This window comes from Poecilia latipinna, unplaced genomic scaffold (assembly GCF_001443285.1).
Source record: "Poecilia latipinna isolate Pla-1442-1.1 unplaced genomic scaffold, P_latipinna-1.0 Scaffold260, whole genome shotgun sequence".
Lineage (NCBI taxonomy): Eukaryota > Metazoa > Chordata > Actinopteri > Cyprinodontiformes > Poeciliidae > Poecilia > Poecilia latipinna.
This window is the reverse complement of record NW_015112876.1, coordinates 342,962-399,618: the sequence shown is the minus strand read 5'-3', so window position 1 is coordinate 399,618 and position 56,657 is coordinate 342,962. Positions and strand designations below refer to the sequence as shown.

Here is a 56,657-nt window from a genome sequence, read left to right as displayed (position 1 = left end):
AAATATTCGTTTACAACAGCCCTATAAACAATAACAAACGGTTATTATATAACTAAATTAACTCATTCTTAGAAGTATAACTAATTCAGTGACTGTGGCTTTGTGACTCAGATTATCCTTGAAAATAAAAACATTTTTCAAACCAAAGATATGACAGCTAATAAATTCTTAAAAGACAATAAAAATATTTAAGTGATTGAAACTTTGAAGCTGTTGCTTTACCATAACTGATACTGTTATCAGTTATATACATATTTGTTGCAACAAATATGTATATAACTGATAACAGTATCAGTTATGAAGAAAGGCTACAAATAATCTGATATTTAACTTGCTGGATTTCATTTGCTAGAGTATAAATAAAACTATCAACTTTAAAGCATTTCCGGCTTTGAAAAGAGGCAAAAGAGTGTTATTAATGTGATGCACGATGAGGCACACTTCTATTGTTCCTGCAGTCAAAGTACGAGTGTGGGAAACCAGAGGAAACTCACTCTCAAAGTCGCTCAGGGACAATAGATTCAGACCTTTGACCTGAGGAGAGGCGGCGTAAAAGAAACATTCTGACACACTTTTAATCACTGCTTAAACTTGTATTTTTTCCACAAATAATTCTTCAATCTCACAGCAAAATTCAAAACTTTGCAAATACGTCTTTCAAACACACAAATTTTAAAGTTGCATGTTTAGATTCATGTTAGTTATTATTATTACCTATTAAGGCATTCAAGTAATTTGAAACCAAAGATGAAACTAAACAGAAAACTGACAAATCATTGCCCCATAAGAGTATCAGTCAGAGTAGTGTAAGCTGCCACATATTCTAAAAGATGGATTCTGTCTATTTTGCTGTTTATTAGTGAAAGTAATGTTTTTATTGCATGGCAGCACATAAAATGTTGATGTTTTTTATTATTGAAATTCTATCAAAATGTTACATTTAAAAAGTTATTTCAATTTAGATGCATCTAGATGATTAGAGTGTGAGAATGTTTTTGAGACAAAGACTTTACATGATTAGCATGATCAACACCATCAGGAGGAGAATACCACCCAGAGGGATTTGGCACGTGTGTAGTAGCAGCTGCCTAATTGTCCAGCCCCTGTACATCCATCTCAAATGTTCATACAGCACACTCAAAGGCTGTTTGATGGGTCCGAAAATCCCACTATAATAGTAAATAAAACAGATGTTTCCTCTTTTTGGCTCCAGTATCTCTGTATATCAAATAATTGACAAAAGTCAAACTAAAGTGTTGTGGTTTTGTGATTACAGTTGGAGTGATTTATAAAATCCATTTACAACACCTACCTGTCAGAATTAAAGTTTTAAAAGTCTTAAGCTCAATACCAAATCAAATAAAATAAGGCACCAAAATAATCAATGGAAGCACAGCAGCTATTATCTGGCTGATTTCTCAGTATTTACGTCTCTGATCAGGGAAAAGAACGGATCCCCATAAAGAAAGACTGCTTTCCCACATTCATTCAGAGTTTAGGGGACCCCACCCAACCTTCTCCACCTGTTCCCCTGAGACTTAAAAGCTGAATCCCAGTATGAGCAGTGAGCATGTGGCAAGGCAGACGTCTATTCTCTCCTCTCCTGCGCTCTGATTGGTTCAGACTGTGGGAAACCTCTTCCAAACCAAGACCCACACATTCATATGGAGATGTGCGACTATAAATAAGAGGGATGAAGCCAGCAGAGATCAGATTCTCTCTACAGAGACTTCTACAGCACAGAGATCCAACCACAGCGTCTACACTTACTGCAGCGATAACCAAATATCAGGAGTATCTGACTCTGAACCACAAGGTAAGCATGAGATTCATGGAAAACCAACTCTTATTTGCCTAGATTTATGACTTTACATGTACATGGCAAAATAAGTTTAATAATGACTTTGTTTTTGCTTCTGCAGCTCAGAAAACAGCAAATCACCAGCAGCATCAGGAGACTCAAGTTTGAGTCGATTTGAGCTGCCACACAGCAGACATCCTCGAGAGGCAGAGAGGCAGCAGCATCCTGCTGTGGACCAGACAGATGTTGATCAGAGCTTCTTCAGATGTGTCCAACAGGTGGGCCACTTCCTGGCAAAAGATGACCTGAAGAAACAATCCTGGAGAAAACTGCTGAACTATTTCAACAATCAGCAAACTTCCTCTGAGAGGAATATGGTGGAGGCTGACTTCTCTCCACCAAGTCCAGGCAGCATCAGTCAGAACAGAAGACCGGTATACAGCGCCATCTGGAGGCAGTGAAAGAGACCTGAAGTCTGAAGCTGCATGGAGAAATTTACTTTACCATATTGGTAGATCATTACTGACTGAACTATACATAGTTCTCTGGACTGCTACTTCTGAATGAACAGAATAATTGAATTTGTCGGTGCATTTTTCTGCACAGAATTGTTTTTCCCGTGGAAATGGCACAAATATATTTTCTTTAACAAAGAAATGTGTTACAAGAACAAAATCTGATTGCATCTGCAATTGTATTCCCTTTGTAATTTTATGATCACATTTATGGTTGCTCCTTCCTGATCATATTGATCAAAAGTAAAATGTTATTACTCCTTCCTTTTGTAAAGCTAAACGGAGTTCTCATTGAACTTCATTTAATCAAGATATCACAAAGATCTGTTTGGAGATCTACTGATCATGTATATTTATTTGTTTTACAATATTTGTAAAATTGTTGAAGAAACTCATTCTTCTTGTTATTTCATCTGTCATTACAGAGCAGATCTACAGGCTGTAGTTACAGTCAAATAGAGAAGGCCATATTGGTTAAAGTTAACTGAACTAAACTTGTTTGATTTGTTTGATTTGATTTATTAAATATGAGAATATTCTTTTAAATTAAATATTGTTTTTATTTCCTGGGGAAATGAGAATTTGAAGGAAAACAATCCTACCACTGAACAATAATAGACCATGTTGGTTTAGATTATTTTTCTGTTTGCACAGGAAGTACTGTTTCAAATACCATTAAAATTGATTTAGCTGATCTAAATGTTATTTTATACCTTTTATCTAAAGGGAGATCCCTTCAGCCTGTGGCTGTAAAGACCCTGATATTTTATTTTTTGTTAAAATGTCCTGGATTTACATTTCATGAAAATGCTATGCATAACCTTTGACCTGTGAACCTAACAATCTGTTCTAAGATCAGTTTGTTTACTTTAGCACTTCTGCAAAGTTACATCTTAAAACATTTTCTATGAAAAAATTAAGAATGATTTTTGTCATGATGATTTTGTCTTTTGTAAAGACTGTTGTTCCTCCACTTGTTTTGAGTAAAATGTCTTGGAGATTTTTCAAGTATTGTTATAATGTATCATTACATTGTCATGATTTTGACTGAATTTGTTTTTGTTAAAAAAAAGTGAAATACAAGAAGAAGAAAAAAATGCTATTTTGTTTGGTTTGTAACGGCTCATAGTGTGAAAGACTTAATGCACAGTTTTCTTGTAGTGATGTCACACACATTGCTTAAAGTTCTATAAACATATATCATATAAACACTAATTTTAAAGAGTTAACACAAAATCAGCGTGTTTTATGACCAGAACCCTAGATAATGTTAAGCTTGTGAGCTAAAGCATTAGTGATATATGTTTGGAGAAAGAGTAAATAATAAACCCTCTCAGAGCCCCTAGGAACTATATATATTTATTTTCTAAATAAAACTAGAAAATTGGTAATACTTATATCTGTGTAAAATTATTAAACATTTTGTTCCTTGGTCCTTGCTCACAATAAGCTCAGAAAGTTAAAATAATTTATTTTAAATTTCCCAAATTCCCAAGAGGAACATGCATGAACAGTTCTACAACACAGTTTTATTTTTTATATTTTAAAAATAGAAAGAGATTACTCTCCAAAATGATTAAGATTATTCTAAAGATTGCTTCCTCTGGTCTTCTAAAGCATAAAAAGTCAAGTCCAGGACAGCAAAGATCTGGATTTCTGAAAACCTTTGCAATAATTTTTACCTCTCTAAATTGTGAGGAAGCTGATTCAAAGACGATAGAAACAAAAATGCAAAAAAAAAAATAAAACCACAGTAAAAGTCATTATTCACACATCACATGCCAAACTTAAATTATAGGAAAGTCTGGAAAACCTTGCAGGAGGAAAATTAAAAGTTCAAGTTAATTTGCATGTTGACAAATAAAAGCTCACAGTAGTTGATTTAGCATCCTCCATGAAGCATCTGTCCTGATCTCTTGTTAGTAAAGATGTTAAACTTTGACCAAAAGAGTAACGATACCTCAAGGAAATTTTAAAACTTCTGAAAAGTTAAACAGAAGAGCTGACCATATTATGTTTAGTGATAATTCCAAAATTAAACTCTGAGGCAGCCAATCCTGTTGTTTCCCTCCAGATGGTCAGTGATGTCAGGCGCTCTCACATGACTAGGTTCATGACTAACAGCCTCCACAAAAGCTGCTTTCAAAGTCTTTGTGGTGCACTGAACACATCAATGAAAGACGTGTGGGAAACTGCGAGAAGCTTTCCGCTCACACTTACATCCCAAAATAGAGAACACCTGCTACATGTGGACTGTACTGCCATATTTGTTGTCCAGTGAGCTTCCAGAGATGTAAATCATCTGGCTTAATTTTTGTTCTTTTATATTTCTGTACATGGACCTAAGTATGTAGGTAAACTCAACAAACGGTATTTTCGAGGATTACAGAAATTTCAGTTTTCAAGATTACTTATTACTCTATTACATAACAAGCAAACAACTACTACTTCACCGGTTAATCACAACCCTCTCACCGTCAACATATTTTGTTTGGGTCTTAACTGTAAAGTTTGTTCAAACTTTCCAAAAGTGAAGGGATTTTTAAAGACAATGTAAAGAACTCTTACATAACGATATTTGCATACTGAAACCTAATGGAGTCTGAAATATTTTCTCAAATTTCTAGAGATTTGTTTTTCGTAAGAAATTAATTTTTTTCTCCATTAGAATAATTATTGATTAAACATCAGTCTAGGCACCACTTAATTCAAGGCTAAAAAGATTCATAGTTTACTTCTTTAATTTAATCATTAACTTTGTTTTTAAAAGAAAACAAAGTGTGTGTGAAATGTTTTGATGAACGACTTAAAGTTGATAGTATTTAGCGTCCGTAACCTCTGAAACAGCTGACCAGTGTCCAGGGGGATTTGGCACACTTCTCTGTCTTTAAAATCAGCATTTAAATGATGTTTTAACAATAAACTTTGCACTTATATGTCATAAGTTTTATTGTTTGATGAAAAGTTAGTCAAACCGCTTATAGCTGATACTGCTTGGATATATTTAGGAGATTGAAATCAGTTATTTAAGGCAGTCAATCAGACTTGTTGTTTCCCTCCAGATGGTTGGTGACGTCGGACTGTCCCTGTTGGAGCAGACAGCTGGTCTCCATCACAAAAGCTGCTGTCAAAATCTTTTTCTGGTGTTCGCACCACATTTGCCATTAAGTGTGGGGAATATGAAAGAAACGTCTTGTTGATGCCAACTATAAGTCACAAAACCCAACTGCCCATCTGCAAAAAACAACTTAGAATTTTTAAGACAAAATAAATGAAAATTTGATTGTGATAATACATGCTATATTCACATATTTAAAATTAAGACTGTCTTTGTATGTATGTCAAATTTCAAACAAATGTAATAGTAGTTTATAAAGAAAAAAATCATGTTTAAGAAATACTTAGAAACACTCATTATGTAATAAAACAATGTGTTATTAATAGATATCAATGAGAATGTAGTAACTTGAACTTTTGCTGCAACATGACTCACAGTTGTATTTGTGGAGAACTGTCACTATAAAGCATTTTTTTCTGTTCAAAAGAAGCATGACTGTGTGTCTAATGTGATGCATAATGAGGCACACTCCTATTATTCCTGGAGTGAAAGAACAGAGTGTGGGAAAACAGAGAAAACTCATGCTCAAAATCACACTGGGACAACAGACTAAGAGATAGTGACATGGTCAAAAATAGAGTTATCAACTTTCTAACTTATGTGATAGAAATCTTCAAAATCTTTTCCACCAAAAAAAAGAAAAAAAAAGAAAACCTTTGAAGCCTTTTAAATTGATTTGATACATTTTAGTCATAAGCACTACATTCAAAAGTTTAGAATTATAGTCATAAACTCATTACTTCAGCAGTAAACCTTAAAGAAAAGACTTCCTGTTTTGATAACATCTGTACATGTAGGAACTTTCATGAAAATCAGTTTGATTTGTTTCATGAACCACAGCTCCAGCTGACTGTTCCCCAAAAAGAATTTGGTACATGCAGAGAAGATCTTGACCAATTATTACATGACTGTGTTTTTTTGAATATTTACATCCACGGTCATGTACCAACCCCAAAATATTTCTGTCAGCAACAAAGGTTTGTATTCCTGTAAATATATTTAAATATTTTTTCAAACTAGCTAAAGGTAAGACAACAACATTCCTTTAGTTCACAATAGTCAAATTATCTGTGTTAAGGAATGCTTTTGTACCAACACTGGACATATGCTCCATCTGTTTCCCTGAGATCAAACTGTTGAGCTCTAATCATGGACATGTGGAGGAACCTCTCTTCTATTCTGTCTTGTTCAAGCATCTCATTGGTTCAGACTGTGGGAAACGCAATCCAGATCAAAACCCACACATTCAGATGGAGATGTGGGACTATAAATAGGAGTGATGAAGCCAACTGAGATTAGATTCTCTCTACAGAGATTTCTTCAGCAGCACAGAGATCCAACCATTTTACCTACAATCACTGCCACGATGACCAACTCTCAGGAGCATCTGACTCTGAACCACAAGGTAAATATCAGACTCAGGAAGAGTCTGTTATTAGCTGGGTTTGCTAATGCTATAATAAATAACAGGTTTACTAATGATTATCCTTTCCTGCAGACTTCAACCTGGAAAACACACATTCTGGTTTTCTTCATGAGACGACTGCAGAAGCGGCAGATGTGTCCAAGAGGTGGTGAACTTCCTGTTCAAAGACCAACTGAAGACACAGTCCCGTTGAGAACTGCTGAACCAGTTTAACAAGCTCCAGTTTTCCTCTGTGAAGAATTTGTGAAACTCATAGATCAGACAAGCATCTTTAAAGACAGCAGCGCCTTCTATGGGCCATAGTAGGGGCATGTAGACTGAGGTTATATCCATAAGACCATATTGGTGTATATTACTACAAATGCTACAAAAATAACACATTGTTTGTGTTACTGTTCCTATATATTTCCTACGGAAATAGCAGACAAATCTTTTAAATGGAAAAAGAAAATGAAGCAAGTGTTTGGACAAAAAAACACTGAATACTTTAAGATGTAGTCTTTCAGAATTTACTGAAAGTTTTCACTATTTCTCACTATGTGTGTTTATATTATTTGTATTTCCTTAAGGAAATTGTGTGTTACTTTGTAATGAGTTTTTTTTTTTTTTACATTTTCCTTTTTTCTAAAAATAGATCTTGTCAGAATTATAGTAGTTTCAAAGGAAAATGATATATAATTAATCTGCCATCATATGGTTGAGATGATATTGAAAAGACCTGTTGTAAGGTCATTTTTAACCCTGCTTTTTTAGAAGTAGAAATTTTTCTCTTATTTGCTTCATGTAAAGCAAAACTACTATTGTTTTCATCATATATGAGTCTTTTGTAAAGACGACTGTTCCTCTACTCTAATTTTTGAGTAAACTGTCTTGAAAATGTTTCCAAGTCATTTTTGTGATGTATCATCAGATTTATGACTCTACTCTACAGAGTACAAAATGTGTTAAATAAATGTATTTGAAATAAATTAAGACCTATCTTGTATGTTCTTTCTGTTGTATATGCCCTATAGAAGAGCACTGTGAAAAAGCATCTACCCCCTTATAGATAAGGTGAGGGTTTTTCTCCAATTTGCTTTAAGTTTGACTAAGATAATCTAAATAAATACAAAATACAGACCTGAAATTATTTATTTATGGAAAAAAACGTTCTGTTGGAGTCAGCAACTGCCAAGAAGTGTTCATGAAAAATGGCAATGTTTCTTTTTCTTATTTTTTTACATCACCGTGGAGGAAATTTGACCCACTTTTTCTTCTTTCATTTTTTGCAAGATTGTTTTAAATCAGCCACACTGGAAACTTTTCAACCATGTCTGCTTGAGGTCACATTACAGCATCTTAAACAGGTATAAACAGGTCCAAAATTTGAATAGGCCATGTCAAACTCTTATTTTCAAATGTTTCACTTCCATCTATTTTGGGGAAAATACTCTGATTTCCCCAAATACTTGTAGATATTTAAAATGTTTTCTAAGAAAATATGAGACAAACATCTGTGCTCCTTTTGGTCAGCAGTGGTTTGACCATGAAAGACTCCAAAATATGCTATATTTGCTCTTTCTTCATGTTGAATCATGAGCAGTGGGCTTACAAAAGCCCTGTAGTCCCTTGATATCAATCAAACCAATCATAAGCCATAAATGTAGCATGTATACTGACCAAAATTGACATGTAGCCAAAGTTACTAAATGATTCTGCCCAAAACAGGCCACAGAGTATAACTAATGTAATGCATAATGAGGCACACGTCTATTGTTCCAGCAATGAAAAGAGTGTGGGAAACCAGAGGAACCTCACTCACAGAACCGCTGAGGGACAACAGTGCTCAACCTTTGGCCTAACAGGGCACTGGCAGACTTCAAAAACCAAATGAATGTTTCCTTCAGCAGATCAATATAATATACATCATATCATATGGTCTATATAATATTATTTCTATGCTATTGTAGTCCTTTCATTAGTCTATTTTTTTATGTCAGCTTAAATTGAAAATGAACAAAAATAGAATTTAATTTCAATGGATTTTTTTGGGAAATTGTTAAATAAAATGTTCTGTTACTATGTTATATAAGTCAGGCTTCTGCTCAGACAGTATGACATGAAAAACCACCTACTACTTATTCAGAAATAAAAGCTTCAGTAAAATGTTTTTAGTTATTCTGTGTTTTTCTAACAAAAATCCGTTCTAACATTAACAAAGAAAGTAACAAAAAACCTAAATAAAGTAAAGTGGTAACTGCAATCATTTTATCTATTCTTGGTCACATTCCTTTATGGAGTGTGGGAAAGCTGGGGAGAGTAGCATTTATTATGATCAGCACCACCCGTCCTGTCAACTGTTCTCAAAAGGGATTTGGCACGTGTCATAAAGCAGCTGCTATCCCACTTGTTACATGTATAGATAAAACTGACTGAGATGCATGAGTGTAATTTCAAATTGACAACATAAAAAATAATGAAAATGTTTCAGAAAAGGATCTTAGACATTAAATGTCAACTAAGACAAATGAGTCATTTGTAAAGTAAACTAGTCATTCATTCAATTTTAGTAAGCAGTCTTCAACATGTTACCAAGTTATAGCCAACGTGTGATGCTGATTGGTCAGTTGTATGGTGACCAATGTGCTCACATGAAAGCTACACTTTTGTATAATTGTTTCCAAAATAAAGTAGCTTAAATGGTTAAAAAACACAAATAAAAACCTCTCTAGTAATGTAATTTGTAAATCCATTCCCTATTGCTACTCTTAGTAAACTCTGTCCTTTATGTTATGAATTTATGTTGTTTCTTATTAATTAATAAGTATTTATTTGAAAAAGAAAGGAAGTAAGTAGGACAGACTCGCTGGGTCATCAAGTTGGAGCAATCTTCAGCTCCAGGTGTTGAATATCAAAACTTTTAGGACGGCCAGTGTGTTAGGTAAGGTGACACACTTCTTTTGTTCCTTTAGTTAAAGCAGTGAAAGGGCAGATTGTGAGAAACCAGAAGAAGCTCACTCAAAGAGTCCCTAAAGGACAATAGATTCAGAGATCATATTTAAGAAATGGTGGAATGCTTGTTGATAAATTATATAACAGGACTAGTGTTTCTATAAAGTAGTCACAATGATTATGTAAAGACACCTAAAGTGGTTTTAGGTTAAATAAATACAAACCCAATCCAACAAAAACCAAATCCAAAGTAATTTGACTGTAAACTTCAAATCTACCAAACTACCAAATCCTACATATATTAATTACACATATTTATTTCTCTTTATTATTATCTGCTTACAGACAATAAGAATACATTTAAAAATCGCACACCAATGTGTGTCTATAACCCCAAAAACTAAATTTGGCAGACTTCTGTTGTGTCTTGCCACCTCCATAGTAAAGCTGGACTTAAATAAATCAATAAAATTTGTCTCAGATAGGCAACCAATCAGGCGGTTTCCCTCCAGATGGTTGGTGACGTCAGGTTCTGTCTCTGTTAGAGTGCACGTCCAGCATCTGTCACCCAAAACTCCTTTCAAAGTCCTTTTGTGATGCACTGACCACAGCAATAAAGACTGGGGTGTGGGAAACTGGGAGAAACTTTCTGCTCACACCACAAACCATAAGAATGTGGGCAAGTCTATTGATGGGTGCACCTGCTGCAAATTTTGACTCAGCTAAAGCAAACCTCATCTTAAAGCCGATTATAAATAATGTGGAACTTTGTAAAAAAAAAAAAAAATGCAATGTACAACCTCTCATAGAAACCATGAAAAGTAAAACTTCATTTTAAACACAGCTGCAATTATGACATAAAACAAATGTTCTATGTCAAGAAATAAAACAAACTACTAAATATGTTTTACCTGTTAGAAAGGATAATTGGTGCAATGTAACTGATCTCAGAATCAAGCAGTAGATCTGATCTCCATGAGAAATCACCTCTTTCCCAGATTCATACAGAGCTCAGTGCCTCTTTCCCTCCATCTCCCACCACTCCTCCACCTGTTCCCCTGAGATCAAACTATTGTCCACCACTAACATGAGCCCTGAGCATGTGGCAGGGCAGACTTCTATTTTTTCTTGGCCTGTGTTGTTATTGGTTCAGACTGTGGGAAACTTCTTCCAAACCAGGACCCACTCATTCAGATGGAGATGTGGGACTATAAATAGGAGGGACGAAGCCAGCAGAGATCAGATTCTCTCTACAGAGACCTCTACAGCACAGAGATCCAACCATGGCTCCTACAATAAGCCCAGCAAGGACCAACTCTCAGGAGCATCTGACTCTGAACCACAAGGTAAATATGAAGTTCAAAGAAATATAGTTATCATCTGTGGGAGTTTGTACATCTTGATACCAATGCCACTCTGCAGAATGAGTTTAATAACTGCTTTGTTCTTGTTTCTGCAGCTCCGGAAGCCTCTGGTAGAGAAACTACGCAGAGAGCGAATCAACAGCAGCATCGAGCAACTCAAGTCTCTCTTGGCTCCAGAGTTTCTCAAACAGCAGCCAGAGTCCAAGCTGGAGAAAGCAGACATCCTGGAGATGACAGTCTGCTTCCTGAGACAACTACAGAAGCAGCAGCAGCATCCTGCTCTAGACACAGGAGGCGTTGAGTTAGGCTATGCCAGATGTGTCCAAGAGGTGACAAACTTCCTCTCCAAAGATGAGCTGGAGACGCAATCCCAGAAGAGACTGCTGAACAACTTCAGAAAGCTGCAGACTTCCTCTGAGAAGAACCTGAAAGAGGCTAAATTCTCTTGTGTGAACTACACAGTCCAGAGAGGTATCAATAAAGACAAGAGTCCAACCACCAGCACTCCCTGGAGGCCATGGTAGACATCTACAGCCTGAGGTTATTGTCTGAAAAAGTAAACCAGACTGGTAGACAGAACATGTACCGACACGTTTCTTTGGACTGCTTCTATTGAATGAAAATAAGCATTTGATTTAATTGTGCCTTTATGATGCATATTATCACATTTCCTGTGGAAACAACATTTTGTTTTCTTTTAACAAAAGAAATGTATTGCAAATCATATTGTCTTTGCAATTGGGATTTCTCTGTAATTCTGTGATTTACTACAAATTGTTTAATGCTGATCATAATGATCAAAAATGAAATTGTCCTTTTTTAGGACAAATTCCTTTGAACTTGTCCTGAGTTAGCAGAATTATCTTCTGTGAAACTTTTATGTCTACGTATATTACCTAATAAGTTACAACATCCTCCCAGTGAAAGCTCAATGTTGGTTTTTGAGTATTTTTTTCAACTGATGCTTGAAAATTTACTGAAGGATCTGTGACAATAGAAAGTTCATTTCTAATGTTACTTTGTAAATGCTTTGGTGTGTTTGTCTCACCTTTAAGTTAGTCTTAGAGTCATTATGTGATCTGTTGTAAGGTCAGTCTATTTTTTAACTTTGTTAAACATTTATTCAATAATATGAGTTGTATTTGAATATACCGTATTGTCAATTGTCTTTTAAAAAGACATTTCTCTGATCTTTAGACATTTTCTTGTTGAAATCGACAAGTTGTGATGTATCATCACTTCCTGTGGGAACTTCTGTACTTTCTGTCTCATTGTGCCTTTAATAAACAACCGAGCTGAAACTAAAATCACATCATTGCATTTTTTTTTTTTTACTACCTTTGGGTTTTTAAGTAACAAATGAGTAAAATTTATAAATTTAGAGCAGGCAATAATCAGAAATTGATAATCAATGACTTAAGTTTCACAACTCTACTTATGTAGGTTGAGCAGCAACTCAGACAATGAGGAAAAAGGTGTTTTATGCAGTCTATGTCAATACCTGGTTTCAACTGTATATCCAGTTACCTCTGTATAAAAAGTCTCAAAAATACTCAGCAAAACTAAACTAAAAATTGTGTCACAGCATAGTTTTATGTGTTGGTTTAAATGCCAGTGTTCGAAACAAAAAGAAATGTTTTGACCTGTCCCCCCATTAAAAAGAGTCATGACAGTGTATCTATCTAATGTGATGCTTAATGATGCACACTTTTATTGTCCCCACAGATCAATAGTGTGGGAAACCAGAGAAAACTCATTGTAGGGCAATAAATCTGGACCTTTGACCTCAGGAGAAACAGGTTAACTCAGAGACTGAGCACTAACTGTAAAAGGCCTACATCAGAATGCATTCTTTCATGTTTTAGTAATCCAGATGATATCTACTTCTTTATTTAATTCATTTTGCACTTTTGCACACTAAAAATAGCTCCTTCTTCAAAGAGAAAATTATTTTTAACATATATGTAGTTAAATCTTGCCTTATTTGGTGATTTTATTGCTTCAATGTTATCTAAATATGTTGTATTATTGAATTAATACCTGCTTAATACAAACTTCAGTACTGAAGCTTTTTCAACTTTCAAAGGTTTTTTAAAGCTAAAACATAAATCTTTGAAAGCTAAATCTTATATAACAGTATCCATCATTGATGATGATACAGTTTGCTTCTTTATTTTTAGTGACTCATTACACAGCAAAGAATTTTTTGAAAATGTAATAACAGTTATCTTGTCAAATCTTCATTTAAATTGAGATAGGAATGAGAATGATTTTCTTTTAGACTTAATGTCTGAAGAAATTTTAAATTTGAACAACTTTAAATGTTTTAAACAAATATGGAAAGAGGGTTCATTTAGATTTAGGTGGATGAGCGGATTTCATTTAATCAGCAGTGAATGAGAAAGCCCTGAAGAAAAGTTGAACGTAATTAACATAATCAACCTCACCAGCAGTCGACCAATCTCCAAAGGGATTTGCCACGTGTCGAAAAGCAGCCCCTTCCCTCTTAAATGTGTTTAAACATTTCATCCAGTTATGGAAGAAAATACCAATTACAATCCAAAAAGTATGACAAAATGTAAAATATTTAAAATAACCATTAATTTCAAAAATATTTTATTAACTAAATTAAATTAGGATTGCAGTTCATATATGTAAATTTTTTATATAGAAGTTTCTCTTAGTAAGCACAAATTTCACTATGGTTGTTTAACAGAGGAAACTGCCTATTTAGTGGCACGCAGTGCACATACTGAGGAGATTCTGCTCTGATTTGTAACAATTCTAATGCCATTTTGTTCTTGGTATTGAAAAAAAATCTAAAATGTGAAAGATTTTTATGTCTTTGTGCAGAACCTTCACTTTTAGATGTTTGAAAGTGAAATATTGAATAACAATGGCCCTCCTTAAAGAGGTCATGATTGCCTTATGCTTTGCATAATGAGGCACACTTCTATTGTTCCTCTCATCATAGGACGGAGTGTGGGAAAACAGAAAAGGCTCACTCACAGAGTCGCTGTGGGACAATAGATTCCGACCTTTGACCTGAAGGAAGACAAATTAAAAAGGAGCCCAGCTCCAGATACACAAGTTGTTTTCAGCCTCACTTAGATAAATCTGTTACTTTTTTACAAAGTTAATTTCTGTAGGTCTGTTTCTCCTAAATATATATATATATTTTTTGCCAATTCAGTTTCTTTAATGTATTTATTCGCAGGAATCTTACCACTTCCACATATATGTTAAGTTCTGGCTTAAAGGCACAAATTGATTTTAACAACAGAAATATATATATCCAAACAAAAGACAAAAAAAGGACAACTCACCATTAAACATTTTCTGAATAGAGGATATTTAATACCGAAGCAATATAAAGACTAGAGGCCAAAGGAGAGACCTAAAGTAAAAAACAATAGTGTACTCATAAAAATAACCTCTCAATCCCCTGTTTGGTGAAGTTCTTCACAGCACTTCACCACCATTCAGACTAAATGGGATCATTGATGATACAAGAAAAAATGCAATACAAAACTGATTTACTGATTTACAAGCTTACAGAACAAATTTGTAGTTTGTGATTACTGACCTGAAAGTGGATAATGTAGAGGGAAATATTTTGGAAACAGTGGCTTTGACACTTTTAAATATTTCTATGTTATATCTTCCTCCATCAGAGTACATGACATGGCTGAAACAATATAGCAAACAAAAGGAAAGAAAACTAAAATGAATAAAAAGGTGTCAAAGAAAATATTTCCAAACTTCATTACAAACTTTTTGGTGCTTACACTGTTTTTTTGGTGCCACTACAGTTTAGTGGAAAGGTGTAGCTAATTCAGTTAATTGCAATTTGTCATGTGTACCTCTAGATGACACTATATCCTTCACTGTTGATATTTAAAGAAAGTTGTATATCTTAAATTCTCTAGCATCTTTAGAATGAACGGTTTTTGAACTCTGATTTACTTAAAGCCTATGATGGATTTTATGTAAGCAACATTTTTTTATACACGTGTTTATATTTAAATTGATTTAAAGTGCATTTTATACTGTTATTGACAAAATAAATTATTTTCATAAATTATTTTCATACATTTACACACACACACACACACACACACACACACACACATATATATATATATATATATATATATATATATATATATATATATATATATATATGGACAGAATATGCTTATTCTCCAGTTATTCCATTTATTTATGTTATCCTCATCTTTACAATTTAAAAAAAGTGGGACAAGTTTCTATGGCTACTTACATTCAGGTAAAGTTTCATAAACATGTAAAAAAACAAAACAAATCAACACATCTACATATTACAACAGATCACAATAATAAAATGTTATGGAAAATGTTGCAAAGCATTACAACTAACTCTGGATACTAATAATGTAGGTGAATAGATGCACTTGTAGCAAATTACTTGTTCTCCCGAGGGATTTGACACACTTCAAGACATTATGTCCCCAAAGACTGTTCCATTGCTTAGAAGTGGAACCAGACTACATTTTATGAGGGTGTCTACAATTTTGATCACGGGGTAACAATTTGAGATAATTACAGAGATAAAATTGAACAAAACATTTTTGTACAGTCTAGTACAGAGTTCTTACTTGAATTTGGCTTATACAAATTGTCAAAGCCATCAATGGGTGCTTCTCCCTCCAGATGGTTGGTGATGTAATGCTCTGTGTCTAAGAGCTACCACCTGTCACAGACGTGCCTTTTGTGGTTCTCTAATCACAGCAGACTCTCAGTGTGGGAAACTCAGTTCGACATGCTACTCACACTGGCTACAAGGCACGCGTCGGTTAATAATTACACTGCTGCTCAAAAAGGGCACGTGCCAAAACTCAGCTGCATCTGGACCTCAGCGTGTTAATTGACATGAATTGTATCTTTATGATTTCTACCATGGTAAATTATTAATGATGCTTCACAGGATTCCTCCTTTTCGTTTAATTCTGCTATAAAACTAAAAACGTGAATTATCTTAGAATAAGGACAAAGAAACTTTTGCTACTTTGTATATTATTTTTAGTCTTAACCAATCAATGTTTATTTCTCATGAGTCTGAAAGCTGTTTTGTTTTAATTTGGAAATGTTAAATCTCAAAGTGTGCTGTTATTCTAACTCCATTGATCTCCACCTTAGGGAGCATATCAGCTTCCAGGGTCACTACTTTCCCACATTGACACAAAGTGATGTGAGTCTGCTCCACCTGCTCCTTCTCAAATCTAACATGCTGTCTGTCGTTAATGCCTGCAAGGCATTAACGACAGCATGTTAGTGCCCCACATGCCCATTGTCTGTCTCTTAGATCTGATTGGCTCAGACTGTGGGAAAGCTCAACCAGAGAGAGACCCACACATTGATATGGAGATCTGGGACTATAAATAGGAGCGCTGCAGCCAGCAGAGATCAGATTCTCTCTTCAGAGACCTCCACAGCATCAACACCAAATAATGGCACCTACAATCACTGCAGAGATGACCAACTCTCAGGAGCAGCTGACTCTGAACCACAAGGTAAGTTAGATTCTCTGAAAACCTGTTAATATTTAAGCTTTTTCTACTAACAGCAACATTTCATTCCATGATAGGTTTATTAATGACTTCTCTATTCGTTGTACAGCTCCGAAAGCCTCTGGTGGAAAAGTTACGAAGAGAGCGAATCAACAGCAGCATCGAGCAGCTCAAGTCTCTCCTGGGTCCAGAGTTCCTCAAACAGCAGCCGGAGTCCAAGCTGGAGAAAGCAGACATCCTGGAAATGACAGTTTGCTTCCTGACCAAGCTGCTGCAGCAGAACCAGCAACAGAGACGACAGCTGAACTGTCTTAAAAGCACTATGGCTTGTCTTGATGACAGCCTGAACAAGGCTGAAATCTCTCTGAGCTCCACAGTTCAGAGCACCACAGACGAGGATCCAGACTGTAAAGTTCTGTGGAGGCCTTGGTAGAAACCTACTGACTGTAGATGCTACTAGACCACGTTGATCAAATATGACTGTTAGAAAAAGAAAGGACTTTTTCATTGTGTTTAAACAGAGTTTTTATTATGTATGTACATTTTTGTTGCATTTTTTTATTATATTTCCAGCAGAAATTGCTTCAGCATCTATTGTGTTGAGAAGGAAAATAATCTTATGCATGTTGCATGAAATTTCATAGATTGAATTGCAATCTGTTTTAACTGTACCTTAGGGTAAATAATAATACTGATAAAATTTATGATGTTCTGTACAGTAACAGTACCATATTGGTCAAGATTACTGAACTAAATTGTGAAATTTTAAGAACGTGATCTTCTGTTTGTGAAGAAGAATTGCTTCTATATATGAAGCTCCATGATTCATTTTCTTTCGGTGCAAGATGTAAAATTCTTAGGAAGTAACATGAAGAGTTTTGGTGCATATTGCATGAACTAATTCTTGTTGCCAATGTTACTTGACTATAATGCTAAGGTAACACCTGCTATGGTTTGATTTCTGTTTATTGCTGCGATGAAAAGTTCTTTTGAAGGACGAGTTTCCTATTTGACTTTTAATCTCTTTGACTACACCAAACAGATCTTTTCTGAGATCCTAATGTCAATACTTTACTTCTTAAAAGTGTAATAGTAATGCAATTTTATGAATTGTACTTTCTTTTCTGTGGTTGATACAGTGGACACTTTGATCATATTCGATCAGATATCAAAAATGTTCTTTTTCTGAACATTTTGTTACCACTTTGTGGGATTACAGCGACATGATCTATTTTAAGATCAGTTTTTTTTAACTGTTTCATGTTGAACGGTTTTGTGCTGATAAGATTTGCTTCATCAAATTGTGGTTTTAAAGACTGATGTGATCGGTTTAGGTCAGAAATAAGATGTCTATCTTCTCTTTATAAAGTGTAGAGCTTTTCTTTTTTTTTACACAACTTTTGCTAAATTTCAAAGAACAGTGAGTTCTTCAAGTTGTTTATCTTTTATAAAGATGTTGTTCCTTTACTCTCTCCGAGTACAGTGTCTTGTAGAAATCTACAAGTTGATGTTTGATGTTTCATCAGATTTGTATGGAGTTTCACAACTTCAAGTGTTTGAGGTAATAAACACAGCCAAATCCTCTATAATGGTATACATTATGGTTCCTTTTCTATATTTAATCATTTTCATTTCTATATGTTTAGCTAAATTAGAAAAAAAACAGCCATTTGGCACATTGTGAGTAATTAGAAAAATGTTCTCCTAAACACAGATTCCAATTTTGATGAAGGAAGTTAAATACAGGATGAGAAGCATTTGTATTCTTTCCCCAGTAAAACTAATGCATGGACTGAATCTGAGAAATCAGAATAATCTCACTCAAGAAAACTACTGGGGGAGAGTTAAATCATATTTTAGCCTGAAGGGAGGACCTTTAGGAACTTCTTCATGAAACCATGTAAATCTCAGGTCAAAACAGCTTAGTTTTTTCTGTCACCATAACTGCTTATGCCATCTCTAATTATCCCATAACAAGCAACATTTGAAAAATAAATTGCCTAGCCCAGAATGTAATTTGAATACTGCAAATGATAAGATTACATTCAAATGATTAATTTGATTCCCAAGGTGCAACTACTGAAGGTTCCCCAACTTTCAATTTTAGACAACTTGTTTCACATGTTGATGCCCAAATTTAAACAATTTAAATAAGAACAGAGTTTGTGAGGGAAATTAAATATCCTCGTCTATTTTCAGCCCCCAGAAATAGTCTCAGACTCCAATGCTGCTAATGCCACAGTTTATATTTTCCATCTAGAGAGGGAAGTCTATCTTTCTGTTTAGCAAAAAGACATAAGAGAAAACTCTGGAGCTGAATGAGAATCAATCACACAGCAGCAGAAGTGACTACCCAGCCAACTCTGGCAAACTTCAGCAAGCAGCCGTCTATCTGGAAATCACTAATTGATAATATTCCTTCATCAGTGATTCATATTTGTTGCAATCAATGAATATGACAGAGCAAACCAAAGCTATATTTTTTCATAGAATTTTAAATTAGACACATTTCTATAGCCAGCCACTGGGGCAATTTCCCTCCAGATGGTTGGTGATGTAACACCATTTCTATAGCAACACATAGCCAGCATCTGTTTCAGAAATCCCTTTGTGCTCCACTGACCACAGCACGGGGAGGAAGTGTGGGAACCTCCCATCGATCTTCTCCTCATGCTGCCTCTAAGGCACGTGCCGTCTGTATCTGGATATCTGCATCTTTGCAGTTTTTCTATGTGTTTTTGATGAAAAATACATTGACAGTACAAATAATATCACAGAGCTATTGTTTTAATGTTTGTTTTTTGTATATGCTCTGCAATATCAAAGAGATTTATGAATGACTAATATAATGATCTTTTTCTTCCATGGAAACTGATTGTTCTCTCTCCAGTGAGGTCTTGATGACAAAAATATTGGGCATAAAAATTAAATGTCCTTTATGTGCAGCTTTATCCCTTTCCCACAGTTAAGGAGCTCCATGTGTTTTTCTGTTTCTCCCTTCAGGTCTCCATCTGCTCCTTCGAGACCCAACAATTATCCTCAATAAATGAATGGAAGCGTGCTGCTGTTGTCACCAGAGCCATCTGATTGGTTCAGACTGTGAGAAAATTCATCCCGACCAAAACCCACACATTTATATGGAGATGTGGGACTATAAATAGGAGGGATGAAGGCAGTAGTGATCAGATTCTCTCTATAGAGACCCAACTGTGGCGCCTACAACCACTGCCACAATGACCAACTCTAAGGAGCACTGAGTTGGCTCTGAACCACAAGGTAGGACAGATTCTTTTAAAGTTCTTTACTATTTGGGCTTTTTTTATGTAAATAACAAAAGCACATTCCAGGATAGGTTTACTAATGATTTTTCTCTTGTTTCTACAGCTCAGAAAGCCTCTTGTGGAAAAGTTACGAAGAGAGGGAATCAAAAGCAGCATCGAGCAGCTCAACTCTCTCCTGGGTCCAGAGTTCCTCAAACAGCAGCCAGAGTCCAAACTGGAGAAAGCAGACATCCTGGAGATGACAGTTTGTTTCCTGACCAAGCTGCTGCAGCAGAACCAACAGCAGAAAAAACAGCTGAACCGACTTAAAAACCTCAAGGCTTGTTTTGATGCCAATGAGGCTGAAGTTTCTCTGAGCTCCTCAGTTCAGACTAAAGATGAAGATCCAGATCCTAAAGTTCTATGGAGGCCTTGGTAGATGCCTACTGAATCTCTACTAGGCTGACTAAAGCTGAAAGAAGATCATATTGGTCAAATATTACTAGCTTCTTTTAATAATGTATATATGTTTTGTTTCTTTTTTGAAAATTACATTTCTTTTTTTCATTTTAAGAAAGACAAGATTTTATAATGCATGTTGCATAAAATTTTACTAATTGAGTAGCAATTTCTTGTTTCTGTGCTAACACTAGCGGTAATAATATTGATATGATTCATTGTGTTCTTACCAATGAAAAAGACCTTATTGGTGAAAGATTGTTGAATTACAACAGACACGTTGTTGTAATGTCTTTTTTACAGACGTGATTGACTGTTTCTACAGAAGAATTGCTCCTATCTAGGGAGTCTCTTTATTGACTTGTTTTCAATGTAAGCTATACATTTCTTTTGAAATAACTAACAGCACTGATGCATGTTGCATGAAGTAATACTGTTTGCCAATTAATTATGATTAATTGAATTCAGTAATTGTAAAGAATCGTGATCTGTTTCAAGGTCAAATGATTGGTGTACTTTACTTTTTTAGAAAGTCTAAAGTTGTTTCGTTACACGTTTTCTAAAATGTCAAAGAATACGGGTAGTAAGTTCTGTAAGTTGATAATCTTTTATAAAGATATTTCACTCTGAGTACGCTGTGCCTTGTAAAACCTACAAGTTATTTGTTTGATGATTCAACAGATTTATCTGAGACCTCACCACTTCTGCTGGTTAAGTTAATAAATGATAAATGAAAAATTAAAAATAAAGTGTGTTGTTATATTTCTGACAACTTTATTTGTAAATAAACAGGTTCTCTGGAAACCTGATCCTGAAATGATGCTTCAAATTATACTACTCGTCAACTCAGCTTCACTTTCACAGTCAATGTCAGTATCAGTATCACATTGACTGTGATACTGGGCACCTTGAAATGCCTTGCTGCTGAAATGTGCTATGCAAATAAAATTTTATTGATTGATTGATTGATCACTCATGGGTGTTCCGTATAATCTAAAAATAGCCAGAATTTGACACAAAAAACAAACAAAAAAGAAAACCCTGTGGAGTTTGCACAAAGTATGCCCTAAATGAACTGATATTTTTCACAGACACTGGATGAAATATATATGACCACTTAAGATGTAAACTTTAAAAAAAAATTAACCCAACTTAATTTACTTTATATGTTAGTGAAGTAATAACCTTCCAGATTTTTCACAAAAGTTGATATTGAGTTTCATTAGGAGAGACTGGACTGGTTTCAGGGTTGTGTCCTAGATGTGAAAACTTTGATAAATGAATGTGACACAGGTGAGTAAATGACTGCTGTGAAAGAGCAGCAAACTGAGGCACTATTAATTTAAAAGTCGAGAATAAAATTAAACATAAACTCATAGTTCAACAATATATTTTTGAAAATCAGACTTAATGAAATTATTTAACCTGGAAAACTGACTAATATTTATGTGCAGCACTCAGTTATCAGAAATACTTCTTCAGGTTAACAGTTCATGACTAACATAAACAGAACCAAATTATTTTGATTCTGGAAAAATATTTATTTGCCGTGTTTAAAGTTTTATTTACTCCTATTGAGCCAACTAGTGGGGTCCTTTCCCTCCAGATGGTAGCCCTCTGTTCCTATAGCAACACCCAGCCAGCATCTGTCTCGGAAACCTCTTTGTGCTCCATTGACCACAGCACAGCAAAAAGAAAGTCTAGCTGCTCCTTGCGCTGCCTGCAAGGCACGTGCCGCTTCGCATGTCTTGTTATCAGAGATCTCTACAGCACAAAGATCAAAGCATGGTTCAAACCTGCAACAGTAACCAACATTTAGGATCATTTGATACTGAAACACAGGGTAAACATGAAATTCATAGAATGTTAATTGTCCTTTGTGGGAGTTTGTAAATGTTGATACCAATGCTGCATTGTTTAACAAGTTTAACAATTACTTTGTGCTTGTTGCTGCAGCTCAGAAAGCAGCAACACCAAAAACATTTGAAGAATGTCAACGAGATGTAGTCTGATAAAGCTTACTGTGAGCTTCACAGTCCTGAACAACACCAACAAAGCATCAATTTCGCATGGCCCTCTGGAGGCCATGGTAGAAAACTGCAGGCAAGTGTTTTCTGTCATACTTTTTCAAAATATTTCCTTAGAGAAATGAAAAAAGTAATGTCTCTCAGTTTAAGAAAGAAATCACCCTGACCTGCAACAGCAGGAAAAAAAAAAGTTATTACTGACAGTAACATTATTGTAACAGTAGTTACCCTTTCATTGTGATTTGTTTCAGTTTTAGAAACTATAAATTAATGTTCTTTTCACACGTTTATCTGAGCACATTTGAATGATCTATTTTAAGATCAGACTCAAGGTTATTTTACTTCTCATACTGCAACGGTTGATAAGAAAAGATGTTGGTCTTTCTTTACTTGCTATATTATTTGATTGAAGTTCAATATTGCATGTGGTTCCTTCCAAAAATGAATTTAATTCATGCATTTGGATAGTTGTGATATCCATTCATTTTGTGTGGCAATGACTTCCAAACAACAAATCATAGATGTTCCTTATTTTGACATGACAGTCATTTTATCTGATTAATAGTTTTATATATAAATAACTTACAAATCTGGGGCATGTACAGAAATGCATGTTCTGTATAAACTAAAACACAGCAACATCACTGACATTGTTGGCGACAGGAGGTTAATAATGACATGTCTCAGATGGGCACACATAGTGGAAGTAGTGAAAGGACATAGTGTGGGAAACCAGAATAAAGCTACTCACATAGCCCCTCAGGGACAATAGAAATAGACCCTGACCTTTGCCCTGAAGGGATGGAAGTTAAATGGGAACGTGTCCCTTAAGCAAGCGATGTTGTTCCACTCTTACTGTCACAATTAATGCTACCAGCTTTTAACATTTTCGCCATGTAAAATATGTTAATATAGATCTGATAAACTAATTTAGACAGTAAAATATGTTTTCTTAATATGCTGCAATACAGGTAGTGATGAAGATCTGGACATATTGATTGTCCAGCGAATGTGAAATTGTAAAAATGTTTTTAAAAGCAGAACAGAAATACGAGGTATAACTTGCAAATGCTCTTTTTTCCACTAATCCGTTAAATATATCAGTTAAAAGTTTTCCAGCTTCAAATATTTTTTTGTCATTTTAAGAGTTTTCAGAAGTATTTCATATTTGACACACTTCTAAAGCCGACCAATAGGGTTCTTTCCCTCCAGATGGTTGGTGATGTAACATTTTGTTGTTATAGCAACACACAGCTAGCATCTGTCTTAATTTGTGCTGCACAAAACAGGCAGTCAGTGCAGGAATCTCACATCATCCTGCCCTTCACACAGCCTGCTAGGCACGTGTCAAATAAGTTGTCTGTACCTGGATTTTAAGATTTTAAGTTCTATATATTAATTAGATGGAAAAAAAATTATATGTAAGTATTTATTTCTGAGTACAAGTATAATAGACTAAATAGAATAAACTATAAAATTATCTTTCAAAGTACTCTATATGACTCACTTTTTTTTCTCAAAATGACAGTGTTGTTTCTGATCAAATAATTTTTTTAACTCTTTAGAAATTTGACAGTACAGTTTCAGGTTTACAATCAGCTAAAATTTTCTATTTTTTATTTATTTGTCATAACAAATATATATTTTGCTAAAAAACATTATAACTTTTTCTTTTTCTTACATTTAAAGTGCGCACTACATTAAAAGCATTATTCATCCAGATGCATACTGGGCTCATCAGCGTGTGCTCAGTCACAGGTATTGATCTCAGCATCAGGGAGCCCCTCTGCTCCCTCTGCAGGGTCGCCACTTTCCCACATTCAGACAGAGCTCTTTAGTGTGCTCCACCTGCTCCCTCTGAAATCTAACCATTGTCCCTCGAGCAATAATGGGAGCGTGTTGCTGCCCCACATGCCTTATTATCCTGCAGAGCTCTCTGATTGGTTCAGACTGTGGGAAACTCCAGCCAAACCAAGACCCACACATTCAAATGGAGATCTGGGACTATAAATATGAGGGATGAAGCCAGCAGAGATCAGATTCTCTCTACAGAGACTTCTACAGCACAGAGATCCAACCATGGCCCCAGCAATCACTGCAGCAATGGCCAACTCTCAGGAGCATCTGATGCTGAACCACAAGGTAAATATGAAGCTCATATATTAGCTATCCTTCATGAGAGTTTGTGAATTTTATTAGAAATGTTACACAGAAGAATGTGTTTTTAATAACAGCTTTATTTTGTTCCTGCAGCTCAGAAAACCTCAGGTGGAGAAACTACGCAGAGAGCGAATCAACAGCAGCATCGAACAGCTCAAGTCTCTCCTGCTGGGTGCAGAGTTCCTCAAACAGCAGCCAGACTCCAAGTTGGAGAAAGCAGACATCCTGGAGATGACTGTTTGCTTCCTGAGGCAACTGCAGAAGCAGCATCCAGATGTGGTCTCAGGGGCTGTTGAGCTGGGGTATTCCAGATGTGTTCAAGAGGCTGTGCACTTCCTGTCCAAAGATGAAGTGAAGACACAGTCCCAAGGAAGACTCCTGAAGCATTTCAGCATGATGCAGTCTTTCTCCAAGAAGAACTTGAGAAAAGCAGACTTCTCTCCACAGAGCCCAACAGAGCAAGGTAGCGTCAGTAAAGACAAGAATCCGCTCCACAGCCCCCTCTGGAGGCCGTGGTAGACGCCTACAGCATGGAGTTCCCACAAGAGAAACTTAGACCATATTGGTCTAGAAGATACTGGACTAAATTCTTTTTTGAAATCAAATTATTTCTGTTTAATAAGAACATGGTATATATTTTGTAAATGTGTTTATTTTCCAAGATTATATTTCCAGTGAAAATGGCAAAAGCATTGTTTTTGATTTACAAAAGACGAACATACTTTTATGCATTTTTGTATAAAATTTCTATAACTGCACTAGTGATAATGTAGTAATAGGAATCCCAGTAGCATTGATTGTGTTTTGATTATTCATAATCATGTTCTACAGTTTATATGTCCTTTTTTGGAATTATTTGGAAGGAGTGCAACGCTATTCTTTCTTTACAATCCGTTATATGATTGAAACATTTATACTTTGGTTTTAAAAAGATTTTCTTGATTTTGTAATTTTGATTACAAGTTTTCATCAGTAATATTTATTACTATTGGGAAATCATAATTGATCATCTTGATCATGTATCATCAAGTATCTACCTCATTTTTATTTGTATAACTGGTTTACTGCTGGCTTTTGTTTTACAAAATATTTGCTGAACAGTCAGTTTATTTGTGACAGTATTTACATAAAGAAAAACTACATTTGTTGTATTAATGATATGATCTGTTTTAAGGTCAGCTTTTGATATATTTGGTTGATTAAAACCATATTTTCTACTTCTTATACGGAGTGAGTTTCATATGAAACAATGTACTTTGTCTTTTATAAGGACAGATGTTCATTTACTTCTTTGAGTACATGATATTTTAAGTCTACATTTTGTTGTTGATGTATCATCACTAGTTGGAGCTTTAACAATTCAAATTGATCATTGTGCCTTGTTGAATAAACAAATACTACCAGATGAAAAGTTTTCTTCTCATTTTCTGAGATCACCTGTAGAAAATGATACACCTGTGTTTAAATATTTCAGTTCTTTAATGAATATGCAGAACACAATACGCTGTGTTCTGCATATTCATTTCTAATAAATAGTGACTTTGGGGGGAGGGCTGCTGGGGTATCTGGACACCAATGAGGGTAGAATCTAAAATGTAAAAATGTGGAAATTTTTAAATAAAATTCGTTGGTTGAAAAATTATAGTTTATTTATATTATCTACTCATTAAATTGTGGCTTTCCAGAGCACAAAAGTTGAGGATTTTGACATCTGATTTTGTCATCTCTATATATGTACCTTACCTTTTCACACTTATAATCAAGCGATAATGATTCAGTTTTAGTCCCAAAATACTATTAATAAGATACTGTAAACTATTTTAATGTACTCAAGTCAATCCTTCTTATAATCTACATCACTCATCAAAAATCTGTATGAATGCAGTTTTTATCTACATTAATTTTGATGACCAGTGAAAACATTAGCTGTTAAAGCTAAACAATTGTATATTGACTGTAATAGATTCGTTTAGCTGTACTTTGTCATACTTTATTTCACCAATTCAAATGTTGCATCATTTCGGAGCCAGCCAATTGCACTGCTTCCCTCCTGCATGCCTGGTGATGTAATCCAGTTTCTTCAGGAAAACAGAACCAGCATCTGTCACAGGCTGTCCCTTTGTGGTTTGATGATCATAGAGCAGGGAATTAGTGTGGGAAACTGAGACCAGCTTGTTACTCACATGGAAAGGAGGGCACGTGCCGTGAGATAACTGCATGTAGGCCCCAGAAATAATAATTCTCAAAATATTTGTTTAAAAAATCTGAAAAATACAAAGATTTTAAAGCAAAAAATAGTTTAAAATTGTATTCTTTTGACAGAGATAAAGAAAAAATAAATAATTAATGTGAGATATAACCAATAAATAACCAACAAATTAAAACCAACATTTTTTAAATTGTTTTTATTATTATTATTATTATTATTATTATTATTATTATTATTATTATTATTATTATTATTATTATTATTATTCTTTTGGTTCAACAAGAAGTATAATAAAATTATATCAGCCTATCTAAATGAAGGTTTATTTTGAATTTACCTGAAAATTTTGTCATAAACATTATCCCACCACGTGTGAGCTGGGATGAAGGGCGTGTGCTCAGTTCAAGTAATTGATCCCAGCATTAACCAGCAGATAAGCTCTCTCTACAGGGTCACCACCTTCCCACATTCACACAGCGCTTTGTGTGTCGGCTCCATCTGCTCCCCTGAGACCTAAACATAAAGCCCCAGGCAAAGATGACAGCGTGTTGCTGCCACACATGCCATATTGTCTCATTCAGCTCTGTGATTGGCTGAAACTGTGGGAACCTTCATGCAACCAAAGACCCACATTTCTAAATGAGATGTTGGACTGTAAGTCGGAGAAATGAATTCAGAAGGGATCAGGATCTCACTGTAGAGACCTCTACTGCACAGATCTAACATGACAATTACAACCACAACAGCCGTTTTCAAAAAGCACCTCACTCTGAACCAAAAATTAGATTGACAAACTGTAAGAAGTTATTTATTTATTCTGTCTATTTTGTAGTAACATATCCATCCTTGCTGACAACTGCAGAAATAAATGAAGAGCAGCAATTAGCATCTATTGTTCAGAGTTTCTCAAACAGCTGACAAAGTTCTGGTCAGAACCTTTGATCTGAACTCAATACTTCTAACCAACATCAATAAAGGAAAGTATCCATTAGCCATAGCCCGAAAAATCATCATATATCAATATTGTCAATATTGACACCACCACTAAAGAGTCCAGCACATGTAAGAAGCTTAAAACACAACATACTTATGGTTTTGAATGATCAAATTCATATTCCTTTTTTTTTCTGAATAAAAGAAAGTACGTTACTCTAGATTATGCTAGTGTTGCATCTGATTTCGAGATACTGTTGCTATTTCTTGTTCTATGAATGGTAATACACTCAAATTTGTAAGGTGCTTTTACAATTCTGGGGGTTCCGAACCATTTTACAATACAATCAGTCATGTATTCATAGAAACATTCACACTGTGAGGGCTCTGAGTTACTTCTTGCTCTATGTAAACTTCACTGTTAAAATAAAATAAGCTGCAGCAATCAACCATTTATTTTAATAAATATTTTTTTAACATTCTTCATATTACAAAATGAAGCAACAGTGCACATCTAAAATATTTTTGATATACGTTTCTATTTTAGATTTATATCAACAGCTTCCTGAAAGTTATTCACAGCCTCATGGCAACACATTGTACAATGAGAACTTTTCATTTATTGGCTGTCATGTTAAAAGTTAAGGAAGATTTATCCAAAATCGGATCATAATCCTTGTATACATTCAAAGACTCTAGATGCAACTTCCCCAGGAGGACAGCATCTTTTTTTATACATTACTGGATTGTATTAGTTTTTACAAAAACAAGGCTAAAAAAAACCTGATCTTTCTATAACTTCTTTTTCATGGAAATTCAGCTTTCCTACTAGTCCACAGGCAGAAGGTAAAGGTCACTCTTGACAAACTTCAGCAGCATTAGTACAAGCACAAAACCTTTAAACATTGTTAAAGTTGACCATTGCAGTGTTTTTTTTTCCTAATGTAAAATGCTAGCTTTAAAAAGTTTAAAATTTTGGTAAGATATAAGAGATGATTATACCTGAATAATAACAATAAAAAATAGTACATCTAACTTATCTGATCCATGTTTGTACAGTACAATTATTGGACATTGTCTCTTAATATTAATACTACTACTGATAATAATTGTGTGTAACTTTAGTCTTGGTTAAACATTCAAGGCTGTAATAAATTGCTTCTTTTTAACTATTCCTTCACAATTTCAACACAAAATCACTTGAAACTGCCATCCCAACTAGTTTTAATGTGGATTCGCCTTCATAATAATCTTTTCTCCCATTTGTTTGTGTGCTGCGGTACTATCTACACAAAGGTTCACTCAGTTTTCCTATTTTCCCTCCTCTGAGCCAGCACGGCTCCCTGCACAAGGCTGGCTGTGCCCCAGTCACACGCCCTCCTCTTTCACTGCTGCTGGGAGCTGCTGCGACACACGGCTTCCCACACTTCTGTATGCGGCCCGCTCAGCCACACACACAATGGAAGTGTGTCTGGTGCCAACAAAGCCTGAGGAGCCGTTCTCAGGCAAGGAGAGCATAAGAGGCCACTCCACCAACAAACCATCTGCTTTGGCTGCAGTTCACTGCTGGGAAGCTCAGTGGGAAAATAATACATAAAAACTGAAACTGCCATTCAGAAATATGCGGCCTATGTTTTTTCATTAAAAAAAAAAGTTTGAGAAATGCTATGCATCACTTCAATAAGATTGTATTATTCAAAGAGCATATGTTTTCTACATAGCTATCATTTCTACCATTTGTTAATCATTTCTACAGTTAACAGTTTGCCTGGTTCTTATCCTAAGAATTTTATTTTTCACTTGTTTCTTTATATAGTGTTTGTGTTTTTTGTTTAAAGGTCAAAGTCCAGGTTTAAAAATCACTGAAGGAAACAAAATTTTCCCGTGTCACTCTCATGGAAAACACTTTCCCACTGACCTTGCTGATGAGTGGCATGCAGATAAAGCATCCCACCTGTTCTCCATGACAGCCATTAAATTCAGCCTATTGTCTGGAGCTATGAAGCTTCTGATTGGCCAAACTGCAGAGAGAGCATCAGATCGACAGCATAAATGCCGAGCAGAGATGCATAGGAAATCACAGCGATCATCTGAGCCTTTGCAGACAACTGAAGAACTTCCCAACAGAAGAAACAACCCTTGAACATGGCTCTTTACACAGATCTCGCTCTTCAGGACACCATGAAGGAGGAACTCTTCAGGTGAGACAAACTTTTACTTTCTATAACCTGCAAATGTTCAGTTAAACATGGGTTTTTCACCTTTATTCTGCAAAAGTCATTTTCTTAGACTGATGAAAATACTAATAAAAATGTAATTTTGTTTCTCTCAGATGCAAGCTTCACTCGCTGGAGAGGAAATGCTGCACAGGAGTGGAGAAGCTGAAGGCTCTTATTGAGGCCCACCTGCAGAACGGATTCCCTGTTTCAGAAATCTTGGAGAAAACAAAGTCCTTCTTGACCCTGAGGAAAGCCCTGCTGTCTCTCAACGGCTACTCCAAGTACTCCAGAGACATTTTGCGTCTGTTTCCCGATGCAGAGGATGATGTGACTCCACTGTGCTATTAACAAGAATGGACTAGAGAATATCATCAAAGCTGGACTAAGGCTGGTTCATTTTCATAAACTGCAATTTTGCGGTTTCAAAAAAGACATATATTTGTAATAAAATTCTGCTCAGCTGAAAGAAATCTGTCACAAGAAGAGATTAAGTATGGACATTTCAGGAATTTTGTAGAACAGTTTAAGATGTTAATTGAAAAAAAAAAAAAAAAAAAAAAACAGTCTCATCTTTTATCACTGGATTTTGTTGTAGTTTAAACTGTTGCCAGAATAAGATTTTTGGATATAAAGTCACAGTTTAGCGATTATTAACTGTGTAATATCCAACAACTTACTGATGTTGTGCTGCTAAATGAGATTTATTAGAGACGTCCGATCTCTTATCTATGCAATGATTACTTTCTTTTTATTGATAAGTAACATTTTTATCTCATTAGAATATTTTTTATCTGTTCAACTTGAGCATGTTGTAACCCTGCCAAATGGTGCCATTTTAACTGACTGCTGTGAAAATACTGACTAGTTAAACACTGTGTGACAACACACTGCATGTATATTTCTGCCTTGATTCAAGGTATTGTGTGTGTGATATCCTTAAAAGCCAACCTTTCTTCTGAAAAGGGATTCAATTTTTCTTTGTATGCTGTGTATGCATATTTTTTATTTTATTCATTTTTGTTTGTATTCATCCAAAGTGGATTTTAAGTTTTTTGTGTTGTTGCATACTTCAGGTAAATAAATATCTAAAGATTAAAGTCTTGTCTTGTGCATGTTTTCAGACTCTTTTAAATTAAACCCATTTTTCAGTTATCAAATATTTTACGATACTACCAACTAGTATAACATGTGGCACTTTTGAATTATAACTGGATTCAAATGTACTTTAAGCTATTACATTTGAATTATCTGTATTTTTTATTTATTTATTTTTTTTTTTTGATGAATTGCATGTTAGACACCAGCTTGGTTAACCAACATTTGCTCCACTGGATTGAAGAGCAAGCCCAAGCTGATCCCACAAGTGTTTGGGTTGAGGTCAAGATTTCCAACAGATTATTCTATCTAGCTCACAAAACCATTCTCTGCGAGGGTGAGTACTGATATTGCAGAGGATTGAGATTTGTGCCAGGGAGGCGATAAAAGGGATTTTTCATCTTGATTTCTTTCATCATTGTAATTGCTCTCAATGACGAAACGCCTTGTGACAAAGATACCAACACACTTCCTTCACCAAAAACATTTTGACAATGGAAGTCATGTTTTTGAAAGTTTTTCCAGGGGCACAATAATTTCACAAACAAATTGTCCTACATTTTCCTAACATTTGCCACCACTTAAAGGAAATAACATTGTATTAGATGTGTTGCCAAAAACTGTTGTTACCATAAAGACACAAATGTCTCTCACTTTTGGATTGAGTTTATATAAAAGGATAAGTGTGGTGCCTATTAGAGCACTGTTGTTGAGGGATAACACTGTTTAAGTAGTGATAAATTGTCAGCATGATATAATATAAACCACATGACTGAAGAGCTACAAATAAATGTTTAGTGGATTTTATAGCCATCCACTCCATACTTTTAGACATTATGCAAGACATAAATTTAATCTTTGTTTCCTACTTTATGTTCTGATATTTTCCAACTTAAACATTTTAAAAGCTTAAAATATAGAAATGCAGCATCCAATTAATGCATTCAATAGCTGAAAAGAAGAAAAAAAGCCTTGGCATAAACAAAACATAATAATAATAATTTAAAAAAAAACTTTTCAAGTCTCTCGAAGGCCTATATTTTATAAATGCATGTTATTTTTTAACTAATAATGAACCAAACCCAAGTAATGAGCTTGAACATGGTATAGTTGCTGGAGGCGTTGTTATATCAGAATAAGGGGCACTAAATAAATGTATCGTATTTTCACACTTTTAAAAAATAAAGTCATGCAACTTTTTTTTTTCCTTTTTCTTTTTGACATTTGGATGTGGGATTAAAATATGTTTACATTTTTTAATTTGCATGAAATGTTTTATTCAAATTTGAATCAGAATATTTTAATAAAATATGAAAAAGCATGTCATTTTAATTACCCATCAGCCTGCTTTCTGTTAATTAAAGCCAAAGCACTTTAATAATAAGCAGTGAGCAACCCAGACCTTAAAGTTAATGAATACTGCAAAGTCTGATGTAAAATATTAAATAATCAAGAAAAGCCCATCAGTTGTAGAATTAGAACAAATGTACTTATTCATTGTCAGCATTGTGAAACATTGATAACATAATCTGTCCTCTGGCTCATTGTGCTTCATATTATTATTTGCTACTTATACTACAGTCAGACTGTTATCACTATTATTACTGAGGCATTTGACTTACAAAGATTTTTCCCTTGTTTTTTTATAAATCAAAGCCTCCAACACTAAATATTCTTGATTTCAAACAGTCACATATCTGCTAAAAATGAGTCGAGCAAATGTTTTTTCTGATTGTTTTATTGCGCATCACTTGGTTCGAAGAGATACATTCATTGTGAGACATTTTCCAAATATTGATTCCTTCTTTGAAGGTATGGGTGCCGTCACTCACAGAGTTATAAAGCAGCACATTAGTCTTGAATCTCATCTGCTTAACAGAAAAAGCATGAAATTAAGATTTTTTTTAAAACCAATGAGGCCATATCAATCAGAAGAAAATGTGGAAAACACATATAAATCTGAAACATGTTAAAACATGAACATAAAACGGTCCCCAAAATGGAACAAATCATACAAACATACATGGTTGTCATCACTGCCAACATTATACAAGTACTTACATTGAGAATAATGTTGTTTACATCACAGAATTAGACTATGAACTTACACGTTTGTCACTGTTTCATAAACAAAATAACAGAATTTCTTGTTGAAGAAAAAACATTTTCTAGCCTTTACAAAAGGCAACACAAACCACCTTGATACAGGCAATGACTTTTAGATATAAGAAAAGAATAAGTGAGTAGAAGTACAGAAACTTTGAATTCCAGGGCGCAAGTCCTACGTTTTTACCACGGCCTCCAGAGGGAGCTGTTGGCTGGGCTCTTTTTCTTAATAGAGGCCTGGATTGTGGAGTTCAGAGGAAAATTGTCTTTCAGGTTCCTCTCAGAGGAAGACTGCAGCTTGTTCATGTGGTTCAGCAGTCTTCTTTGGGACTGTGTCTTCAGATCGTCTTTGGACAGGAAGTGCACCACCTCTTGGAAACATCTCGAGTAGCCCTGATCAGCAGCTCCTGCATCCAAATGTGGATGCTGCTGCTGCTGAAGCCGTCTCAGGAAGCAAACCGTCATCTCCAGGATGTCTGCTTTCTCCAGCTTGGAGTCTGGCTGCTGTTTGAGGAACTCTGGACCCAGGAGAGACTTGAGCTGCTCGATGCTGCTGTTGATTCGCTCTCTGCGCAACTTTTCCACCAGAGGCTTTCTGAGCTGCAGAAACGAGGACAAACTCATTAGCGAACTTAATCTGCATGCAGCAAATGTCACTAATGCTCATAAAAGATTATTATTTTTTCAGGATTTTTATATTTACCTTGTGGTTCAGAGTCAGATGCTCCTGTGAGTTGGTCATTGCTGCAGGGATTGTAGGTGCCATTGTTGGATCTCAGTGCTAGAGGTCTCAGTAGAGAGAATCTGATCTCTGAGGCTGCAGCCCTCCTTTATATAGCCACAAATCTACATATGAATGTGTGGGTCTTGCTTTGCCCAGAGTTTCTCACAGTCTTGGCCAATCAGAGGGAGCAATGAGACAATAAAGGATGCAAAATGCTGAATGGTATTATTGCCTTGAGGATAATGGTTTGATCTCAGGGGAGCCACAGGAGCACTGAAGGGGAAGAACGTACAAAGCGCTGTTTGAATCTGGGAAAGTGGTGACCCCAGAGTGTGTGGAGAGCTGCTTCTTGTTGCTGGGATCAATGACTTTGACTGAGCACACGCTCATCATCCCATCGCACTCAGCCGAAACCGACAAGGAATAGTAGATCACATTTTGTTGATTATAATCTGTACATTTCTTTAACAGAAATGTTTGGGGGGAGGGTTCCATTGAATGTCTTACATCATATATACTCTCCTTAGCAGAGTATTGTGTATCATGACTTGGATCAGTCACAAATGAGAAATTATTTTTCAAAATATTTTTTGGGACATGACATTTCTGCTCATATGGACAGTCCAGAAATAGTTCCCTTTCATCCATCCATCAAAATAACTCCCAGGAATTCAGTGGGAACAATCTGAAGCTAAGAGAAAGGGAAAAGAGCTTTTGAATGTTCATTAATCCTTAGGATGTCTGCATTCCTCATCGACATTTTACAAAAGCTCAGTAGTGACGAGTCCGGATGACAGGAATTTCCATTCAGAGGAAGAAGGACAAAACTCGTAAACTGACTCCATAATTAATGTGATGCGCAACCAGACACACTTCTTTTGTTCTTGGGCGTAGTAAATGGACAGAGTGTGGGAAACCAGAGAAAACTCACTCACAGAGCCCCTGTGGGACAATAGATGCCGACTAGACAAAGATGTCTGTGAAAGGGGGGGATGAATTTTTTACTGGTGAATCGTAAAAGGTTACATATTTTACTCAGCAAGGCTGGGAATATGCTTACCTAGGTGTTGTAGCATCAACATCACAAAGACATTTTTTGTCGGTTTTAAAAAATTGTCTTCCTGAATATCCAAAATAAGATTAAATCTTAAAATATAATATTTTAGCCAAAGGTGAACATTTATTTTATTTCAAGTTGCAAGACGTGTTATTCAACCACGTTTGTTTGAAAATGCTTCCTTATAAATTTCCCAAACACTTAACATCTGCATACAGGAGAAAAAAAGTCCCATGCATTCTTTTGTCTATTTTATCTTTTAGAACAACTCACAAATAATAAAAATATAAGAGTTTAATTTCCTCTTCTGTAAATAATATAAGCAATAATAATTTTGTGTTACCTTGAGAAAAACATTAGTTGCTCAGAAGTCTGGACCTAATCTTACAAAACCATGAAACTTCAGAGTTTAATATTCTTGCTTGTTGCCTCGTTATAAAGTACTTGTTACACTCCAGCCAAAATATTTATGCTTATTTCTGTCATTCTCTCATCCTCATTGAAAGGACTGCCTAAACAACAAACATTACCCTGGGGGATGAGCCAGGAGCTGCTTGTGTGAGGAAGAATTAGCATTTAACAAGGCACATGTCCATTGTTGAGCGGGAGCTCCTTGAATGGAGCAAGTGTGGGAAAGCTGTGAGGAGCAGAGTCACAGTTCAGCATGATTAGCATCCTCGGCCCCACCAGCACCTGACTATTCTACAAGGGGAGTTGGCACACTTCAGGGGAAAGCGTCTTTCACCACTGTTTCTATTTTCTTACTTTTTCTCGTTGCTGCCAACCTTGTAACTTTTGGCAACTTCATTTCCACTCTATGCAAGAGTCATTATTGAGCTGTAAAGTCTTTTTTATATGTATTTTCACTAATGGATGGCAACATTTCAAGGCTCCTTGAAAGGCTCCTTTATAACATGGTGTGTAAACATTTTTGCTGAACAGTCTGACAAAAACCTACTTTTGTGTTATTTAAAAAAAAAGTCTTTGAATCTATTGTCAGCATAATATAATTGTGCTGGAACCCAGATTTCCTTGACCCACTGCGTATTACTTTCCATTCTACAAAACTATGAACTGTAAGGCCAATGTGTATTTACTCTAAACTACATCAACCCAAGTCCAAGTTCAAGATCAAAAGTAAAATGTAAATAAAATACATCATTATGACATAATGGAAATTAATAAGATTTGGGGTGTGTTCCAACACAGGTGGGATATCAAGGAGAATTAATCCAAACTAAAAATTAAGAACATCGAATATCACAGTCCGGCAAAATGGTTCCCTTTTAAATTCAGTTCAGAGCTTGACCATACTGAAATAAGCAAACGTGTTGCAAGCCTGATAGTATAGCTTGTGTTTGTTGTAACTCAATAACACAAATGGTCGCTTTACTTGACAACAAGCATAAAAGTAATATACATGCTTTAGTTTACTCACAAATCCCAGAGGGATGGATGAGGCCTTGTCCGTGACCACCAGGTAGCACTCAACAGCTCAGTTGGAATTTGCTTCACCATTATCTACATGGAGTACACTGGCAAAACTCGGCCATTCAATCCACAACAGAAAGGTCCACAGAGTTCCTCTCCGTCCACTGTGTGATAAAAAATCTGTTTAGCATAGCTGGCTAAGGATAATAAATACAGTTACCAATAGCTCGAGCAAAACTGCTAAATGCTAACTCGCGATTAGCATCATTCATGAACTTCCAGCACACAAATCCTTGACAAGTACTCACTCATCGAAAGTTAAGCAATCCAGAACAAAAATTTAAATTCTGCATCGACTGGTATTTCATGACCAGTTCTCCTTGGCTTAGCTCTTTCAGACTCCTTCTGGCACTCAAATGAAAGAGGCTAAAATGACCTTTCACCTCCCTCACGTAGGTCCCGTCTTCACACATTTTTTTTTAGATGGGTGAAATAACCCTCATTTTTACCCAAGATAAAAAAAAAAAAAACATCTTTGGTGACTTGGAGTATTTTAAAACTATTTATGAATTATCAATTTAACTAGATTTTCTTATAATTGTAACCCTAATTACAGCATTTGTACTTGTTTTAGCACATCAACAATTTCTGACTCCGGTAATAGTATTGCAGCGTCCTTACTCTGAAATTAATATTTTAGTCAGGGCTGATACATTTAGATTATAAACCATTATTTTCTATTCCAATTCAATATTATAGTCTTATCGTTGTGACATTTGTTTTTCATATGTGACTATGTGCACAAAGTGATCAATCCCAGCAATAGTCAACAGATCTGCTAACTCTCCAGTGTCATCAGTTTCCCACATTCTCACAGAGCACCATTAAAGTCCCTGCTCCTACCCTCTTAGTCATCCACCTGTTCCCCTGAGGTACAACTATTGTCCCATCAAGCAGAATAACAGCACATAGGCTGTTACTGCCTATTGTCTCATAAGGCTCTCTGATTGGCTGAAACTGTGAGAAACTTTGCACAGATTAAGATTCTCATTTTCAGATGGAGATGTTCATAAATAGGAAGGAATAGGGCAAAAAAAATAAAAAATAAAAAAATTCAGCTCTTCTTTACAGAAACCTGCATAGACCAGGGATCCATGACACCTACACTCACTCCAGGAGTGAGCAGTTCTCAAGTGCTTCCGACTCTAAACAACAAGGTAAATATAACATTAGAAGTAAGACAACTCTTGCTGCAGCTCATAAAATGTCTGATGGAGAAATTATGCAAAAAGCAAATCAGTGGCAGCTTAAGCCTCTCCTGAGTCCAGGTCCCTCAAAGAGAACCGAGTTTCCAAGCTAGATAAAGCAAAGAGCTAACCCACAAAACCAGAAAGGGCAACTAAACTATTACAAAAAGTTGCAGGTTTCCCTTGAACCTGAAAGGTATTTTCCCCTCTGACCACCACAGTCCAGACCAATAACAGTGCAGAAAAGGGCGCCCTCTGGAGATCTTGGTGAATATCTATAAATAATCTATAAATGGTTTGAAAATAATAAATACATTAAGAATATATTATTATATACATCATGTTGTCACTCTGACATTTTTATTTCTGAGTTAAAATTATTTTCTTCCTGAAATGATACTTTCTTACTTTGTGAGGTCACAAAATTATATTCTAAGAATACAGTTTTTTTCCTGACTTTATCAGGAACCCTGAACAACCCTGAACATTAATTTTTGAAAAGAAACAAAAATAAATAAATAAATAAATAAAAATAAATAAAAAAAACACACAAACTGCAGTTTGTGCAGTGAAGAAACATTTTCTTCACTTCTCTGTGAAGAAAATGTTTTTTGCAAACATGTGTAAAGGAGCATATTTTTTCAACAAAATGAAACTATTAAATTGGTCTTTCACAAAGATTTAATGTCAGTTACTTTATATATTTGATCATGGTGTATTAAAAAAACATCAAAGACACATTTTAAGGTGTTATTTTTTATTCAACAAAGATTATATTTGACAGCAGATATAGAGACATCACCACAGTTTTTTATTTATTTATGTTTTTTATTATGAACAAATTATTGCAACATCTGGTATTATTTATTTATTTATTTATTTATTTATTTATTTTTATTTATCAAATTTTTTTTAGACGGCAGTGACCAAGGCTGAAAATGAGACAATTTTTTTTTACAGATTAAGACTCTTATTTTCACTGGATTACAAGTAAATACTATATATATATATAATACATATAATGTAATGTTAAAAATATTGAAAGATACAATATTGCAGTCTACGTTAAAACTGTTTGTTAGAGAAAACTACCTTCAAGCTTATGTTTCATTGAAGGTCTTAAAATGAAAGGCAACCCCGCTACGCTCACGCCTCTCTTACTTTGCGTGCAAGCTGATTGGTTCCTGTGAGGACTGTACGTACGGCACGTATGCGGCGTCATAGCATAGCCGACCATGGCGGAATGTGGTCGAGTTGACAGCAACACAAGTAGTCACACCATGGATAAAAGCATTACCCTTCCACCGGATGAAATTTTCCGTAATATGGAGAATGCAAAGCGCTTTGCCATAGACATAGGTAATCGGAAACTTTGTACCTCTTCTGGAGACATTAATAACTTTTGTAGCGATGTAGCTAATCCTCACATTTAGGGCAAGGCTCCTGCAACACATGACTTCTTAGATAAAAGTAAACAAAACAAATAGCATCGTAGCTTCTTAAAAGACACTCTAATGTTTATTTGTGTCAGATGTAGCGTAATTTCTCTGGGAAAAGGTCTTAGAGGGTTTTTTTTTTTTTTTTGGATAACGTTTGTTTTTGTTTGAAACGGATGTTTTAACCACCGCAACTTGGTGAACTGTTACCAGTTTTGTCATTTTCACATTAGCTCACGGTTTCTGTTGTTTACTGCTTATGTGTTTACATTAACAGGTGGATCTCTGACTAAGCTTGCTTATTACTCTACTGTTCAACACAAAGTGGCCAAAGTACGATCCTTCGACCACAGCACAAAGGTACGGTTGTAAATAAATAAACAAAAGTCTGTTGTTGTTTTTTTTTTGAGATTCTCAATACGTATCATCCTTTCTTTAATCGCAGGAAGCAGCAGGCGACAAGCTGTATGAAATATCAGTACAGGAAGAGGTCACAGCTCGCCTGCACTTTATCAAGTTTGAAAATGCCTACATTGAGACGTGCTTGGACTTTATCAAAGACCACCTGGTCAACACCGAGACCAAAGTCATTAAAGCTACAGGTGGAGGGGCGCACAAGTTTAAAGAGCTAATAGAAAGGAAACTTGGGCTCAAGTGAGTATACAAACATGCCTTGTAAAGTATGTTACAAAAATGTTCATTTCACAAGACGTGTGAAGGTTAGAAGTTAAGACAGCTGCTACATTATACAATCTGAAATTATTGACTAATTTGTTTTTGTCTTTAATTTATGCTGAGACTCATGAAAATGGGACCTTTAATTACCAAATTTAGTTTTTAATATATTGCAATGGTGTATGTAATAAATTCTCTTTCAGTTTAGTTTGAATAAATGACAATTAATTGACACATTCATTCAACCTAATACCCCCTTCCCAGTAATATGTAAGTGGGTTTTTTTTATTTACTGGAGTTTGAAGACACAATAGAATGTGCTCAGGAATTGACTGTGAACAATTTATATAACACTATATAACACCATCCATGCCAGACAGTAAAAAATTTGGGGGGCATTTTGGAAAATTCTGCCACATCGGCTGTGCATCATAACTACAGAGTTGCAGCAGTGGTGCTATACACAACTGGGACTCAAATATCACAGCAATAGGGCTAATTATTACATTGCATTGCAATATACTGATTAATATTGAGTAATCTCAGTATGTAGAATGGTTAAAACTTAAAATAAAACAGGCAACTTAGCCTGCTTTCTGATTCATTCGGTTTATAGTTAATCATCTGACAACTTGAGAGTATTCTTAGAACAGAGGGATTTATTTCTTACTTAATAAGGTTGTCCTTGTAAGCAAGCAAAGTAATAATAATATGAGACAATTTCATTAAGCCAAAAGTAAGGTACCATGTGGCAATGAAGCAGAAAAATTGGGACTTCTACATATTTGATCCCAATAAACAAGCACTATTTAAATGGAAAGTGATACATACTTTAAAAAGTAACAGTAATTTTCAAAGTAGATAATATAGCTCCGATATTGAAATAAAATCTTTACTTCTTTTTTTGATGGAGTTCTGACCTTGTCTGAGTTAATGAAGAACTTGCTCCCATTCGAATCAATAGCTGCTTAAATGCATAGACTATTAAACCTGTTGATTTCAAAAGAAATCTACTTATCTTCAAGTAAATCAAACACTGTTCAATAAACTGTGAGTGTGATGTTTACTATAATAGGGGAAATGGATTATGTTACCAATGGCAGTTTTACTTTTACCAACATCATGAAATAAAAAACTGATTTTGAAACAGTTTTGTACATCTATGAATCGAGTCATTAGAGAACAAATGGATTTGCTGATAGTAATACTCCAGCAACACTGAACTGGAAAGTCTGCATGTACAAAGCAAAAGAAAGCCTAATTCGGGTATATTCCATAAAACAACACTGTAGTAAACAATAGTTCTCACTGTAACTGATGCAGACAATGTAATATGAGTTTGTGTTGTGGAGCGGGCTTTTTGTATTTCTGTTTTCAAGGATATAACTTTTGAGAGTTTAGTAGCACTTTATTTATCTTTATAATTTCTGCTGCAGTGAGAGTTAATTTGCCAGCTAACAAAACAGATTAAATTGAAAAGCCTGACTGTTCTAGAAGCTGCATATGTAGAAGTTTAAAAGTTCAGATGATATTTATTTTTATAATCTGCCTGTATAGCTGTGAAGTTAGATCTGCTTTTCATTTGAAATGTTTGTCCTCTTGCATCATTGTAGGAAAATCAGATTCCTGACGATTATTAACAGAGCGATGAGATTGTCTCATATTTGTTTGTGTGTTGCACTGTGGCAGAGTGGACAAAGAGGATGAGATGACCTGTCTTATCAAGGGCTGTAATTTTGTGCTGAAGAACATCCCTCATGAGGCTTTCGTTTATGCCAAACATGCTGACTCAGAGTTCCGCTTTCAGACCACTAATCCTGACATCTTCCCCTACCTGCTTGTGAACATCGGCTCAGGGGTCTCAATAGTCAAGGTAATTATAGAGAACTTGAATTTATGTAACTTATGTATAAATATGAGCTTATGAGCTTTTGGCTGTATTTTCATTTCCATTTGTGAACAAACTACTAATTAAATAGTATTGTCAATTACTTATCTTATACGGTATCTTGACATACCGTATTTACACCTCTTAATAAAGTGACTCACAAAATTAAACTTGTTCATATTTACTGTTCTTTCTACCATTAACTTCAGTAGGTTTAGTGTTATAGACCACCACAAAGTCATGCAAAGTTATGAAGCAGAAAGATTTTACAAGTAAAAAGCTGAAAGTGTTGCACGTATTTCCATTTTTCCTCTGAAGTCATTTCTTTGAAGACCTTCAGGTGTAAGTATTATGTCCGTTTGTGTTGTCCTGTTTTGCTCATCTAGAAAGCAAAACAGGAAAACACAAAAGGTAGTTTGTTTTGTCAAACTGCTCACACACAGTCAGACTGGATGTGAGCATGAATTTTCAGCACCTTTTCTTTATTTTGACATATTTATCCTCTTATGCACATCTTTGTGTATTTTTGACAGGTTGAATCAGAGGACAAATTTGAGCGAATAGGTGGAAGCTCAATAGGCGGTGGAACATTCTGGGGCCTTGGAGCGTTGCTCACCAAGACAAAGGTATCTCTAATAAAGTTCTGTAGTTGTTACTTTATTTCATTTATTGTGCTGCCATCTCGGTGCATTTCAGTTACCTCGAGTCTCCTAAACTGCATTTATCTTTCTCGTGTGCAGAGATTTGATGAGTTACTACAGTTGGCCTCCAAAGGACAGCATTCGAGCGTCGATATGCTTGTCAAAGACATCTACGGAGGATCTTACGCATGTTTGGGGTTGACTGGAGATCTAATAGCAAGTAGTTTTGGGAAGTCTGCAACAGCTGACAAAGGTGATGCACAGACAAACGGATGTCATGTTGAAATATATTTTGAGCATACGTCTTTCCCGGATGACTGCAAGAATTATTATTATTTTGGATATGCAGTTTATTGATATTACAAAATTAAATACAGTGTGGACCATTTTTTAAAAGGACCATCAATTTGAATTGACAGCAGCTACAGCGCTGTGTATTAGCTACTTACAAATCATTAACACAATTTTTAGTGAAAGTTTAGACTTTGGTTTCTGTTTTTTCATGACCTACAGATTTTAGATTTCAATACATTGGCAACCAAACTCAATTTTAACCACCGTCAGTGAAAGTTAATGGGGTCTTTAAAGATATAACTCAGTAGCTACAACCTTTTTAAACATATTATTGTGTTAAAATGCTAAAACACACATAATTATGTGATTTAAATACATTATGTACATTGCGTTGTTTCATTAACACAGGGTTCATTTAGTCATAATGATGAATGAAAACGATTGCCTTTCACCCAATACTGATATTTCAAATGTTAGGAAATAAAACGGCAGCAAAGCTAACCCTTTCCTGCTGTGGAGCAACTGCTGTTGTAGTTTATTCATCTTTATTCTGAATTCCAATATTATTAATAGATACAAATCCCTTTTTTGGCTTGCAGTGCTTTTTCAGTGCATCCCCTTTTGTCACAACACCACAAACTTAGAGGATTTTTTTTTTTTATTCCAGTGCATTGCTGTGAAAAAGTAAACCAGGATCTTCGAGGATCCTGGATTTCATTTTGCCTGAAGTTATCTTTGTCTAATATATTTTCATGATCTAAAACATTTAACCTGTGACAAAACAATTTAGGTTTTAATCCCCCCCCCCCAATACTAAAGTAATGCACGTTTGTAATTGGGTAAGAAAATTATACATGATTTCCATTTTTTCCCCAAACATTATGAAAAGTGTGGTGTGCATTTCTGTTCCACCCCCTTTAGTCTAATACTCCTAATTAAAATCTAATGAAGACAATGGCCTTCAGAAGTTGTCTAGTTTGTGAGAGAACAGTAATGAACAAAGAGCATCATGAAGGTAAAGAAACAGAGCAAACAGTCAAGGGACACAACTGCAGCAAAGTTTAAAGTTTAGGGTATAAAACAGTATCTCAAGCTTTGAACGCCTCATGGAGCTCAGTATTAAAATGTGTGGTTGTAACACGACAGTCATAAGTGATATGACTACATTTGCAGGGGACTATATTTTTCCTGAGATAGAAGACTGTTTTCTCATATAATTTGTTTTTGAATTGTAGAGTTCTCTAACGAAGACATGGCCAAGAGTTTACTCCATATGATCAGCAACGACATCGGACAGCTAGCCTGTCTGTACGCCAAACTCCACAACCTGTCCAGAGTGTACTTTGGAGGCTTCTTTATCAGAGGACACCCTGTCACCATGCACACAATAACTTATAGCATCAATTTCTTTACAAAGGTAGGATTTATTTACTTTTATGACACAGAAGTTCCATCATCTGCTCTATGTGTTGCTCATATGTTGAGCCCCCTCATGTTGTGTTGTTGCAGGGTGAAGTTCAGGCTTTGTTTTTGAGACATGAAGGCTATCTTGGAGCCATTGGAGCTTTCCTCAAAGGAGCAGAGGAAGATAGTAAGGACATATTAGTCTGGTATATTCTCCCATCAGGACGCAGTACAAAAAAAAAAGAAGAGCTAAATAGAAACTTGTAAGAGCTTGAATTTCTGCACAGGAATGTAGGGCGGTGGAGGTGCTGAGGAAAATCTTAGCTGAATCCTGCTATTTTACAGCTTGCCATGCAGAAATGTTAACATTGCAGTGATATCATAGGAGTATGTTTAGCCAGCATAAATAGCAATACAAATCACAGGAAAAAAATTAAGTGATGCATTTTACAAACCCACAAGCTGCTTCTGCTGTTGCAACCATTCTCATATTCCAGTTTCAGTGATTGCATCATAATCAGAGGAGAGAGGGCCTCAGGACTGAAATGAGTGAATCGCCTGTTTCAATGTCATACCTGCAGCTCATGTGACTGGATTTAACTAAATAGTGTCATTAGATTTTATATCTTCTTGTGTTGCCACATTTAAAAGATCAAAAATCATATTATTACAATGTCATCGACATGCTAATGGATATAATTATGAGGTTGTTTTTCTTCTTTAGATCCAAACCAGTACAGCTGGGGTGAAAATTATGCAGGAAGCTCCGGTTTGATGAGTGTCTCTCCTGACATGAATCCAATGCAGCGTGCTCGCAGTGGAACAGTAAGTCATATGATCCTTTGGCCTATTTATCACACAAAGGCATCCATTTTCTGTTTTTTTTTTTTTCAATATAATTTTCTCATTTTTTAAAATTCTTTATTTAAAACCATAATCATTGTAATCATACAAAGCCACATTTTGAGTCTGATAATCATCCATTTCCTTTCCACACATTCTTCTGTTCACCTAACTCTTTCCTTCAGTTTCCTGTAAGTATCTCCTCCTGCTTCGTGTGGTTCCTTGCTTTAATGACACACTGACTGCCTCTGCTCACAGTTCTTTGTTGCATAGCTTGAAGCTTAACTCTCAAGCCGTGACAGAAACCATGTTTGCTCTGTTTGACGTAAGGCTGCTTAGCTCTAAATCACCTGCTTCTAATTTGTTTCTAACCAAGTTATTTTCTGACCAGATGATTTAAAATGACTTGCTTGTTGTTTCCAGTGGTCAATAACAGTGTGCACTGTGCTTTTTCATCTCCTGATGTGGTGCTTCGAAGCTTTAGGCTTCTGTAGAAAAATAGAAACTAATATTCCCTTCACTCTTAGATGTCCTGGGAATGTTTTTGCATCCATTTAGGAATAAATTCATCACAGGGTGATATTTTAGATCAGTTGTTTTTCATGCAGTTCAGAAGAGTTTGTATGCAGTATCTTGAACCTTTATAGCCATAGATCTTGCATTTTGATTTGCTTTTTTGAGATAGTATGTGATTGAAGAACATAAAATAGTGATTGTGAAGTAGAGGGAAAATATTTTATATTGGTTTTAAAAGCCTTTAAATTAAATTTCTGAAAAGTGCGACTTCCATTTGTATTTAGCCTCTTAAACACAATCAAATGCAATAAGTACAATCAATGCCCTTAAGTCACCTCATTAGTAGATAGTCCAACTGTGTGTAAATTAGTGTTACTATAGACACACATTCTCTGAGAAATGTGTGTCTATAGAAAACTGGTGAACAAACATCATTACAAAGACCAAGGAACACACCAGACAGATCAGGTATGAGATTTTGAATAAGTGGAGTTGTGCTTTGAGCATCACACACTGTTCTATTCATAATCTGAAAATGACAGCAGTATGTCACAGCTTGGCCTTCTACCAAACCTGACTGGCCAGGCAGGGAGAGCATTGATGAAAGTGGCAACCGAGATGCTTGTGGTAACTTTGGAAAAGTTGCAGAGATTCACGGCTTAGCTGGGAGAATTGTCTTGCTAGTGGCTTTTAGGACTAAGTCCTGCTGTAACTCGCTGCTTCTTCTTAACTTGTCGCTCCAACCCTTCTTTGTGTCAAATTGGAGGAAAATTACTAACATTAGAAAAAACTGCCAGTGCTGCAAGAAGTACTTTCAAGTTATTTCTAATATATGTGGGCTGAGGGATAGTGATTTTCAACATTTCAAAAGTTTATTTTCTTTTTGTTTTTGAACAAAACTTACAGTTTGTGTTGATTGATATCACTTTGCTGTTTCCAGTTTGACATGTTAGAGATGGACCGTCTGGATAGGCAGCTGGTGAATTTGCCTCTACTCCAGGATCCTTCCTCCTACATCCCCGACACAGTCGACCTCACAGAGGACGCTCAGGCCCGGGAATACTGGCTATCCTGCTTTGAAGAAGCTTTAGATGGGGTAAGATAACTGAAATTAATTCAGACAAACTTGTGAACAGTTGCAAAAATACTTTCAAAATCAGATTTTAAAAATACATGAACTGTTACAGTTAGATCTATGTCTAATTTTTTCAAGCAGCCCAATTTAGAGATTCCCTTTGCTTCTGTTAACTTTAATTTGGACGTTAGGATTACTCTCTCCGAGCCGTTTAAGAAGATTTTAACTTGAAGTTCGGTTATCTCATAGATTTTATGTTTTGAAATATTTATTAAAACAAATCTCAACACAGTATTGGATTAAACTTTTTTTTCCCTCCCATGGCCTAATCCTCTTCTGTATGTTCGCCATGTGACAGTCGTAGCCTTAAAAATGTAGTCCAGCCAGGCTGTGAACAGGACTGAAGGTGGCTCTTCTTTCTTGGAGCAGGTGGTGAAGAGAGCTGTAGCGAGCCAGCCGGACATACCGGAGGCAGCCGAGCGAGCTGAGAAGTTTCGTCAGAAGTATCTACACAAACTCCAAACTCTGCGCCATCAGCCATTGTAAGGGTTCTTGCATGTCCTGTCTGCTTCAGCTTAACCTAGAGGTTGCCTTTAAATCCAAACTAAAAACCTTCTCATTGTCTGCATTAGCTTCATGTCTTCATACTTGCTTTTACTGCCTCCTCATTTCAAAGGAATTTTTAATGTTAATTCTATCTATTATTTCGGTTTTAGGAGTGACCTGTGCTAAGTAAGTGTGCATTAGTTGTAATTTAGTTTGTTGATGCTTAATGTCTGGGTATGTGATTGGGGAAAACAATCATTGATGTCAAACTTAGAGTTTTTGCTTCTATAAATTCAGTCTGTCGCAAATAATCTGCGAGAAAAACCTACTTCCATCCCAGCTCTGTTGTCTGTTTATGTTTTTCTTTGGCTAATGTAGAGTGCTTTTCTTCTCACCTAGTGCTTATGGATCCCTCACTGTCAGAAGTCTGTTAGACACGAGGGAACACTGTTTAAACGAGTTCAACTTTCCTGATCCCTACTCTAAGGTCTGAGTGAAACCTGTCAAATCTGTTACTCTCCTTGTTATGTTTGTGCTCTACACTAGTTTGGTCCTCACTGATCCATACTGTCACTCATTTAGTCTTCTACAGTCTTACAGCGACACAAATGATTTCCATGTGTTAAAATTAAACAAAGCACTGTCGTAGTTTAATCATTTTCTTGCAGTTGTAAGTGTGACTTACTTAAGCCTGTTACTGGTTTAATGCAATAACTGCAATGTTGCATTTTGTTCCGTTTCAGATTAAAGAAAGGGAAAACGACATTGCTCTCAAGTACTATGAGAAAGCAGTGAAGTCCTTGGAGGAGCTGAGCTGGGAGGACAGACAGTTTGCTCTGGTTAGGGGCGTCTTGGCTGGGAATGTTTTTGACTGGGGGGCCAAGGCCGTGTCAGAGTAAGATTACTATATAAAGTACACATTTTGAGATTGTTTTTTTTTTTTTTTTCTTTCATCCATTATGGTTTACACAGCTTTCACAGTGTTTATAGATTTTAAAAAGAGGAGTTTATACTAACAGATTTTTCTTTCCCTACTGAAAGATTGGAGTCACAGAGTACATGATTTACCAAGCAAACTGAACATTTTGAACTATGGTGGAAACCCTGGGTTAACGTTCATGATATAATTTATTTCACAAATTAATTTCTTAAATTAAAGCTGAATTTATAAAAAAAAATGTTTTACATCTTAGACAAAATTGTAGCGTTTAGATATGGACAAAAGTATAAACAAAAACTAGTACAGTTATTAAAAAAAAAAGAAAAACTGGCATATAAAACATTGGCAAAATCAGCTAATACCGTTTTATAAATAGCAAATAGTTTTTTTTTAAGAAACTGAATTTGAAATTAGTTCAAACTCAAAAAAATTCTGCTCAAAAATTTTTCAATATGTTTTGGCTGTGACGGAAATGGGCCAAATATCTCACGCGCATACTTGCAGAATTCAGTCTTTCCATTCTCTCTCGCCAACATATTTATTGTCCCAACTTGATTGACCAACTGGCTCCTACAATCGCAGACTTTTCCTGGTTGGTAATCAAATGTAAAACTGCTTTTAAAATGTTAGTGCGTTCTCAGCTTTAGTCAGCCCGTACTTTGTTAATCTCCAAATATTTAAAAATAGGACTGAAACTAAGCAATTAGTTTCACTCCTATGACCATGACAAATTTTCAAACAAACTTTGCTCCTCTTTTTGGTGTTGTAATCTACAATATTTTGACTGAATGCAGTTCAGTCCTAATCCTTTTTTATTTTTATTTGGAACTTTGCATTTTACTGTGATCCACTGGAATCATTCTTAAGTTTGTTTCAAACTGTTTTCTCATACTTTTGCTTTTATACATCCAGGGTCCTGGAATCTAACCCTGAGTTTGGGTTTGAGGAAGCTAAACGACGGTTAGAAGGTATCCAAACGTTTCTGTTTAATTATGTCTGTTAATCAGGAACAAAAACAGCATGATATTACAGTTGCAGCATTTATCTCTGAATCAAAAAATATTTAACATCCACTTTGAGTTTGTGTCTGGGTTCAGTGACAATGTAGTCTCTCTAATAATCTCTTATCTGGAGTAGACATTGTTTTGTGTGCTTTTGTGTTGAGCAAGAAGAAATAAAACATACATAGCTTATTGTTCAGTTTGCTAGTGTCTTTCAAACTCTTTCAATTTTTAACCTTATGTCAGCTATTAACCACAAACCTATAAATATGGATATAAATGCAGAAAACCAGACTGTATTTTGGGGGACATTTTACCAGTTTAGGTCAAAATGTTTTATCATCTGACCAGAGCACATGTTTAGTGATTGCTTAGAATACAAACCATTTCAGTCCAACGCTCCGAAGAAAGCACTGGACTGTAATCCAATCGACGTTGTAATGATGCGAGATTGTTGTGATGATTTGCTGAAGGCAGAGTGTCGGAAAGAGCAGGAGCTCCTCACAGAGACAGAAGTCAATTTCAAGGCGTAAAATTACAAAGTCAGATTCTTTTAAGTCATGTTTAATATGTACAGCATTTTTGTAACAACTGAAGGTAACATAGTTACTTGATTGTGCACTACGTGCCTGGGAACACATAACAGCACTTCTTTTAAAAGTTGAAGTGATTGAATAAACTCGGTTTGTCAAAAAAATGTGAAAGAGTTCAAGGCTTACTAATACTTTTGCAATGCGAAGGGTAAAATGATTATGGTTTTTGTAAATAGCTTTGCCTGTCTTCCCTTACACAAATGTCCAAAACGAATCTTACTGAAGGATGTAAAACTACATTTGTCTGATGCAACAAGCTTTCAAAACAGCTTTTATATTCCTCTAAGTCTGTGCACTTCTATCCAATATGTACATTTATCAGATAGGACTATTTTCCCTAGGAAAAAATACTTCAGCAAAAGTCTTTTTTCCACTCAAACTGTTTTTTTATGTTTTGTTTTTCCTCAGATCGACCATGGCTCGTTGATTCTTTTGATCAGTGGCTCGAGAGATTAAAGGTCAGACATTTCTACTGCCTGCTAGTTAAAACATAGTTCATTTGAGCTTCTTCAAGTGGAAACTCAACAAATGTCACAACACTCCTTCTTGACAGATGTTTTTTTGTGTTTCATGCCCTTTGTGATTAATGCTTCAATGCAGTTTATCCTGGTTCTCTGTTGCAGGGTCCTCCTCATCGGTGTGCCTTGTTTTTCGTGGATAACAGTGGAGTAGACATCATTTTAGGGGTGATGCCCTTTGTCAGAGAGCTTCTCTCTCGGGGAACAGAGGTGAGGAACTGAAGACAGAATGGCAGAAATGCTACATTTTATGAAATGTGTCTTAAAATTTGTAATATGTGTTCACTTTACAGGTTGTGTTAGCCAGTAATTCCGGTCCAGCTTTAAATGACGTAACAAACAGCGAACTCCATATTCTGACAGAAAGAATCGCAGCAATGGATCCTGTGATTGAGTACGGGTGATTTCAGGATTTAACTTACATCAGTAATTATTTCATGCATTGCACCAAATTGCATTTTTTTTTTGTCTGTGTAGCTCGGCCCTGAGGGAGGACAGGCTGACATTAGTCCAGGATGGTTCCAGTTCTCCCTGTTTGGATCTGAGGTGGGTGGATAGTATTAATGCTGCAAATATCCCATTTAAGAACAAAAACTGGAGACGTCCTCACGGCGGTAAAGTCATAATTTCAAAACTGACTCCTCTGTGGTTCCTCAGCCGCTTGGACAAGGTGCTGGCGATGTTGGTGAGGGAGCGGCAGACCGACCTGGTGATCATCGAGGGAATGGGTCGAGCCATCCACACTAACTACTACGCCATGCTCAGCTGTGAGAGCCTCAAGATGGCCGTCATCAAGAACTCATGGTTGGCTGACCGACTGGGAGGAAAACTCTTCAGTGTGGTCTTTAAATACGAGGTTCCAGCCGGAAAACCCCATTAGGAAGCTGCAGCTCTGACGCCATAAAAAAGTTTAAATTAAACGCAGCAGTTAATCAGTTTGACTGGATCACCGAATGTAATGGGATTGTAAATTCTAATTGGATGAATGTTTGTTTTTAAGGGTGATCATTTATAGAAGATTTTTTTATTTTCTCGCATTTTTAATTTTGCTGTTTCATGAACTCCAGGGGTTCCCCCTCTTCCCCTTCCCAAGTTCCTGTCTAGCTGTGTGTTCAGTTATCACTTCCGGTTCATCTCATTCATCACCTGAGAAATCAAATCTGTCTGTGTTTAGAAAACTGTTGCAGAAGTTAAAAATGTTTCTAAAATCACTGTTAAAAAAAAAAAAAAAAAAAAAAAGTAGAAACCTCTTGTTGGTGCGTAGATTGCCACTGAAACGAGCAGCTGGATCATTAACATTTCTTATCCATGTAGCACACTTTATTGATGCCATGAAATGTATTTAATGTGCCTTAAGCTTGATGTGATACAAACATCTTTCACTCAGATTGTGTTTCATTCTTGTTGCAGGTTTAACTGCTTTGGTCCAGCTCACGTTTGTTGCACATTAAGGAAAGAAAACAAATCACTACTTGACTGCCAGCAGTTAATTGGAGAATAAGGAATTGAGTATTGTCTCTGACATTTGTTTAGAGGTTAAGTGTCAGGGAAAATATTTCATCAGAGTGGGGAAGAAGCTGCACTTTACCACTGTAAATAAAGGCACCGGCATTGTTTCCTCCACTTGGTGGCAGTATTCTACTGCGTAGATATTTATCTTGATCAAATCCTTCCCAAGGTGCTTGGTGTCAAAATTAACACTGCATAATTCAGGTCGAGCATTCTGTGAGCATCACAATACTGAGAAAATGTCATTTATTTTCAGCACTTCACTAGCATGCTAGGATACACTCCATATTCCATTTTTTCCAAAAACAAATAATCAGAGTTTGATGCAATAATACTGCAGCACCTGGTCCATATTGTGGTAGTGAAGTTAGTGGGTATACAACTTCATAAAAAAAAAAAAGGTATGATTTGAGGTGTAAATAGATTAGCAAAGCATCAATGTGGAAATATCTCCACAAAAACTCTTGGACTCATGTTTCAATGCTTTATTTCTCCTTTTGTACATATGTGATATACAACTGTGAGTGTGTGTGTAAATATATACATATTATATAAAATCCAGCTGTATCTCTTCACTTAGCCACACAAAGCACAGATTTTGAGTATTATTCTTCTGACAATCAGTTTTAATTAAATTGTGAAAACATTGATTTTAGCGTGTGTGTGCTTTTTTTTTTTCCGTGTGCCTTTGTGTTCATTTCTATTTGTGGTTGGGTCTGGGGAGAAATAAGACGAGCTGCCCCCTTATTAAAAAAGCGAACGTGCTCCTGGCAGAATCAAAGCTCGACACTCTGGTATGGGGAGCTTGGCGCCTGCTGGGGAGCTCCGAGCAGATATTGCATGAGCCGCCCCAGCAGGGGGTCCTCCTGCTTTTCCTCGCACTTATCTTTCTGACTACTAAAATTGAACTCCACCAGATCCTATTAATACCCCATCGGCCCTATTTTTGTGAAACCTGTCTCCCCTTGTTTAGGTTCCACTATCTGTTTCATTGCTAGTATTTTTTTCAGCTTCAACAGAAACAGTGCTGCCCTTACCCATTTATGAGTGGATCTCCAGGCAATAGGTTACTAACACAACACTGCCGTATTGCAGCTTTGCAAGTTTTGTTGTGCCCCAGTGTGATTGATGCCCGACATGTGGCAAAGCTCCAAATATTTCAATGCATACTTTAAGTGATCACTTTAAAACAAACAAAATAAGCTTTGATTCAGATGAATACTATCATGTGGTTTTACATTCAAGATTTAATAACTTTTAGAATTCGCAACTTCATAATTTAATCTGTTTTTGTTAGATCAAGGGTATCCAAAGAAGGGCCCAAGGCCATTGGAATGATTTTATGTGGCCCTGACCATTTTTTTTATTCATGGAAAGATTCTCACTGACAAGTTAGATAGGATATCGTGGTTACAGCATGTAGTTCTGTCCTTTATTAATCACATTCTTTTTCTTTCAATTTAATTTGACAGTAAATTGGCCCATGACAATATTTTACACAAAAGCTGAGTTTAGCTCATCCATTTATTAAATTTGTCGAAATACAGAAGAGTGAACCATATCCTGCCGTTGTTGCTAAGAATAGCAAATACAGAAATTTCAGACAAATAAAGTAGGAAAATAATCAACCCTGAAAAGTAGAACATTGTAAGCCTTTCTGTTAAAAAGTTGTTTCAAAAGTCTGACATTGTGGGATCATTTTTCTATTCATTTTGTTATTTTTTGCATTCTATCCAGGATGAAATCTACTAAAGTGTCCATTCACACAAGCTTCTGGTGACACCCCATAAATAAGTTGCAAAGGAACTGAGTTCTTTTGATCATGTGTCCTGTTTTTATTTTCCATTTTTAAAGTATTAAAACATAAATGCAACATAATTCCTAAGGCATTAAAAGGCACTTCCATACTTCACCTACTATTATCACTCTATGTGTGAACGTGCTCAAAAACCGTGACAAATGAGATGTAGAATAACAAATTACATTTTGAAGTAATATTGTTTTATGTGTCCCTTCTCAAACAAGACATAAAGAATAACTTATAGGCTGATGGATGAGTTGTGCACAGAGGTTTTAATAGGTAAATTATGAAGATGTAAACTTTGTACATCAATAGTCAGCTCAAACCAAGACTGTAAATGTGTTCAGATTAAGTGATCTGCTTGGCAGTTCAATCTTTATGAAGGAAAAGCAAAGTAAATCAAGGTATTACATTAACATTCATATTTATAACTTATGTCAGTTGTGCTAACAGTTTGATATGTTTTCTGTCAAGTCACAAAGACAATTTCAGTGGAAATGGAGCTGCAGTGATACAGACCAGTCTCTGCATGTTTCTGTAAACCTTCTAATTATAGACAGGGCCCAAAACACACAGATGCCACAGGGCCTGAGAAAACAGTGCAGCATTGACTGTAACTGTTTGCACAACATTAATTATGGCAGTTACTGTAAACAAAGATTTCAAAGAACTTTTTTTAGATGTGATTTTAGCACACTGCAGCTGAAGCTTTTGTTGCTTTCATGAACAATACAATTAACTTTAATTGATTGAGTTCCCCTAAATAATAGTGTGAATCAATGTTACTTATAAATGTATACATTTAATATATATAATATATCTGTCGTGTATTTCTTGAGCAGTTTAGCATTTTAGTGTGTTTGGTTTGTGTGTGATATATTAACACAAAATAGAGCATAGTTGTGAAGTCAAATGAAAAATAGGCATTGTTTTTAAGGCTTAGTTTTATTTGACTCTTGCCTGTGTATATAGTTGAATTTGTGTTTTTAAATACTCTGCATAAAATGCAAGGCTGGTAATTGATGTGTTTTATTTGTATTTTCAGCAAGGACAGTAAAACAACAAACAACCAAAAACAGTACATTGCAGTGGCAAAGTAGTGGAAAACAATGACAGGTCGACCATACAAACAGTCACTTAGTTTGCTTATGGCTTGGGCAGGTCTTAACTTTATCTTTGCCTTTCATAAAAATCCCCCTCCCAGTTTTGTGTTAAAGTTAGTAGCTGAAATATAACAACATTTTAAAGGGGTATTATTACATTAACAAGATACTTCACTTAGAATTTTTTTTTTCACATACTGAAAATGGTTCTTAATGGTCCTTATAACTAAGACAGTGTTTTACACAAAAACATTTGCAGAAATAAATAGACCACTTAGATTATTCGAATTTCATGGCTTTATAATCTTGTCATATATTGTTGCTTTGACTCAAGGAGGTTGGAAGTAGAGGACAGAGATACAATAATTCTGCAGCTGCACACTTATTGGCTCCCTTGACAGCAGTGAGAGCAATAATAACATCCTCAGCACAAATTCTGATCCAGTTTTAATATAAAGTTTTATTTAAAAAAAAAATAATAATAATAATAAAAAATGTCATCATACCGCCTTCAAAAACACTTTTCAAGTCTCAAGTTTCCATGACAGGAAATTATTGAGAAAACTAAACTTTTTTTTTTTTTTACAGAGAAGAGAAAGTGGAAAGGCTTCTGTTACTGTGTGAGACCTGATATCACTGCTAAATACAGACGTGTGACAACATGTTCTCACAAAGACAGGTCTTGATTTCTGCAAATGTGTCACTGACTCCCATAATGATCTCTGAAAAAAAAAAAAAAAAACTTTTTGTCTCAGGGAAGTCACACACTCAGCAGGAGTTCCTCTTTAAATGTCATCTTTTTTTCTGTATAGCTGCCAATTTTGCACAGTTGTTTTAAATAAGAAATACAGGTAGTATTCTGAACTTCAAGTTAAAAACCAATTTCCTCATCTCACAGCAAAGTTTGAGGCAGCTCAAAAAAAATGCCTAAAAAAAAAGAACCAATGTATAAGAACCTAAGTATTTGTAGTGATGATAACTAAACCCACAGACATATTCCTGGGATTATAAGTCTATGTTATCTTCTTCAACAGGCTCACTCAGTCTCCTTTAGCTACAACCAATTTCTATGTCATTGTTAAGATTACATGCCTACAGAGCTTTTCCACTTGTTCCCATAAAGCTAACAAGCTCATTTTGTCACCAGCAAAGCAGCACCCTACATTTCTAAATGTCATCCGATTCCCAAAAGTGATTTATGCAGAATTATTTGACAAATACACAGCATTAACTCTGCCAGGACACAAACGGCTCAGGGTGTAAATTCAGATTGAGTGTGGTTGGATTCTCTGCAGCTCTTCTTGAGGAAAAGCAGCCTATGAAAGATTTAGTGACCGGGTTTTACTGCAGAGAATATCTATTGTAGAAAACCCTTACTCTCTACTGAATATCAGTAGAAGTATTTCTCACATTTTCTCTCTGATTATTGACTTTGAAAACATTTATTACTCATTCAGATGCACCAATAGATTCTGGCATGCACATCTACTATGTAGTTATTTTCATACCAGTGCAAAGTGTCTGAATAAGTTTCTGGTTGAAACAGAAAATTATTTGACCAACAAATTTAGCTTCTTCAACTATTCTAAGCTCTTCCAATAATTCTAGATTAATGTATGTTACAAATTAACTACAACAGCAATACATTGATCTCTTCATATGGCAAAAGTTTTGATTGCAGGTTGTTAAATTAATTTTTTTATGCAGTTATTTGGGCTGACTAGCAACATCCTGTTCTTCAAAAGGGAAGCACATTTTTGATGCCCAACACTGACCAATTAACCCTTAAAAACAATCTAAGGGGTGACTCATTTCCATTCCCACAGTGTGATTCATTGTTGTAGATCCGGGGTGTTCAAAGTGAGTCCTCAGGGGTCGGTATCCTGCACGTTGCAGTTCTCTCCCTGGTGATGGTTTCTTCCTCCTCCTCCTCCTCCTCCTCAGCATGTCAATGTTCTGCTGAGAGCTGCTAACAAGCTATCATTTGATCCAGCTGTGTTGAACCAGCGAGACATCATGCAGGATACTGGCCTTTGAAGGACTGACTTTGGACACCCCAGTTGTATTTCTCAGAATTTGAACATTAATTTTAAGATTTCAGTTAAGGATTGTAAGAAAGATCAATTAAGAAAAAAAAGAAAAAAAGAAAAAAAAAGTTTGTTGTTTATCATGTTAGTTGGAGCTGCACCATAATCAGGCAAGAGCTTGGGAGGATCATTGAGAGATATTTAATAAGACAAAAA

General features: G+C 35.6%; 5 protein-coding genes across 7 annotated transcripts; 4 read left to right on the top strand and 1 right to left on the bottom strand.

Annotated features, from left to right (window-relative positions):
• The first annotated feature begins 6,773 nt into the window (after nucleotides 1-6,773).
• On the top strand, nucleotides 6,774-18,288 carry LOC106947896 (transcription factor HES-5-like). Of its 2 annotated transcripts, none has more exons than XM_015033204.1 (2): nucleotides 6,774-6,839; nucleotides 16,814-18,288. In XM_015033204.1, exons 1-2 carry the CDS (start codon nucleotides 6,801-6,803, stop codon nucleotides 17,135-17,137), a joined length of 363 nt encoding a protein of 120 aa, XP_014888690.1. In that variant the 5' UTR covers nucleotides 6,774-6,800; the 3' UTR covers nucleotides 17,138-18,288. The 2 variants fall into 2 exon arrangements, with proteins under 2 accessions (XP_014888690.1, XP_014888689.1); XM_015033203.1 differs by lacking the exon at nucleotides 6,774-6,839 and adding an exon at nucleotides 16,596-16,707.
• Nucleotides 11,028-12,462, top strand: LOC106947897 (transcription factor HES-5-like). Its single transcript, XM_015033205.1, has 2 exons — nucleotides 11,028-11,137; nucleotides 11,251-12,462. The coding sequence occupies exons 1-2, from the start codon at nucleotides 11,075-11,077 to the stop codon at nucleotides 11,677-11,679; spliced, it is 492 nt and encodes a 163-aa protein (XP_014888691.1). The 5' UTR covers nucleotides 11,028-11,074; the 3' UTR covers nucleotides 11,680-12,462.
• Nucleotides 18,289-24,469: 6,181 nt separating the features above from the next.
• Nucleotides 24,470-25,663, top strand: LOC106947894 (transcription factor HES-5-like). The gene is made up of 2 exons (XM_015033201.1): nucleotides 24,470-24,592; nucleotides 24,704-25,663. The coding sequence occupies exons 1-2, from the start codon at nucleotides 24,470-24,472 to the stop codon at nucleotides 25,127-25,129; spliced, it is 549 nt and encodes a 182-aa protein (XP_014888687.1). The 3' UTR covers nucleotides 25,130-25,663.
• A 7,123-nt stretch (nucleotides 25,664-32,786) lies between these two features.
• Nucleotides 32,787-36,804, bottom strand: LOC106947895 (transcription factor HES-5-like). The gene is made up of 4 exons (XM_015033202.1): nucleotides 36,693-36,804; nucleotides 36,392-36,548; nucleotides 33,876-34,169; nucleotides 32,787-33,772 (listed from the first exon to the last, which is right to left on the bottom strand). The coding sequence occupies exons 3-4, from the start codon at nucleotides 33,936-33,938 to the stop codon at nucleotides 33,356-33,358; spliced, it is 480 nt and encodes a 159-aa protein (XP_014888688.1). The 5' UTR covers nucleotides 33,939-34,169; nucleotides 36,392-36,548; nucleotides 36,693-36,804; the 3' UTR covers nucleotides 32,787-33,355.
• A 2,030-nt stretch (nucleotides 36,805-38,834) lies between these two features.
• On the top strand, nucleotides 38,835-52,160 carry pank4 (pantothenate kinase 4 (inactive)). 2 transcript variants are annotated; one of them, XM_015033197.1, is made up of 20 exons: nucleotides 38,835-38,990; nucleotides 39,345-39,427; nucleotides 39,513-39,721; nucleotides 41,432-41,615; nucleotides 42,164-42,256; nucleotides 42,371-42,524; nucleotides 43,801-43,982; nucleotides 44,075-44,156; nucleotides 44,694-44,794; nucleotides 44,998-45,003; nucleotides 46,269-46,424; nucleotides 46,833-46,945; nucleotides 47,349-47,436; nucleotides 47,693-47,844; nucleotides 48,802-48,857; nucleotides 49,892-49,941; nucleotides 50,107-50,211; nucleotides 50,295-50,395; nucleotides 50,479-50,547; nucleotides 50,659-52,160. In XM_015033197.1, the coding sequence occupies exons 1-20, from the start codon at nucleotides 38,867-38,869 to the stop codon at nucleotides 50,879-50,881; spliced, it is 2,331 nt and encodes a 776-aa protein (XP_014888683.1). In that variant the 5' UTR covers nucleotides 38,835-38,866; the 3' UTR covers nucleotides 50,882-52,160. The 2 variants fall into 2 exon arrangements, with proteins under 2 accessions (XP_014888683.1, XP_014888684.1); XM_015033198.1 differs by lacking the exon at nucleotides 44,998-45,003.
• Nucleotides 52,161-56,657: the final 4,497 nt, after the last annotated feature.

Coding starts and splice junctions, on each gene's coding strand:
- LOC106947895 (XM_015033202.1), bottom strand. CDS start 33,938: ATGGCACCTACAATCCCTGCAGCAATGACCAACTCACAGGAGCATCTG. Junction 33,773..33,875: donor ATCTGACTCTGAACCACAAG/GTAAATATAAAA, acceptor TCGTTTCTGCAG/CTCAGAAAGCCTCTGGTGGA.
- LOC106947894 (XM_015033201.1), top strand. CDS start 24,470: ATGAAGCCAGCAGAGATCAGATTCTCTCTACAGAGACTTCTACAGCAC. Junction 24,593..24,703: donor ATCTGATGCTGAACCACAAG/GTAAATATGAAG, acceptor TTGTTCCTGCAG/CTCAGAAAACCTCAGGTGGA.
- pank4 (XM_015033197.1), top strand. CDS start 38,867: ATGGCGGAATGTGGTCGAGTTGACAGCAACACAAGTAGTCACACCATG. Junction 41,616..42,163: donor CAGGGGTCTCAATAGTCAAG/GTAATTATAGAG, acceptor TATTTTTGACAG/GTTGAATCAGAGGACAAATT. Junction 42,257..42,370: donor CGTTGCTCACCAAGACAAAG/GTATCTCTAATA, acceptor TCTCGTGTGCAG/AGATTTGATGAGTTACTACA.
- LOC106947896 (XM_015033203.1), top strand. CDS start 16,645: ATGGCACCTACAATCACTGCAGAGATGACCAACTCTCAGGAGCAGCTG. Junction 16,708..16,813: donor AGCTGACTCTGAACCACAAG/GTAAGTTAGATT, acceptor TTCGTTGTACAG/CTCCGAAAGCCTCTGGTGGA.
- LOC106947897 (XM_015033205.1), top strand. CDS start 11,075: ATGGCTCCTACAATAAGCCCAGCAAGGACCAACTCTCAGGAGCATCTG. Junction 11,138..11,250: donor ATCTGACTCTGAACCACAAG/GTAAATATGAAG, acceptor TTGTTTCTGCAG/CTCCGGAAGCCTCTGGTAGA.